Source organism: Eublepharis macularius, chromosome 13 (genome assembly GCF_028583425.1).
Source record: "Eublepharis macularius isolate TG4126 chromosome 13, MPM_Emac_v1.0, whole genome shotgun sequence".
NCBI lineage: Eukaryota > Metazoa > Chordata > Lepidosauria > Squamata > Eublepharidae > Eublepharis > Eublepharis macularius.
Window position 1 is genome coordinate 71,876,061 of NC_072802.1, and position 58,466 is coordinate 71,934,526.

Consider the following 58,466-nt stretch of genomic DNA (forward strand, 5'->3'; position numbering starts at 1 on the left):
GCTGCTTCCAAGGGCAAGGGAACTGCCCCTGTTGTGTGCGGAAGCAGTGAAAAAGGAAAACTCCTTGCTCAGCATTATTAGGAAAGGGATTGAGAATTAAACAGCAGCTCCTATAATGCCCTGGTATAGAGCTATAGTGTGCCTACATTTAGAATACTGTGTACTTTTCTGGTCACAATATCTCAAAAAGGGTATTGTAAACTGGAAATAATACAGAAGAGGGCAACCAAGATGATTAAGAGGTTGCAGTACCTTTCCTACGAGGAAAGGCTGTGGAGGCTTGAACTTTTCAGTCTAGAAAAATGACACTATAGGGGAGGCATGATAGAGATTTATAAAATTATGCATGGGATGGAGAAAGTAGGTAGAGGGAGCTTTTTCTCCCTGGCCCATAATACTAGAATTTGGGGGCACCTAGTGACGTTGAGAGGCAAGAGGCTCAGGACAGGCGAATGGAAATGCTTCTTTACTTAACAGCTAATCTATGGAATTCCCTACCAGTGGAGGTGATGGCCACAAATATACATAGCTTTAGAAGGGAGTCTTAAAAAGATGCACGGGGCAGAGGTCCATCAATAGTAGGCATGCTGAGTAAAGGGGATCTCTACATTTGGAGGCAGCCAACCTCCGAAGCCCCGTTTCAGCATCAGGGGAAGGCCTTAGCCCCTGTGCCCTGTCCATTGGCTCTCCAGGCAACTGGTTGGTCACTGAGCAGAATAGGAGACTAGACTAGTTAAATCATTCATCTGATCTAGCAGGACACTTCTGATGGCCTTCTGGGGTGGAGGTCTGCAGGATGGGGTGGGCTGCTCCACGGTGCCCCACCCACCAACCCCAATGGGTGCTCGAGGTAGCCCGATGAGGACGCTGATTCCCCGCAGAGGTTCAGCAACAGACCGGCATCCCTTCCTGGGCCTGCACTACTGCCAGCCAAGGTCCAGCAAAGCCTCTGCAGCAACGCCCCCAAAGGCTTGGCTTCCACCCGGCCAGGTCCGCAGAGGCACAGGCCCTGGAGGGGTGGCCGCACCTAGCTTGGGGCAAGAAAAGACTTTGACCAGGACCTGTCCTGAAGGGCTTTAAAGGACCGGTGCTGAATTTAAATTTTGGGACAGGATATAGCAGGGGGGTTGCAGTGTCTTCTTTGTTGGTGCCGTTACAGGCAGGTCACACACTAATTCCTTTATGGGAAGAGGTGATGTCTGGGGCCACGCATCAGCAGAAGCGGCAGCAGCCACCCCTCTAAGCCAAGGCCGGCTTTGCCCTTCTCGGGCTGCCCACCTTGCAGCAATGTTCTGCCCCCTCAGTTCTGTGGTGAGGAAAAGGAGCTCTCCTCATTGTTGGCAGCCAGCCGGAGCCTTGACTGAAAACTCAAGAGCGACAGCAAAGGAGCTCAAGGCTGGCATCTTAAAGCGTGGCCTTGCCTCCGGGTGCCAGACAAAGCAAGCACAGAAGACAAACACTCTGGCCACAAAACACGTGGTCTCTTGTCCCAGGTGGTGCCTAACAAAAGGGGAGGGACTCTGAACACATCTGGTTTCCCTGTTGTTACAAAACAGAGAAGGACTAGGCTTCTTGTAAAGAGAGGCCTTCTCCTCTCTGAAAAGCTATTTGCAAAGCCCATTACCTTTGGAGAGGTAGCAAGAACGTGGCACTGAATCCTAAGAACAATGGGCCGGGGATGGGCTGCGGAGGAGGAGGAGGGGGAGAAGCTCTGGGGTGCGACTCTAAGAGAAACAGCATGTCTCATTCCTTAAGCTCTGCTCAGAACAGGTGACCACATTTGATAAACATCCTCTGTGCACAGAAAGAGCCACGACCCACAGAGCTAAGGGACTTAGCAAGTTATTCTGAAATGATGTGTGGGGTTTAGCTCATCCTGTCCTCAAACAACCCACAGCCCCTCCTGTCTTTGGGCCTGTCTGAGGGTGCCTCCCCATCAGCCAACTATCAGCCAGCCAGCCACCGATCTCCAGTCTCCTCTTCCCAAGGTTGCCAGCTCCAAGTGGGGAAATTCAGAGAGATGTGGGGCTGGAACCTGGGAACTGTAGTTAGGGAAGACCGCTCAGCAGGGATATGATGCCCAAGAAACCACCCTCCAAAGCTGCTATTTTCTCAGGGCGGGGAGCTTATCTCTGTAGTCTGGTGCTCAACTGATCCAGAGGAGTTAGCCATGTTAGTCTGTAGTTGCAAAATAGTAAAGAGTCCAGTAGCACCTTAAAGACTAATCAACTTTATTGTAGCATAAGCTTTCGAGGACCACAGCTCTCTTCATCAGATGCATAACCAACTTTATTGTAGCATAAGCTTTCGGGAACCACAGCTCTCTACATCAGATGCATAACCAACTTTATTGTAGCATAAGCTTTCGAGAACCACAGCTCTCTTTGTCAGATGCATCTGATGAAGAGAGTTGTTGTTCTTGAAAGCTTATGCTACAATAAAGTTGGTTCATCTTAAAGGTGCTACTGGACTCTAAACCTGCAGGGGATTCAGCCAGCCAAGAAGAGCCCTGTGGGCCGCCGCTCTCCACACATCCCTTTCATTTCCTCACCTGTCACCTGGCAACCCTAATTCCAGGAGAATGCCAGGACCCACCTAGAGGTTGGAACCCCCATTTCTTCCCCTCCTCCGCACCCAGCCCCTCCAGTCCCGAAGCCCTGCGCCAGTCTCTCATTCCACCCTCCCAATTGAAATCCTGCCCTCAAAGTGTTGAGCTTGTTCCAGAACATTCTGTTTGCCCAGCAAACTGTGACTGGTGCCCCAGGAGAACTGAGGGGGAGTCCCTGTCACAGCATGCACTCCCAGGACCCCCATGCAAGGATTCCACGGCCCATGCACAAATTCACATGGCAGAGGTCCCGCACAGAAAGGAAGCAAAACACTGATGCAAAATGGCTCTCCGTCCGCCTCCTCTTTTGCTGCATTTCACAGACCCCTCCACAAGAAACCCCTTCTCCTCCCCCTCTGGTATCATCAGCCCGAGAAAAGCTTGAAGCACTGAGTGGAAAAGCTCTGAAATCCAGTATTTGGGGCCTCTCCGCTTTTGCCTTGTGGCCAAAGTATGCTGGCTATTTCCTCTTTTAATCCCAAGAGGGAAATAGATTTCAGCTCGGTTCACACACCCTCCCCAGAACGTGGCACTGAGACACGCCAGAGCAGATGACACACTGGAAGGGGGGGGTGAGACTCTCCCCCCCACAACCACCAGTTACTATTTAGGATCCTGGATGGGGCCCCAGAGCCGGACAGAAGATGGATTGGGGAGGGGTGGTGGTGGTGGGGCTGCACCGTGGCAAATCCAAGAGCGGCTGGGAAGAGCTGAGCTGCACAGGGCAATTTCAGACCTCCTGTGACAGCTGAGCTGCATTTTGAATGCAATCTCCTCCATTCTGAATTAAGGACCTGAAGTTAGTCCTCTTAAAAAATCCACCTGGAATGCTGGCATTCAGACCCCTGCTAAGCACTTCCCGGGCCTTACACAGTGAACATGAAGCGCTTCCAGACACTCAGGGAAGCATTTCAGAAGCAGAGCCTGCAGGTGCCATCGAGATGCACCAAAGGATGTGGGAAAGGCAAGTTTTTTGGTAAGCAATGTGGCCGAGTAACTCGGAGGCTTATTTTACTGCTGGTTGGAGCCGGGTGCCTCTCAGGTTCAGCCACCTGAGGAAGCACAAACTTTCTTTTACCCCCGTTGGATCCTAGCTCAGATGTCCAATAGATGAAAAGAGCAAGAGTCCAGTAGCACCTATAAGACTAACACTATTTGTGGTGGGGTATGAGCTTTCGTGAGCCACAGCTCACTTCTTCAGATACCCGACTGGTAGCTGAAGAAGTGAGCTGTGGCTCACAAAAGCTCCTATCCTACCACAAATGTTGTTAGTCTTATAGGTGCTACTGGACTCGTGCTGTTTTCTACTGCTACAGACCGACCAACGCAGCTACCCATCTTGATCTATCTCAATAGATGAAAGTCCTACGGAAAAAAACGTCCCCTTCCAATCTCAGACCAAATGCATTGGTTACATCTGGCACCAGAGGTCAGCACAGCTGGCAGTTGCTGGGCCTCGGTCCATTAGGGAGGCCACCAGCTTAGATTTTCAGGTCTCTTGGCCCTGGGTCCAACCTGATCAGAGGCATTGCACGCTCTGTCAAGCCCGACCTGATGCAACAAAGAGGGAGAGCTCGTGCCCCCTCCAATAGCACAAAGATCCCCGGGAGAGTTCCACACACACACCCCTTCCCACTCCCTTCCATCCCCAGGTAGCTCAAGGGACCGCCTAACCCCCTGCCCGAGGACGTCCAAAAAGCTGGGGCCAGCTCTGCCACTGGCAACCGACGGCCTCCAAGGCAGGTCCTTCCTCGACTGGCTTGTTCCCCTTCCGTCCTCTCCAGCCAGATTCCAGTCTGCCGTGTCTACCGACATGCTTTGAAGAAAAACTTTTTACGCAGCCATAACAAATGCCCAAACCACACGAATTGTGGATTGTGCTATCCAAACACTGCGTGGACTTCCTGGCTGCCTGAGATGCCATTGAGCTGAATTGCTAAAGCTTGCCAGGATGTAGAACTGCAGGGGGAAGGGGGGGGGCGGACGCTCACCACCACCCAGCCACAAACAGGCCGAGACAGGGACTAAGGGAGCCAACCCCAAGCAGAAGTTCAGTCAAGAGGTCTGCACGACTGTTCACTGAACTGATGGCACCGGGTTATTTTGTGATGTGGAGTGGACCATCAGACACAAAGAAACAGGGCTTTATTTAAGACAGGGTCTCCGCTCGTGGCCTTGAGGCTACGATGTAGCAATACACCATAGTGCCCCTGAGCATGTGCAGTGTTCCTTTCAGAGTCACTCCCAAGGAACCACAGCTAATTTTCTACGCATCTGGGCAAAAGACTTCTAGACAGAACTGAGGCCCAACATCTACCTTGGTAAAAATTATTCCTAGATCAGAGTAAGTCATGCCTGGAGAGGTGAGAAAATTTTCCAAATATGGACTCTAGGCTCCCCCCCCCCCTCTTTTAAAAAGAGACTTTACACTTAAGCTATTTTAGTATTTTTTTAAAATAGACAAATTCACGGTGGTTCAGTCTATCCACAGCTGTTAGCTAAAAATGGACCCACCATGTTTTGAGGAACTGTGCTCCAGAGAGCCGTATGTTGGGGACAGACAACAGGGGGCGTTACTCGCTTCACATTCTGCTCATGTGCTTCCCAGAATCGGGTCCCTGGAGGCGGCAGTGTGCTGTCCAATGGTCTTTGGGCTGACCCAGAAAGGCAGTTCCCAGTTTTCTTGAGAAGGCAGCTCTACCCCTCAGTCCTGGCATTAAGATCAATCAGTAGAACTTGCTAAGTATGTCACGTGAAGTCCTCCAAATCTGCAGAGAAACATTTGCAGTGGCTGCCCCTCAACTTCAGAATTCTCTTTGCTTCTGGAAGCAGAGCAACACATTCTTATTCACACCAGCTTTTTGTGGTCAGGGACAAGGTTTGGGAAGAATGACGCACCGGTACTGCCCACCTTGAGATGCAGTGGGGTATATCCAAGAATACATTCCTACATTTTTATGGATCATATTCTCATCCAGATACTGCTTCACATACCTAAATAGACCTAAATGTGTTCAGCACCTTCCAGACAAGAATGGATAGGTAAAGGTAACATCACGACATTTTCTTGGCAGACTTTTTGTTACAGGGTGGTTTGCCATTGTCTTCCCCAGTCCTCTACACTTTACTCCCAGGAAACTGGATACTCATTTTACTGACCTCAGAAGGATGGAAGGCTGAGTCAACCTTGAGCCGGCTACTGGAACCCGGCTTCTGCCAGGATCGAACTCAGGTCATGAGCAAAGCGTGGGCTGCAGTACTGCAGCTTACCACTCTGTGCCATAGGGCCAATGAGCTATTTTAGGTGAGCCAAAAAATGTGCACACAAGTAGGAGTTTTTTTCTTGAAAGATTAGACACAGAAAGATTGACAACAATACTGCTTCAAGGTGCACCTATCCCACACCATTTGCATAACCTACAAAGAGACAACTTTTTTAAAAAAATGACCCAGAACATACCGGCATAGGAAAAAAAATGTTTATTAAAAGCAGAAAGGTTAAAGGCATTGTGGAAGCGGGGTGGGGAGTTCCAGTCTGCAATTTCTTGCTCCTTGCCGATTTTAAAAAACGGACAGGCTTTCAGTGGATAAGGCTTGCAGGGCCCACGGTCTCATCGCTGCCTCTCTTCGTTCAGCTGCTGCAACTCAGGGCAAGGATCCCTCATCTCCCTCTGGTCAAAGATGGTATCATGAGCCCCGGGGACATTTTCCATGGACCCGTCCACGCCCATCTGCTCTGCCATTCACACACTGGCATTCCCTCTGAACAGTCCCGCGTGAGCGTCGTTGTAGAGGTGCCCCTGCTCTCGGAAGACAACTTTTATCACGTGGATGGAAAGGAGCCGTCATCCTTTCCAAGGCACATTCAGTGTCCCAACGACCATGCACTGACTGTCCGACCTGATGCCTGCGTGTTGGGCAGATGGGAGCTCCCGAGTCGGTTGCTGGAGGTGGAGCTGGAGGAAAAGCTGAAGACTGACGGGCAGGAAGGCCCCTCCTCAGTCGATAGGTAAAAGCCAAAGGTTGCTAGAATCGGCACCAGAGCTTTATCCTCTCTGCCAGTCCCAGGGGCTGATGTTGCAAGACCCCTCTGAGCAACTCCCCCACACACACACTGAGCTTCCAAGTAAGGCTGCAGAGCAAATGGGCTCTGGGAACAATTCAATCTGAAGGCTTCCAATGCTCGAGGCAGACTGAACCACGAAGATGCTGGCAGCTCATTCCAGCTGCAAGGCCCACTGAATGCCCTCCCACAACTTTGTCCCACGTAACTCCCATCTTGGGTCTGCTGCAGAAATCAGAGCCCGTCCAAAAGAACCTCTTCAGCCAAACACGTCTCAGTTTGAAAAGACAGGATTCGAATCTGTTTGTTCCGGCTGGCTAATGGTACAGAAAACGTTCTCTCCCCCCTGGTATCATCAGGTATTCCATGTAACCAAGTGATGCAGAACACTTGGAGTCATCAATATATCAACGGAACCTTTATGAAGACAGGAAAGAGACCGGAGGATTTTTTCCCACCCTCCTTTCCTTCTTCAAGGCTTGTCATAGGTAAGGTAATGCTACCTGGTCCAGCTGAAATGCTGGACTGTCCCCCTCATTTCCAATCAGCCTAGAGAAGGAATAACCCAGATTCCACCCACTCACCCCGGAAACATGAAGCCCACTCAGAACTCTCCATTCCTGTATCCCCTCACCCCCCCCCACCCCACGTAAAGAGTCGGAAAAGAATTATTCCTTCCCTGCCACAGAGTACAAAAAACCTACATCTTCCAGCTGACCCAGAAGAAATTAGGCTGTTTCCACATTGGGGCACAAAAATGCCCCCCACCACCACAGCAGTAGCAAGTGGGGTGGAAAGGAGAAGGAACGGCTTCCTCACACACACCTGTCCTCGCTGCAGGAGGCAGGTGAGTCAGCCCTCCCTGGGCACAATATCCTGGGGGCGGGGGGTTCCTGCTTCCCATATAGGGGGAAACACCCACGTGGATGCACGCCTGGTTATAGAGTGTCAGCCAGTCAGAAGAGAGACTCCAACCCCAAGAGCACCCAGATCGCCAGGAAACGGCCCTCGGTGCAGAAGGGCAACGGGATCCTTTGAGCAGGACATTTAACAAAGGGCAGAAATTCATACAGAAAGCGGCAGGGATGCTCTCTCAGCCCCACTATTACGGTTCATGAGGACGGAACTTGCAAGGGGACTCATCCAGAATTGGACCCAAGTCACAGATTACACCACATGGACTTGAAGGAGAGGTGCTCGGGCCCAGCCCCTCTCCTCTAGAGCACTAGAGCCAGTTCTGCAATTGGCCACTCCCCCCTCGGACAATACTTGGGATGCTGGATCTTTTTCAAGTCCATCCTGACCTACCAAATCATGGGTTGGATCTCTTGGATCCAATTCTGCTAACAGTGGCGCTTTCTCTGGTGCCAGGAGCGTTCTCCTGCTCTTGATCCAGAGAAAGGTACCACCATGAGCACAATGGGGTTGCAGGATCCAGCCCCATCTCAGGCCCTTGTGGTGAATGAGTGTAGCTATGCATTTCCAAAGTAACCAAGCGGTCCATTAAGGCAACAAACACAGCGCGCAACTTCTAACGAGATTCTTTGATAGTGGAAGGGAGCAAGTCGCCTCCTATAATGAAGGAAGGACTTTCCGTTGCCCACTTGGTAAAAAATAAGTCCATCACTGATCTAATATTATAAATTTCCAGCACTAACGGTAGATGGTAGTTTTTCAGTCTTTAGTCTCCTGAGCTGCTGTCATCATGAGTTGTTTGGTCAAAAGACTCTTGATTCTCACTTTCCAAGGTCTGTGAGATGGAATTATCTGTCCCGGCTGGCTCCTTGGGCTCCTCTGGAGAAGGTGGGGTGGCTTCCGCCACCTGTTGACCACCCACAGTGGGTGGTGGGTCTCCCCCGTTGACTTCAGCCTCTTCCGGGTTTTGTGTCGCTGGAGTCTCTAGAGGAAGGTCAGCCTCTTCTGGTGGACCATCCTGGACTCGGGTCGTTTGTTCCTCTTCTTTTCTGTCCACGTCTGCTGCCTGAGTTCCTTCTTCCCTTTCCTTGATGGGTTTCTCCTCCGTTTTGGCACTCTCTCCATTTGCCATGACAGCCTTCATCGGGGACTTGAGGTTTTGGGCTGCTGCTAAAATATCCGCTTGCAGTTGTTTGGTGGAGTCAACGGGCTCTTCTTGGCAGGAATCACCAGCCTTCTCAGGGACTTCACTGAAAGCTTTGGCACCGCCCGACTTGTCATTCTGGTCCACGTACTTCTTCTTGGGGAAAGAGGACGGGTAATAGGCGGAGGCCTTGTGCTTCTGCCGGACGATGACGGCTGCACACACAATGAACAGGAAGATGAAGACCAAGGAGCCCACCACGATGATCAGCAGCATGTACTCTCGGAAGAAGTCCACAATCCCGTCCAGTATGTTCAGGGTGGTGGACGTCTCGTTCACCGAGGTCATGAGGACCTCGTCCAAGGTGGGGTTCACACTCAAGGTCACGCTTGCAGGGGGTGGGATGGAGGAAGCCCCCTCTCCCTCTCCGCTCCCAGCACCGTCTTCCAGGGTGGCTGCTGGAAGGTGCCTCGATCGGGAGGAGCAGAGAGGGGCCATCAGCATAACGAGAAGGCAGATGCTCCTGGTGGCCACCATGATAGCTGTTGGCCTTGCACAGCTCTGCAAAGAAACAAAGAGATCAGCATTACTTTTCCTCCTGTCTGAGCACTTCTAATGACAAAAGTTAACCTTCCTTGGTCTGGAACGCTGTTCTCCACACCTGGGTGTGTGGGGCAGGGCCGGTGTCAGCACACCCTGAGGTGCGGCAGCTGCCGGGGCCCAGGGCTTCTGGTGGGGCCCACTCCACACACACACCCCGCCTCCTCCACACCCACACCTTTCTCCCACCTGCTCCAAAGTTCTGCACCACCCACACTTGCAGTTAAGTATGCTGTTCAGTGTGGCTGGGAAGTGCACGCAGTGTGTCACTGATCTGGATGAAGCAGAGATTCATGCCGGGACACAACATTTCAAAGCGATTCTGTTGTCTTTGCACTGAGATCCAGAGGAGTTAGCCGTGTTAGTCTGTAGTAGCTAAATAGTTAAAGAGTCCAGTAGCACCTTTAAGACTAACCAAATTTTTGGTAGCGTAAGCTTTCAAGAACCACAGCTCTCTTCGTCTGATAAAGAGAGTTGTGGTTCTCAAAAGCTGACGATGCATCTGATGAAGAGAGCGGTGGCTCTTGAAAGCTGATGATGCATCTGATGAAGAGAGCTGTGGCTCTCAAAAGGTTATGCTACCATAAAGTTGGTTAGTCTTAAAGGTGCTACTGAACTGTACTATTCTGCACTGAGAGTGATTCAGTAACCAGCCCTATACTTGGTGCAGAGGCCGACTAGAGCTCTCTGTCCCCTTGAAAGGAGGTATCCTGCTGCAAATGAGTGGGTTTAAGGAGCCTTTAATTATTCTCAATTAATTAGTAAGCCTTTCATCTTGGAGTTAAGTTTTCTAGAATAACTAGCGCTGAGTTTTAATAAACTGCTGAGCCCGGCACTGGGACCACGAACGCTTCTGTGCCAAAGTCAGGGCCTGACCAAACTCTGGGCTGACTCAGACCAAGAGAGAAATTCCTGAGTTTTGAGGTTTGCAATGGAAACTGTTACCCAGCCCAAAGGATGCAGGCTCCAGCGCACAGCACCACTGATCTGACGCAGAGAGTTTACTTTACCAACTGCTTAGATATGCCTGCAAGAGGCTAAAAGTGGCTGACAAGACGCAGCTCTGCTGTGGCAGTCCAATGACAGCCCTCCAGTTCTTAATTTGGAAAAAGCAAGAGGCTCTGGGACCAAAGGATTCCTGGGAGCCACACGTGTGGCCCTCAAAACCGAGCCTGCAATCCTCTGGGGTGAGGGCGAAAGTCACTCTGCACATGCTCAGGGGGTAAGGGGTTCCTCCCTTCTCTAAGAATATTCAGCCTTCCAGCAGCCCTGAAGAGCCTAGACGTTTCTTATCAATGGGCCACCTCTGAAATAAAGCTCTCTCTCTCCTTGGATGCACAATGTCTGGACCTCTTGCCAAGGTGTGAAACTTTCTGCACAACTCTTAACTCAAACTCGGGGGGGCAACTGGACCGTTTGGAATTCTCTGCAGCTGCAACAGCCACAAGTGCATGAAAAAAATTAAGAGCAGCCTTAACTGATCCAACCAAGAACCAATCCTGTTTCCAACAAGCTGCTAGCCAGATAGCCCCAGGAGATCCATAAAGCAGGCACAATTGGGGTAGCCCTCTGACCAGCACTACGGGTCTCTCCAGGGTCTCAGACAGAGACAGGCGTGATCCATTTAACTGGAGAGGCCAAGGACCGAAGGGGCAGGGGGTGGTCTGCATGCAAAAAGTTTGCCCTGGCCTTGAGCCACAGGCTGTTCACCAAGAATACTTGCCCAAATGACGGAGGGAAGATTCAAAGCAAGTCTCTTTCCTCTCTGGGCCGCTCTCACTCCTCCCAGCAACTAGCATTCAGAGGCGTATCAGTGCAGCTGAGAGGCTGAGCTACCAATCCAGATGTCCCCAGCTCAAGTCCTGCCTCTGCCAGGAATCCTCAACCTGACCCTAGGCAAGTTACTCTCTCGCAGCTTCCCACTGGCCTATTGTATCAGGTCTACCTTACAGGGTTGTGGCAAAGATTCTGATACAAGTGCTTTCAACATGTGAAAGAGCAATGCAGACACAACACATACTGCCTCTGAACATGGAGGATCCATTTAGATGTCAGAGGTTCAATTAAGCCAACCCTCAAGGACATAAAAAGGAAGCTGCACCATCTATGGGCATGTTTCCTTAATGGGAGATGCCGCGGATTTCACTGTGTGCTGCTGCAAAAAAAAAAAAAGAATCCCCAAACATTCCACTGATCACCTTCGTAGATATTCATTGTTAAAAGCATTTCCTCTTTTATGGACCTAGAGAAGCAGCCATGAAAGTCAGTTCCAGCAAAAATAAACAGGAGTCTATGGCACCATAAAGACGAACAGATTTTATGCTAGAATAAAAGTGATGTTAATCTTCAAAGTGCCACAAGACCTTCCCCCCCATTCGATTCTTTCCTTCGCCCTTGGGAATTCACTTCAGGCAACCCTTTGACGCGAGAGACGCCCCAATCCACATTCTGGCAGGCCCTGCCAGGCTCCCACCCAGGGAAACCTGGGGAGGTTTTTGGAGAGAGAGCACAGCCAGCCAAAAGTGCACCACCCTTCGAAAACTGGCCTCCTCCCTCCTGCCCCACTGATCTAATCAAGCTACAATGGATGTGGCAGGTTTGTGTAAGGCCTAAATGTTGTAAGGCCTCCTTTACAATTCCCATCTGACGAAGAGAGCTGTGATTCTCGAAAGCTTATGTTACAATAAAGTTGGTTAGTCTTAAAGGTGCTACTGGACTCTTTTTGATTTTACAATTCCCAGACACCCATTGAGAGAGCTCTGGAAAACCAGAAGGGAAAGAGAACCAGCCTCTAGCAATCTCTTCTACCCCACCCCACATTCATTCCCGATCTCACTCAAGACATTGAGGGCATTAAGAAGGTTTTTCTCCGCTCCTGGCTAATGGATCTCTTGAGGACGGCAACAGGTCCTCTGAGGTTGGCATCCATCCAGACTCCCACAAGCAGACCATGGAAGTCACAGCGCTTCCCTGTTGCAAGCTCCAGAACAATAAATGGTGGAGCCTCTATGTCCAGGGGCAGTCTATCAAGGCTCTTTGAAAGCCGTCCCTACCCTCGGAAGCCTGCCTGAGCCCCAGCCTTGCAAGATGCAGGGGTGGGACACACAGCTTTCCGGCCAGCCAGGCAGAGAGATGTTGAGGCGTTTTTGTGCTGGAATTGACAGTGTTCTGGCTTCCCTGTGCTATTCTGTGTGTGTGCCCACGGAGCCGTCTGCTGCTTGCGCCTCTTGGCCTGCCCGGCCCCTGGATCTGACCAGTAAGTTTGAAATACGTCCAACATCTCCCCCAACCCAGGAACTTCGTGCAAGCCAAATTCTTCAAACTCCCACATGCAAATACTCCCGCCCACCTCTTCCTCCTCCCTAGATGCAGAACATATTCCCTAAATCCACTCGTTTTAAAAGTCCTGTAATCCGAGAACTCCCCCCTCTCTCTTGGCCCAGGAACAAATCAACTGGCAATTAAATCAACAGCTCAGACCTTGGTCTGCTCGGGAATTCCTCCCCCCATAAAACCAGCGGCAGACGCAGGGCAGAGCAGAGATTTCACTCCAGTGTGGGGCTGACTTGCCTACGTTAGTTCGTGCTGTCTAAAACAAAGGCATGGTTTCTAAACAGGGGACTGAACAAAACCGGAGCTGCAACCAAAGTGGGGGGGTCCCCCTCCCGTTATTTACCCATTATGCACGCAGCTTCTTTTGAGAGTTTTCAAGGCAGCCGACAACAATTAAAGAGCCTTTTAAAAACCTGGAATTTCAATGCCCACCAGAGCAAAAGGAGGAACAAAGTTCACTGGGGCAGCCCCAGAAGTTTGAGCCCATCCTCAGAGCCCAGGTTCAGCCTTAAAACATATGAAGACATTAGCAGATCACTTTTAAGCATGTGCAGAGAGAGTGCTTTCTTTTACTCACCCTGAACTGGCTGTTAACTACCCTTGGCCCATCTGGTCTTTGTGGGAAGGGAAAGGGGTCTACAGCAAGTTCAAGGGCCTCAAGATGGAATGACATCAGTGGGGACAGCGGGGGGGGGGCACGGGCGGACTCCCCATCACGGGAGGCGAAGGTTCCCAGTTAAAGAGCCGAGCGCCTGGATGGGCCGGGTGCAGAGTTAAAAAGCTGGGAATTTGGACACACTCACTGGGTTGGATCCCGCAGGGGGTGATGCTTTTCCCTGGAATGGCAAGTCTTTCCAGGATGCAAGAGGCCTTTAGCGGAGGGGAAGGTTCTTTTCCCCAAAGGAGAGCCCCCCTGGTGCATTAATGGATTTGCAGGACCCAGCCCCACCCGTCTGTCCAAAACACTTTGGCTGCCCAAGAGGTCCCAAAAAGAAGCCCTCCCCATGTGTGCGTGTGTGCACATGTTTATGCACATGTGCACGCAGGCACACACAGATTTTTTCCATCATCACAAAGGCTGTGAAAATACTTGGGTTGCACACCCTTTCGTTGGTGCCAGGACTGCCTTGCTGCCCCATGTCGCTGCTTGGATTGCCCACGCAGTCAGGTTAGCCCTTCACCTTAGGGTTGCCAGCCTCCAGGTAGTGGCTAGAGGTCTCCCGGAATTACAGCTGGTCTCCAGGCCACAGAGATCAGTTCACCTGGAGAAAATGGCTACTTTTGGGGGTGGACTCTATGGAATTATGCCATGCCAAGGTCCTTTCCCTCCCCAAACCCCACCTTCTCCAGGTTTCACCCCCCAGATCTCCAGGAATTTCCCAACCTGGATCTGGCAACCCTACTTCACCTGCCGCACCACAGCCCTGGCCCGCAGTCCTGGACGGGGCAGGCAGAGGCCCGCCGGCCCTGGGCTCCCAGACCGAACAGGCCGGCGCCTCTGGGCCACTCGGCAGGGCGGGAGGAGGCAGCTGAGCCGACCTCGGGGCAGCCGCTGCCGGGGAGTCAAGCCCGGACCGAGGCGGGGGGGGGGGGCAGCGCAGCCATTCCCCCACCCCCACCCCGATTGCGCTGCTCTCCCGGGCAGGCCCCGGCGGCTGCGGGGGGCTTCGGGCGCCTCTTCTCTTCTGCAGAGGGGCCAGGCCGGGGGTCCCCAACACACCCCTCGGCCCCAGGCGCGGAGTTCGCCCTTTGCCCCCCGCTGCCAACCCCCAGCAAAGACGCGCGCCGGCCTGCAGGCACCCAGCAGCAGCCCGGACGAGGTTAGAGACCCGCCGAGCGCGGGCTGCGGCTCAGCCGCCCCGGGCCCTTCTTGCCCCGCGCCGCGGCTGCGCTCGGGGCACGTGGCGAGGCAGCAGCGCCTCTGAGCATGTGCCGAGCGCTCCGTCTCTTCCCAGACCGAGGAAGGGCGCCGGCGGGGATTGGGGGCGGGGGCGTCGCGGCCGGAGGGGCAGCCCAGGGGGGCCAGGGCCGGGTGGGCTGCGGGCCCGCGGGACTCACCGGGCGGGCGGGCGGGCTCCTGGCTGCGCCTGGCTGTCTGCGGCGGCTCTGCAGCGCTCTGGCCAGCCGGTTCGCATTAGCGCCGGTTTCAAGTGGGACGGGACGGGAGGAGAAGGAGGGGAGACCCCGCGCCTGCCTGCCTGCCCGCCTCCCCCCCCCTCGGGGGCCGGGCGGGGCGGGGCGGCGGCAAAGTTCGTGGCGCTCCCGCCCCTCCCGTGCGCGGCGCAGCCCCCGAGGCGGGGAGCGCGAGGGCCTCTGAGCGCGAGCAGAGCGCCTGCCCGGCCTGGGGAGAGGCTGGCGGGCGCCCCTCCTTCCCTCCGCGGACGGGAGCGCGCCCGGGGCCCCCAAGGAGGAGGCGCGCCCCCTTCGGCGCCTCTGCCCGTCCAGGGAAACCCGACACCCCCCGGGGAGAGGGGCGGCGGCGGCGGGCCAGGCCTCGGGGGCCGCGGCATCGCCTCTCCCTCCGAAGGGGCGGCTTTGCCGTCTGACGTGCGGGCAGGGGGGCGCAGGAGGGCCCGGCTGCCCCGCCACTCGGCCCGGGCGGGAGGCGGTGGGCTGGCACAGGCATGAAACGCGCAAATGTTTCCAGAGCATCTGCCCGGCATGCCGAAGGCCCCGATCCCAGCGCCTCCAGTGCGAGGGCGCACGGGGGGGGGGGGGAGGTGCATTGTAGCATAAGCTTTCGAGAACCACAGCTCTCTTTGTCAGATGCTTCGTTGGCTTTCGAGAACTACAGCTCTCTTCGTCAGATGCATCCTGGTTCTTGAAAACTTATGCTGCAATAAAGTTGGTTAGTCTTAAAGGTGCTACTGGACTCTTTATTAATACACACAGCTGCGCTTAAAAGATAAACCATTGACGACAAAATCTACTTATAAATCCCCTAAAAATTCACATGGTATCCCTTGCAGGTGAGAAGAGGAATGCGTCAAGGAGAAAGATTTATCAAGAGGCCAACAAAGAAGGTGCATGTGGCTCAACAGAAGCAGGTGAGACTAGCAAAGGTACTGTGCATCTGTCAGCGGTATCCGCTTCTTCAAGGTTGCATCGGACACTCTGGGGATGCGTCCTGGCATCAAAGGCAGAGTCTTGAGGTCTTATAACTGCTCTACCCAGGCTTTTCTGGGCGTAAACTTTGCTTTCAGCCTAACTACCTTACAGTGTTGTTGTGAAGATAAATGGAAAAGAAAATAATTGAAGCCTGTGGAGTAGAAGTGAAGTAGATAAATATCAACAAAAATGGAAAACAACCAAGTCTCAGCGCGCGCCCCCCCCCCCCCCCCGCCCTTGCCTAGAGTTAATTTCACAAATCAGCATTTGAGTAAAAGGGAAAAAAGAAAAGGGTTAACGTCTCGTTGCAGGGGGTGGTAGAGAGTGCCCTCAAGTCATAGCTGACTTATGGCAACCCTTGTTGGGGTTTTCATCGCAAGAGATTGACAGGGGTGGTTTGCCATTGCCTGCCTCTGCAGCCATCATCTTTGTTGGAGGTCTCCCATCCAATTACTAACCAAAGATGGCCCTGCTTAGCTTCTGAGATCTGACGAGACCAGGCTCACCTGGGCTATCCAGATCAGGGCTTTTGTTGCAGGGCCTGTTGTTTTTATAAACCCAACTTCTGGAGCAGGTAAAGAAAAGGCCCAAGGAGAGAAAGAAGGCTCAAGGCGCCAGCAGGATGGGGCCCAGAAACGGTTCCGAATTCTGTTTATGGGTGGGGCTTGGCTCTCTCCTGAAAGCACCTTGTCACACTTGCAGGCTGGCCAAGGAGGGAGGGGCGAGGGGGGGAACCTCAGATTCCGTCCTAATCAGCAACATTTCCTTAAAAAAGGAACGGCAACTCTGCCCAACTGTGATCAATGGAAAATGTAGTTCAGTGGTGAAGGAGGAGACGGAGCGCTTGCTACACAAGGCTTGTTCAGAAAGGCAGTTGAAAAGGAAACGCATCCCATCGTTCCATCTGTGCGTGGATTTTCAGAAGGCCTCCAAGCAGGAAACGGAGGCCCGGGACTCGTTGATCCTCAACAACTAGTGTTTAGTGGTACACTGCCTCCAACCATGCAGGTTCCATTCAAGGCTTCCATTGAGGCAATGGCTTCCAGGGTGTGGCCTTTTCTGCAGTGAAAGATAGCCCGTCAGTTGTGATTCCTGGAATAAAAAGGGGGTATTCTGAAAGCACAAGGGGTGCCCATTACTCTACCTCAGCTTTCCACCACCTGCTTGGCATACAAGTTGGGTTGGAAATGATCCAGGCTCCACCTCCCTGGCATGGAATTTTAGTGACATCCTTGCCTGCCAGCAGGGCTGCCTGGCCCCTCCATCCAACCCCTGCTTTGTAATTTAGTGCAGCTCCAGCGCAACTCTAACTTGCCATTTGACCAACTTTGTCCTGGCGCTGCTTGTAATTTGGGTTTTCCTAGCCAGAAGGTTTTGCTGGGTCAGCAGTTGAGCTCCAAGAGGAGAGGCAGCCAACTCCTTCCTCAGCACAAAGATTTATGGAGAGTGTCCTGGAGTGTGAAAGGGGGGGGCGCTTTGAGGTCCAGGAATGCCACTCCCTCCACAGCCCGGGCCATGTGTGTTCCGCACTGCTAAATGCATCAAAATGCTGCTCCCAGACCGTGCCCTGTCAAGGTCTGTGCTGCTAGCTGGGTACACGCTGCAGACGTCTGCGATTTCTCACTCCACATACTGCAGGCTGTGGCTGTGGTCTGGTTTCGCTTGGGGGAGGAGGGGGGGGGTCTATGTTGCACTGTGGAATGAACATGCACACACACACCGCCATTGCTGGAGATATTGTTCATCCTCATGCCCCGCTTCAAAATTCAGTCACCACTTTCAAAGAAACCTTTGGGACTACAGACCGTTTTTTTAAACAAAAGAGAAAGCTTCCCGGAAGCTGGATTCTGCAGCAGTGCCAAACAAAGCTTGAACTGTAAGGATACGTCGTGCAAGGCCAAAAGACGGAAAGGACGGGGAGTTTTTTTTAACAGGTGGCACCTCGGGTGCCAGGGACAGGCCAGTCCTTCCCATTACCAAGAAAAGCCTCCGTGAGCTGCTGCTTGCCAGGAGCAATCCAAGCTGATGTCCATTCTTGTCACCCCCACTGGTGTTGGCACACAAGAAGCGCATGAATGCATGAAGCTGCCTTACGCTGAACCAGAACGTCCGTCCATCAAGAGCAGCATTGTCTCCTCAGGCAGGCAGCAGCTCTCCGGGGCCTTGGACGGAGCGGACGGAGCGCTTTCACATCCCCTCTGAGCTGACCCTTTCAACTGGAGAGGCCGGGGATTGAACCTGGCACCTTCGGCATGCCAAGCAGATGCTCTGCCACACTGAGCCATTGGCCCTTCCAAGGTGCTCATCCAATTGCTTGGTCTTTTTACCCTCCCAGCCCTGCCATGTGTGGCGCTGGAGGGCAAGAGTGCCGGTTCACAGGCTGGTGGAGTGCTTTCAGGAGCAGAGGTCACGTCAGGGACCCCATTGGTGGGCCGCCCAGGGCTCTGTTCATTCGTTCAGTGTGACAATGCTGCAAAAGCTAAACTGGGGAAATGTGTCCCTTAGCACATGTCCCAGCCTAGCCAACAGCAGCAAAACGCACAGTGCAGACGGTGGAGGAAAGCACCGATTAGCCTTCCAGGTGCTCCTGACAGCCAGGAAAGCCGAAGTCTGGTTGGTTTAGTTTCTCAAGGCCCGGCAAAGGAATTGACCGCGGTACGGGCTGAAAGGCACATTCCTCGTTCAGAAGACAGCAGAAGGGGGCTGGCAACGTCATGCCTCAGATTGGCGCTCACAACCGGCTCTCCTTCCAAGCAGCTTGGGGGGGGGGTATGAGGGGTTATGCCACATTTTCCAACAGGTTCCTGCCGGACCCTAGGAGATTGCCTGGATGCCAAACTTTGAGGGGCACTAAAAAAGAGAGAGGGGCCTCCTCCACCGCCCTGAAGGGAAGCTTGGCATCAGCTGGCTTCTAGGATCTCCATATCGGGTCTTCCGTAGCTGCCATGCTGGAACATGGGGGGCTTTGGAAGAGCTTAAGCAGCTTTTATTTCACGTTCATTTTGAATGCCCAATCACTTTTCTCTTCGTTGAATGGGGCGGAGGGAACCAAAGTTATAGTTCACTTAGAGCTGGCGCTTCGGGCCAGCCCTGGCAAGGATTCGTAATGCAGGGTTGGTTCTTTTGCTCATGTGCCACAGGGGCTCACAGCCGTCAGCAAAGCAAGCCCCTGCGGCAACACCAGCCAGCAGCAGCGTGGAAGGACACCAAGTGCCTGTTGCTTGGGAGAGCAAAGGATCTCGGGTCGCCAAGTTCAACTGCCAGTCTCTGACCCAGCCCTTCTGCAGCTGGTCCCCCGCAGGTGTGCCACGCTCATGCCTTCCTCCCCCCTGGATTCTGTACCCAGATGCTGGGGCGAGCATCCATCAGACGCCTCAAGGCAAATAGATGCTGGCAATGAAAGGGAGGGAATGTTGGGTCTGCAGGTTAACCTTGAGTTGCCTTGACCTCGAGGAAAACATTCCAGGCACTTCTATCTGGAAATAGATGGCATTGGTCGCAAAAGCCACTGATAATTTAGCTCTACAGGCCAAAACAAGACAGGCTGCATTTGTCAGCCCCTTGCAACAGGGCCCAGACCGGGATGAAATGTGCCACACTGGCCTATGAATTTCATCGCATTAAGCTGCAGGGAGGCCCACCCCTCGCCAGGCCTGGGCCCAACAGCCCTGTAGTGCTGGCAACCTCACTTGCTCCGAGGCTACTCTAAGGTTCTAAAATAGTAAAGAGTCCAGTAGCACCTTTAAGGCTAACCAACTTTATGGCAGCATAAGCTTTCGAGAACCACAGCTCTCTGTGGTTCTCAAAAGCTGACAATGCATCTGACGAAGAGAGCTGTGGTTCTTGAAAGCTTATGCTGCCATAAAGTTGGTTAGACTTAAAGATGCTACTGGACTCTACTATTTTACAACTACAGACTAACATGGCTAACTCCTCTGGACCTAAGGTTCTAGTCTCTCCTGGATGACTTCCTTGCCCTGTGCTGATACAGCTACACCGGCTCCGCAATGGAAGCCTGTTGCTCCCTTAGGCCAAAAGCCTTTGCAGAGAGGAGGATGCCCCCCCCATGCTGGATAAGGAAAGCAGCGGCTGCAGATGGGACAGCGTTGTTTGGAAGACAGCTTCAATGTTGCTGTAAGGGTGGCGACTGGTGGGCCTACCAAAGGACAGCCAGCGTGATCCAAGATTGGAGCACCCTTCCTCCGAGGAGGTCCTGGGTAGTCTGAGGCTTTCCGTTGTTTTCCCCTAAAGACAAAGGCATCAACTTGGACTGTGTGGAGAGAAGGGTCTCTCCTCCCTCTCTCCTGATACTAGAACACATCCCAACAATTCTGCTTGGCTGGAGATTCAGAATTTTTTTCCCCCTCTCAACATAGAATTACCTCATTGAATTCCCTGCCCCAAAACAAGGTCCGCTAGTTCTGAGAGCTTTTAAAAAGAGGGAGAAATTCAGGGAGAAGCGATGCAGGAACAGCTACGAGCTGTGCCAGCTACAAATGGATCCTCCAGGATCAGAGGCAGTATTCCTCTGCCAGATGTTTCTGGCAAACATCTGGCCTTCATGCGCTGCTTGTGAGTGTCCTAGGAACATCTGTCTGGCTGCCGTTACTGGACCAGTTGGGCTGATGCACCAAACAAAGCTCCTGTTCTCAGTGGGGCAGGAAAAAACGTTTGTCCCCAGAGGTGCAAGCAAAGGGGTCCCATGCGGTTGCTTTATGGAATAGGGGAGTTGGGAACAATTTTTTCAAAAGACCAAGAATGGGACTCAGACCCATCTTCTCATTCTGATGGGTTTTCTCCTGGACTCTTTAGCCCTCCCAGGGGGCAGATCTAGGACCAGGAAGGGGCAAGGGGTGGTAGAGTGTTCACTCCGAAACCCCCCCGAGAGTGCACCACGAGTACACTCTCAGTTGGCACAGAGCTCTCCAGACTCTGCTTCTGCTCTCGGGCAGTGACCATTTTTGCTCTTCTTTTATTGCAGATGATGTCGCTTATTTGTTTCCTGTCCTCCCCACACCCCCATTCAAGGGAGCTCAAAGTAACTTACCAAAAAAATCCTCAGCGTCTACCAAACATGGACAGCACAAACAGATTAAAACCAGAGAGCACAGTCACTCCCCAACCCACAGCCCCCCTCCCAAGAAATCCCTCTTCCTTTCAGACACTCACAGACAGGAAAATAACATTAAAATGTCATTTCAATGGGAATGGTTTGGCCAAAGAAAAGAGAAGAATGGTGCAAAAATTAAGGACTCCTGGGTTTGTTTCTCAGAAGGGAAAAGCGATGTCCGGGGGGGGGGGGGGGCTTTAGTAAAGAGTCCAGTAGCACCTTTAAGACGAACCAACTGACGAAGAGAGCTGTGGTTCTCAAAAGCTGACGATGCATCTGACGAAGAGAGCTGTGGTTCTCGAAAGCTTATGCTACAATAAAGTTGGTTAGCGTTAAAGGTGCTACTGGACTCTTTACTATTTTGCAACTACAGACTAACACGGCTAGCTCTTGGATCAATGACGGGGGCCTTGGAACTGGCAAGCTTGTGAAAATGAGGCCTCGCTCCTCCTTGGCTTTGCCCCCTCCCACGAAGCAAAGCATTCTGGGCCATCCTTTCCCTTAACCAGGCCAGGCAGGCGGCAGGTGCCGTCCCCCACTGCTCCATAGCGGAGCTGGACCTTGCTGCCTACCCAGCCTTACCCACTACTGATGCTGACCACAGGTGCAAAGAAAGGGCTATCGCCAATGGTGGCGCCACAAGAAATGTTGCCACCCAGAAGTTTGCACAAATCTGGACCGGGACACGTGGCTGTGAGCGTAATTGGCAGCTCAAAGACTTGCGTGCGCTGCTGGGTGTCACATGACTAGCAACTTCCATGCGTGTTACAGGACGATTAGAGATCAGCACAGTGTGCGCAATACCTCTAGCATGCTTCAAGCAGGGTTTGTGCGTGGCCTCAGCTCGCCCACTGGCACTATCCATACAAGAGTGAAGGTTTTAAAAAGAATTTGCCCATGAAAGGAAGGAAGTGGTCCAGACTGAAGTATAATTTTTTTTTTTAATTCCAAGAAATAACTGCCTGGCGGGTGCTCGCATCTGTTTTATTAATGTGCAAATCTGAGGCAAACCCAGAGCTGGCTGGCTGGGGGGCTGCAAAGGAGCAAAGCAAAAGGGGAAAGAAGGCTGGGAGCCTTTTGATGCTTTTATCGAATGTGGCCACTTCTAGGGATGCTGAGAAGTTAGCATAGTAAGTGACACGGATTCTCACACATGCACAGGCTCACACGGGGTCATGGATAGTTGGCAGATAATTAAATTATGTTGGACAGGAGTTACATCTTCCAAAAGGAAGTGCAAAAATGCATGTGCACAAAATAACCTCAGTAGCATGGACTTAATACCAAATGCTAACACTTTTTACAAAACATCTATAATCACTCGCTGACTGGTTGGTTTGCTCACTATTTACTTATAGGATTGGCTATCAAGTGATACACAATGACAACAGGTCTGTGGGGAAGGGGGCTGTGAGAATGCGCATGCCTGTGTGAAACACTGCTGCTTGCCCTACATGTACTGTTCCGATACTGGTAAGCAGGCTTGAACAAATCAATGACCCCGTCACAATCGGCTCTCTGTTTGCAGCCGGTGAGCAGAACATGAGCTGGTCTGGCAGATGTTGAAGCATCCCTTGACATTTGCATCTGTGCACTTCCTTCCAGGGAGCCCTGAGTGGCGTTTGGGGAGCCGGGAGGAAAGCTGGGCTGAAACGGAAAGAGAGACACTGCCCCCCCATAGCCCCCCACCCACTGGGCCTCCTGGCTGTTTGAATCCCTGTCTCTTAAATAAAAATCCTTCTGCATATGACGTTTGCAGGAAAGGTGGTTATCTTAAAATTTGGAGAAACCTCAGACTGGTCCTCAGGGATGGAAATTACGTGTGAAATGTCCATCTACAGGTCACTTTCGAATGAATAATTGTTTACAATTCTAGAACGTGGATAATATTGATTGCAAAGTGGGAAAAAATACATGACAGTATTGCAAGAGAGATTTGCTTGACAGTATTGCAAGAGAGATTTGCAGAGGGTTGGACTAGATGGTCTGTATGGCCCCTTCCAACCCTATGATTCTATGAAAAGGGCTAAGAACACCCAGTGAGCTTCCGAGAGTGACTATGAGACCCAGGGCAATACATTGTACCCCACTAGCTCTTACAAAAGGCCACACATTTTCCCAAGAGCCCCCCTTCAAGGGTTGAGAACAGTGTTCTTGGGATGAATGCTCAGAGTCTCTGGCCCATGCTCCATGCATCCCAAGATCTGCAAAGATGAGAACTCGCCGAGCACACCTGAAGAGGAAAGGCGGCAGAGTCAAGAAAGATCCAAGCACCTCTTCATGCTATGCACAATTAACGAGTCCCCCAAAGAATCCAGAGGTGTGGGCGAGGCGACTGACTGGTGACCTGCAGCCAAGCTGTGGTTTTGCCCTGTACGCTGTGCGCACTTTGGCCCAGAAGGGAGGGGGCCCTCCTCTTGGCAGAGGACGGCAGGAAGAAGAGGCAAGGAGCCGTCGGCCTGAAGCCCCCCAGCGAGCCCCCTTGGGCTTCTCCCGCTCGCTCCCTTCTCATGCATGACGCGGGGGACAGGCCAAGAGCATTCATGCCGTGACGCTTCTGGACAGGACGTGTCTGATCTTGTACCAGGCATTCCCTGCAAACCACCTGGGCGTGGCAGAGTGTCCCTTACGTTTCTGAGGGGGAGAAACCAAAGAGTTAGAAAGAGAGAGAGAGAGACCAGGGATCCGTCTACCCTTTGCTGCCCTGGCACGATCCTTTGATGCAATGCACAGATTGCTGTTCTCAGGACTTCCTCTTCGTGACCCCTCATCTTCCTCTCTTTCTCACTCTTTTTCTTTCCTTTCCATCTTGCACCATCAAGGCAGGACCTCCCAACTTGCCATCTATTGGCCTCTAACAGCAGCAGCAGCAGCGTACATATTACGCCGATATCTGGTAGATACTTCGGTCTCTGGCGGAAACCTGTATCAGCTTAGCAAGGCCAAGCAATAACAACATGTGACCTCTGCTTATTGTTGTGTTTCGGGTAATTTGAATAATAATAATAATAAACTGCACTTATCTACCACTCTTCTAGACAGATTAGTGCCCCACTCAGAGTGGTGAACAAGGTCTGTGTTATTGGGATCTCTCTCACACAGAACCACAGAGTTGGAAGGGGCCATACAGACCATCTAGTCCAACCCCCTGCCCAATGCAGGATGAGCCTAAAGCACCCCTGACAAATATTCATCCAGCCTCTTCTTGAAAACTTCCAGGGAAGGGGAGCTCACCCCCTCCCTAGGCAGCTGAGTCCACTTTTGAACTGCTCTGACCGTGAAAAAGTTCTTCCTAATATCCAGCCGGTACCTTTGTGCATGTAATTTAAGCCCGTTGCTTCGAGTCCTATCTTCTGCTGCCAACTGGAACAGCGCCCTGCCCTCCTCCAAATGACAGCCTCTCAAATACTAAAAGAGAGCAATCATGTCCCCCCTCAACCTCCTCTTCTCCAAACTAAATATTCCCAAAGCCCTCAGCCTTTCCTCGTAGGGCTCAGTCTCCAGACCCCTGATCATCCTCATTGCTCTCCTTGATTTTGTCCACATATTTTTTGAAGTGAGGCCTCCAGAACTGCACACAATACTCCAGGTGCGGCCTGACCAAGGCAGTATAGAGAGGGGCTATGACCTCCTGCGATTTCAACGCTATGGCCCCTTTGATACAACCCAGGACTGAATTAGCCTTTTTTGCCACTGCATCACACTGACTGCTCATATTCAGTTTACAGTCCACTCTTACCCCAAGATCCCTTTCACATATACTACTGTCCAGAAGTGTATCCCCCATCCAGTATTTGTGCTTCCCATTTTTGTGGCCCAGATGTAATACTGTGCACTTGTCTTTGTTGAATTGCATCCTATTCACAGCTGCCCACTTCTCCAGAGTATTCAGGTCTTGTTGAATTTTAATTCTATCTTCTTGGGTGTTTGCTACTCCTCCCAATTTGGTATCATCAGCAAATTTAATGAGCAGCCCTTCCACTCCTTCATCCAGATCATTGATAAAACTGATCTTTTCTATCATGTGTGGAGTTCATGCAGTAAAGAACGGTTTTCTTTCCTAAAGCTTAACCCAAGCCCTGAGGGTTTGCTTCTCTCTCCCACGCACGCTCAACACAAGCTCCCACAGCCCACATTTCTCTGCCTACTGTGCACTTTGCTACCACAGAGGCGCTCCTCCGCTCCCTCTGCAGCCTTGGAGCTCTGGCATGGCATCAAAGTGCTATCAGGCCTTCACCAACGAGGGCAAGGAAATGAAGTTGATGTGAACAAGCTGTTGGGCCGGATGCTCTCCGGATGGCCCTTCGCAACAGTGGGAGAGCTTCTGGTGGGAGCAGGAAAGGGAGGAGCAGAGGGGGGGAGGCATACTTCGTTTGCAGGCCATCAGATGTCCAAGTAGGGTTGCCAGCCTCCAGGTGATGGCTGGAGATCTCCCGGAATTACAACTGATCTCCAGGGGGCAGAGATCATTTCCCCTGGAGAAAATGGCTGCTTTGGAGGGTGGACTCTGTGGCATTATACCATTCACAGGCCCCCTCCCCTCCCCAAACTCCAACCTCTCCAAGCACTCCCTGCCCCCCCCCCCAAAAAATCTCCAGGAATTTCCCTGCCTGGACCTGGCAACCCTATGTCCAAGGCACACTTTTTCAGAGTTAAAATTGAGATCAAAGCTCTCTCAACATACTTCAGACATGTTAAGGCCTGGAACCAGCACCCCCAACCTTTTGGAGCCTGCGGGTACCTTGGGAAGCCTGGCACAGCATGGTGGGCCACCAAATAGCTGCCACGGGAGGCTGAGCCCGCCGAGCAATGACTGCTGCAGCTCTCCTTCGGATCCTTGTGCAACACTTCCAAAAATCTGCACAGCTAATCACATTTCCAGTAGCCAATCAGAAGCCTAGCTGGGCAAAGGCACCCTCTGGCCCCACTTTCTAAAAACACTTGGTGGGCACTGTGGCACCCGTGGGCACCACATTGAGGACCTCTGGCCTAGAAGAACAAGAGAGAGACCCTTCCCTCCAGCCCTGCAGTTGAGCTCTAGGTAGGGTTGCCAGTCCCCCGCTGGGGGCAGGGGATGCCCCTCTCCCACCCCGCACCCCCAACGGGGGAACACGCCTCTCAGGGCATGTTCCCAGGCAGTGTGGCATGCTCCTGCGCACCTCAGTAGGCCCATTTTGGCTCAAAATGGGCCCAATTCAGCCTGAATCAGGCCATTGTGGAGCACAGGAGCACTCCAAGGCCCATTTTGCCTCCCCAGCAGTGCCCCCGCACTCCACAGCGGCCTGGTTTGGGCCCCTGGGCACTCCCAACGGCAGCACGTGGTCTGCATGATGACATCACTTCCCGGCAGTGACATCATTGCATGGGGCAGGAGTGTGCGCATGTGCAAGGGCCGCACCCAGGTAAGTGCCAGGCCTCCTACCTGGAGGGTGAGGGGACCTGGCGACCCTCTCTCTAGGCATGCATACCTTTGCAGAAGGGTCTAGAAGCCAAGTCCTACGAGGCAGGGCTTGAGAGAGCCTGTTTAGCCTGGAGAAGGGAAGACCAAGGCGGGGGGAGGGGCAGATGGCCCTCTGAGAGTACCCAAAGGGGGTTCTGGGCTGGGTAGGACTGTTACGAGCATTGGCTAAATATCAGGAGGAACTTCCTGAACGTTAAGAGCTGTTTGCTATTGAAGCAGACGGCCTCTGGACGGCCTGCCTGCCCCTCTCCCTCTCAGGAGGCTTCTCACCTGAGTCTAGATGGCCACCTGTGGTGGGGTATGTCTGCTGCAATAAACAGCAGGTTGGACTAGAACTCCAAGAGCCCTTTGCAAAATAGTAAAGAGTCCAGTAGCACCTTGAAGACTAACTAACTTTATTGCAGCATAAGCTTTCGAGAGCCACAGCTCTCTTCATCAGATTCATGGAAAGTATGAAGGAACTGGCCAGAGATATGTAGGTGGTGAGAGGGGGGGGGAGAGAGCAGGGAGTGAAAGCCATGTAAATGTAAATCAGTTGTAAAAGTATTGAAAGAGGCAGAGTGCGCAATCCAGGCTCTTCACTACCTCCCTCCCCTTACCACCCATATATCTCTGGCCAGTATCTTCACACCCTCCATGCAGCTGACAAAGAGAGCTGTGGTTCTCGAAAGCTGACAATGCATCTGACGAAGAGAGCCGTGGTTCTTGTAAGCTTATGCTACAATAAAGTTGGTTAGTCTTAAAGGTGCTACTGAACTCTTTACTATTTTGCAACTGCAGACTAACTTAGCTAATTCCTCTGATCGAAGATTCCTTTGAGCTCAGACACCCTATGAGCCTCTCCCTGCTCTAAACACGTCTCCCAACTGGAAGGAGGCAAGCACAGAGAAGAGAGGCAACAGGCAGCCTCCTCCAAAGGGAGGACAGGAAACCCCACTGAGTCTCTGCATCAGGAGTGGTTGAGCAACCCAGTCACCAGGAGGTGGTGGGATGAGTCACGGCAGAGGCTGTATGGTCAGAGGCCACACCCAAGCAGCTGGAGCTCTGGTAGAGCAAGAAACAGAAGGCCCCCAGCACAGCCACAGGTGAACATAACTGCTGCTCTCTTGACCTTGCCTTGGCTGAAAGGTCTTCAGTTGAAGGGCGAGGCTGGCACGGGGGCTAGTGGGTGGGGCGAGGGAAAGCACCAAAAACGTGTGTTTGTGCCAAAGAACTCCATTGATCATCTAACTGATTGGGCACACCCACTTTGCAACGCAACCTGGGCTTATGCTACAATAAAGTTGGTTAGTCTTAAAGGTGCTACTGGACTCTTTACTATTTTGCAACTGCAGACTAACTCAGCTAACTCCTCTGATCGAAGATTCCTTTGAGCTCAGACACCCTCTGAGCCTCTCCCTGCTCTAAACACGTCTCCCAGCCGGAAGGAGGCAAGCACAGAGAGGAGAGGCAACATTGGCAAATGGCAACCCAATCTAATGTTGCCTGGACTTTCCTGACTTTGCTTGAATGACAAAGAATCTTCCTTTCGTGTAAATTCTCCAAACAATCAAGGGCAGCGGGGGGGCATTGTTTGTTGCCCCCATTTGGAAATAATACATTTTATGTACAGAATCTGGGCCTTGCTCCTACTTCTTCTGGCCTAGGGTTGCCAGTCTCCAGGCAGGGCCTGGAGATCTCCTGGAATTACAACTGATCTCCAGATGACAGAGATTAGTTCCCTGGAGAAAATGGCTGCCTTGGAGAGTGAACTCTGTGGCATTATACCCTACTGATGTCCCTTCCCTAGGCTCCACCCCCAAATCTCCAGGAATTCCCTAACCCAGAGCTGGCAACCCTGCACCCAAGCAGTGACTCATCAGTCAGGGACACAGCAGGCAGCCTCCTTTCTGGATGGGTGGGTCTGTATGTATACTGCTACTTTCAAATTAGTTTTCCACAACACAGCAACCCTTCTCTCGTGGCACACAGGGAATTAACCAAAGGGCACCCTCACAGTCAGGGAATGAAGCAAGCAGAGCCTTCCCAGAGAGCAAGCCCTGTGACCCAAAGGGCATCACCGGCAGAGTCTGGCTTTGGAATATCAAACGAAGATGGACAAGACCCCGGCAGGCTTGCATCCTGTCCCACCCTTGTGCAAAAAGCAGACCCAGAAGCCCTTACAGCACAGACACAAGCAGAGCAAGCCGGCAGCCTCTTGTGCTGGAGTTCCATCATGCATTCCACATGCAGAAAATCGAGCTTTCCATTTACCATCGATATGCCAATGGCCATATTGTGTTCCTTGAGAAAAGCCAGCCATCAGAAAGAGCCAAAAGAGGTTAGAGAAGGACTGTATGCAACAAGAGTTAAAATTCTGGCCTAGGAAATCTGAATTCTTTGTCAGGCACGGATGAATTTGGCAAACTGAGCTGGCCTGAAGTGTTTATTTTACATCATTTTTCTGCAGTTTTGCATACTGTATGCTAGTTTTCCTGGTGAGGAGTCCTGCCTCTTCGGATCTCTGGGAAGCATCTGGAAACCATATTCATACTCCAGAGACTGCACAAGAAATTGTCCACACCTTTTCAAGCATATCTTTCCAGCCACCAGGGCTAGAAACTTGCTTTTCTTTACAAACAACAAAAGGCTCAGTTTTAAGAAGCCAACCCAGGACCGGGTTTGGTGGTCCCACAACTGCATCCCTGTAAGGGGAACCATAGGGAACTCAGAAAGCCTCAAAAAAGAATGCACAATTTATTGATTTAGATGGTAGTTGGTCGGCACAGAAGAACTATTATTTTTAAAGGGCAAGTGCATACAGCTGTACACTAAGGGGGAAAAAACCAAAGTTTGGAAGCTTTGCTTTGTAAGCAGGGTGTTTCCTCCCACTGCACACCCACACACACCCCCCACCCCGTTCATGCAGAGGACCAGAAAACCCCAAGGTATGCATGAAGCTACTGCCTGCTCTCTCCTTCATGGCTATCTTTGGAAAGGGGGGGGGGGGTTCAGGAGCCGCCTCCCATTGGAGAGAAATTATAGTATCTGCTCTTTTGACAGAGTCTAAAAGGAGAAGAGTCCCGACTCAGCCCAGGGCCTCCAAAACAGCCTCTGATGTGTTGGTGGCGGAGGCTTTAATTATGGCATCTCAGGGCCGAAAAAGCCATCCCTGCCGGAGGGTGTATTCCTGTCCCCAGAACAGCCATCGCCAGCCGGGCTTGTCATTACAGAGCCACAAAACTTTCATGCGGACAGAAAAGATAAAGGGGGGGGATGAGCTTCATGTGATGGAGGGAGAAGTATTTTAAAGGGGGGGGAATGAAAAAAAAATCCAAATGTTTCTTGAAGGGATGTGTCTGCAAAAATGAAAGGAACGTTTAAGTAACTGGATTTGAGACAGACTCAACCCTACTCGCTCCTGACCGGGAAGGGAGTTGCTGTCTAAGCATGAAAACGGACCCAGGAAATCTCCAGTTCAAATCTCATCTCCTCCTCAAGCTGGCCTACCATACAGGGTTATGGTACTGGGGGTTGGATCCTGCAGATCGGGTTCACTAGCCTGCACTTTCCTGAACTGGAGAGAGTGCCACCTTTAACAGAGCATCACCTAACATTACCTAACTGTGTATGTGCATGTGTGTGAGAGAGAGAAAGAGAAAACACACTTTGAACATGTAAAGTGCTGTGGAGGTGCCAGTTCTCCGGAGAGGACGGCGGTGCCCCAGGAGCTGCTGCCTCTCTCCTCTGCAGCACTGCCCAAAGGAGGGTCTCGTTCCCGCCTTGTTTGGGAACCAGAACGGTCCAGCTTCTCTTCCTCCTCCATCCCAGGAGTATCCAGGAGACTTACCCATTTTATCCCCACAAGCACTCTGTGCGGCAGGTGAAACCTGAGAGCGGACGTCTTGTGTGGGGCCCCCCAGCCCTCTTCAGGGGTCAGAACGGGGTGTCCAGCAGCAGACGCAGATTCTGCAGGCTGAAGGATGCTGAGCGTCAAGCTGTCTTCAGAAACAGGCAAAGGTGCTCCTAACTGAATAAATAGAAAAGCAACACAACGTCAAACCTACCACTAACAAACGACGATAAAAAGTTAAAACTGAAAGTGAATATTGTAAACTTATATTCAAAGTTTTTGTATATAGTTAACATTGCATTGCAATGCCTGTTTCAAAAATGTGTTTTGTTTTCGCTTTATGTATTATAATTATACTCACTTTAAAAAAAATAGCATTGGGGAAAAAAAGAAACAGGCAAAGGGAGCCGGCAGCCTGAAGATTCAGATCCGTGTCCGAGGCCCTGCAGTGTGGACCCCCATGAAGGAGAGGGACCTTTCTGTGGTGGCCCCAAAACTCTGAAACTCCCCCCCTCCCCTGAAATTCCCTAGCACCAGGCAGTGGAAAGTCAGCAGGCCTGGTGCTAGGGAATTTCGGGAATTTCAGATTTGTTTTTGCTAATGCTTCTGGCAAGGCCTTTACTTTTGACCTCTTTTATTTATTCTTGGCTTTCCTGATAGGGTTGCCACCTCCACGTTGGGAAATTCCTGGAGATCTGGGGGGTGAAACCTGGAGAAAGTGGGGTTTGGGGAGGGAAGAGACTTTGGCATGACACAATTCTATAGAGTCCACCTCTCAAAGTAGCCATTTTCTCTGTGGCCTGGAGACCAGTTGTAATTCTGGGAGATCTCCAGCCACTACCTGGAGGCTGGCAACCCTACCAATCTCATTGCTGCCTTTCTGGGCCAGTTCTAGGTTTTGAGGGGCCCCAGGCAAAGTCTCCAGGGTCCCCCTGGCCCTCTTCTACCCCCCACCAGGCCCCCAACACAGGCCTTCCAACCCACCTACCTCCATCCTGCCTGTCCTTCCCTGGCCCACTTGTGAGTTCTCCCATTGTCTGAGATCGCCACGGCTTGCAGCCCTTTGCCCGGAGATTCGCTATAGGGGAGTTTCACACGTGCATATTAGAACCCAGGCTTCACTGGTCTGAGGCTCTCAACTCATTGCTAAGCAGAATGGCATGAAGGTGTGGAATGAATTAACCCATTCAGGGGGCTCTCAGATTGGAACCCGGTCTTGCCTTCCCAAAGCCCAACTTTCCAGCCATCTACCTCTAGAAAGCTCTAGGTGAAGCAATGAGGCGGCCCTCAGAGCATGTACAAAATGCTCTTGTAAATTACTCACAACACCTTTGCCACATCTTTGGGAGGCCAAGCCAGCTACTGCTTGGCAGGATTCAGCCCCTGCTCCTGTCCAGATCGGAATTCAGCACCACTCCAAATATCCTCCAGAAACTGATGGAAGTCAATGCAAGAAAAGACTACTAAGATTATTATTTATTTAGTATTTTATTACACTTCTAGACCGCCCTCCCCGTCAGACAGGCTCAGGGCGGTGTAAGAAGATGCATTCAGCTTTGCAGGATGTGGCCCTGCAAACACTACACCCCACCCACATGTGGCAGCCAGGCCTCTGGCTTTGAAGTTTCAATCCCAACTTTCTAATTATGTGCCCATTAAGCAACGTTACCACACAGGCACCCCACCCCCAGGGAGGCCAAACCGCTGCAGCCAACATCTGGCTCGCCTCTCCTCGGCGTTTTCATCTGCAAAAAAGACAAGATCCTTCCCCGGAAGGCAATAGTAGTCGCTGTGACCTGGAGCTGCAGCCAACGCCTCCATTGCCTTTGGCTGCATACGCTTTGCAGATGCCGATTTATTTCGCTGCTAAACATTTACATCCTCTGAGAGCTTTATTAACCTCAGACGGAAAATATTCAAAACACAGGAAGAATGCAAAGGCCACAGCCAGAGCAGGGCTGTTTGTTCCTTGGGAAAGACTTGCTCAGAGGCTCCTGTCACCAAGAAATGCCTCCCCCCTCTCCCCCAGGCCCCCTCCCCAGGGCAGCCTGCTCTCCGTCTCCTCCCCCGAAATGCGGCAGGATATTTCAAGATTTGGCAGGGCAGGTCCCAAGCTATGCTCCTGGGTGGCATGGCAGCTTCTGGATTTTCAACGGTCCAGAGGGTGGGCATTTGTAGATGAGTGCTACAGCCAGACGTTGAATTCCTCTCCTCTTCCCCACTCCCCCACGACAAAAGGAGGGCAGGGATGATGGGAGGGCTAAAACCTGGCACGGGGTAGTATTGTGTGTCTTGCCAGCTAAACAGAATGAGACTGCTTTGGCGGGCAAGGCAACATTCGTATGCAGAAAGTCACCGGTTCAGTCCTCGAGCCTCCAATTCACACCTTCCAGTCTATGCAGGCCACGTCTGGGTTCCTCAGTTGGCCTTTCAGCCAGATATGAGATGTGGATCCCCCTCAACTGCCAAGCGCAAGGGGCTCTGTTCCAGTCAGGAACGACCACAACAGGCGGAGGGAGCCTTCCGCCTTCCCTCCTGCACCATTTGCCTTACCTGAAATGGCCAGGGGGGGGGGGTGCTCGTACGCATGAGTTTCCCCAGTGGGGAAAAGAGCACCTCCCAGGACTGTTTCAGGCCCATAAAATGGCACGGTGGGGGAGGCTGATGCCTCACATGCCCCAGTGCCAACTCAAAATGGGTACCAGACCTGCACGAAAGGAAGGGAACATACAACTCTTGTCTGACTCAAGTGTAAGGTCCGTAAGAGAGGCATACAAAGATGGGGACCTTGGGCTTTGATTCACTGCTCTGTACTTTACTGGTAAATATCGTGTTTTAAAAGGAACCCATGTGCCTATCTGAAGCAAAAGATTCAAAACAGCGTCCCTAACATACCAGCATGGAATTTTGCCCTCTGAACATTTGGGGGGAGGGGGAATAGTATTTGAATCACTTTTCTGTTGTTACTTATCTCTGCCTCTTTTATGCACCTTATATGTGAAAGTAGCGATAACTGACTGTTATTTTCTATTGTACATATTTTTTGAATGTATTATTTTCAATCGGGGGCTTGAGATGGTTTATTGCACATTTTTTCTACGTATGTTTTACATCTTTCTGTTCTTTTAATTTGTTGGTTTGTTTGTAGGATTTCCTCCCTCTTTTTTTCTTTTTAGTTTCTGTCATAAACACTGAACTCTTTTTCTGCAGCCAATGTTTCCCCCAAGACAGAGAGAACGGGATTCCCAAACCTGTTCTGTTGCTTTTTTGGAAAGTTAGCTCTGGACCATCAAATGGAGGCTTAATTTGGGCTCCTTGTAAAACTAAGAACATCTGGTTTGAATTGTAACACTGGGATAAGTCAACAGCCCCCAACACTGTAATGAGATCCAACACTCCCAAACGAAGGCCAGTTTTGCACACAGGATATGCAACAGCTGATCTCTCTTCGATAAGAGATTCCGCATTCAGACACTGGTGACGTAACACACAAATATCAAGAAACAGGGCCCAATCTTTTTGAAGAGACTAAGTTTGCATCTTCTGAGCTGCAGGAACCCACAGAAATTCCTGCTTGCTAGAACACTTGGTTTCAGAACTTGTTTAAAAATACTTTCCAATGGAGCTGGATCTATTGAGATTCCCCTCTGGAAGAAAAGCTGGGTAAGAAATGCTTTAAATAAATAACACCCCCATCATCCCAACTCCAAGTTCATCTGAGGAACGTTTCCCCTCCTGCTGGGAACAGGAAAGAGCCACAAAAGTTGCAGCTCCAAGACCAAAGGTCAATGGGGAGGGTATTTCCTCACCTCCCAACTGCATGTTACAAAAGCAGGTTTGGAGATGGGAGATCTGCAGCCCTTTCCCAGGGCTATCCCCTGGCAAACAGCAACAACAGCGCAGCGCTGGGATCCAGAGGCCTGGAAGAGTCCCCCAGACTGAACATGCCCTAGGTCTCCCACTGTGCAGGACGCTTGGAAGATCAGAAGAGCACCGGGGAGATTCAACGCAACGCTCGTCCTTCTGCTACGCCCAGCAGAGGTGTCTGTCTCCACACTCCTCTGCGTCATCACAGAGATCTCGGAGGGCATGAGAAGAGGGCAGAGCACGGGAAGTGCCAGGGGGTGCGCGCATAAGTTTGTGCTCAGCCTTTTTCTTGCTTGGCGGGGGCGCTGCAGAGAGTGCTGCTGAGACTTTTGCTCAAGCTCTACACCCCCCACAGATATCCTGGGTCCAACTCCCTCTCTAACTTGCTTTGCTTCCGATTCAAGACCGAAGCAACCCAAGGTCCGAAGCCATGTGCAGAGTTGCTCGCTTAGGAGCGAAGGCAAAAGGGTTTTGTGTGTGTGTTTAAATGTAGCAACAGTTAGTGTGTGTCATCTCCCCTCCCAGCCGCCGCATCCTGCAGGTCTCTTGCCTGTCACTGGCTTCAGATAAGACCCGCTCACGCCTGCCCGGAAGAGCGACGTTTTCTGGTATCATTTCCTGGCCATGAAGCCATCTGCGATTATGTAACAGACAAGAAACAACACTCTGCAGTTCCTCAGAAGCACTGTGCTCTCGTCTAAAATGGCCAACACGTTTGAATCTCTCCACTTGTTCTTCCTGATGTGCTTTGTTGGCACAACCGGGAGTGGTAATGCTGGAAAGTAGAAGGGGTGGGGAGTCGAAGACTGGATCTGGGGAAGCTGCAACCTTTCAGGGGAGAAAGAGCCCATATGCCCACATAGCGACCCTTCCCTTGTAGGGGAATCCCGCTCCCCTGCTTTTGGGAGCCCTTCATGCCCTATACCAATCCCCGCCCGCACCTCAATCCTATTTGTATGTGCAACACCAACACAACTCACACTAATGGAAGGGGCAAAAGAGGGCTACCCTTGAAAATCCCAGAAGCAAGGAGCCGAGGCCAGTCGTGAGCAGGCAGAGGCCTGCAGCCACCTCCACAGGTAGGCCAGCCAGAGGCCACTCACCTGCTGATGCAGGTGAAACAAACCCTCAGAGGAGAGAGCCAGGGCACAGCAGGTGGAGAGGAGAAGCGCTCCTCTGGAGCTTTCAAAAACAAACAAGCAATGACAGCCACAAACTGGCAAGCAGCAGGACAGGGCCAGAGGGGAATGAGGCAGCCGCTGCCTGTTAGCAAAAAGAAACCACACCGACACACAAGAAGTACGGCAATCAAACATGCACACACAAAGAGCCAGTTTTGTCTAGTGGTTAAGAGCAGTGAGACTCTAATCTGGAGAGCCGGGTTTGATTCCCCACTCCTCCGCTTGAAGCCAGCTGGGGGACCTTGGGTCAAGTCACAGCTCTCTCAGAGCTCTCTCAGCCCCACCCACCTCACAGGGTGATTGTTATTGTGGGGATAATAATAACACACATTGTCAACTGCTCTGAGCGGGCGTTACGTTGTCCTGAATGATGTTGTTGTGTTATGTGGAATCTCCAGTGATTTTTTGCACAACAGAGAGTTGTTTATCTGCCACAATTGGGCACAAGAATATTAGAAGAACCCTGCTGGGTCAGGCCCACCTAGTCCAGCAGTTTCCCAGAGTGCACTGACAGCAAAGGGCAGACCCAGTTTGGCCCATTTTCTACACCGTGCTAGGAGGAGATTCCTGCCTGTAATGCAGACTAAACATGAGAGGCAAAAAACGCAGAATCTGAGATTTGGGGGATCCGCGAAAGGAAGCTCAAAGGTTGCTCTGCAGTTCCGTAGATTTGAAAAACTATTTGCCGCTGTACGGCTGTGGTCCCTTTTACAACCGTTCCCCAGCAGGACTTAAAATGTGCTGGCTTGTGAGAGCCCTCTTGTGGCCATAAACAGCATGACAATTTATAGAAGAGCAAAGGTCTAATTTTTAAATAATGTCCTTGAATCACAAGATCCAGAGGAGTTAGCCGTGTTAGTCTGTAGTAGCAAAATCAAAAAGAGTCCAGTAGCACCTTTAAGACTAACCAATTTTATTGTAGCATAAGCTTTCGAGAATCAAGTTCTCTTCATCAGATGCCTGATCAAAACTGGGCAGATACAGAAGAGGAGGGGGAAAGAGAGGGAAGGAAGGGGGCATAAATCACAAGAAGGCAGAATGCAATTAGCATAGAGGCAATCAAAACATTCCTTTGCTTGGAAATGTAAACATCTCCTTTTGGTGTGCAGTCAGTTTGTAGCAGTGAAGGTATCCAATTCCTATGTAGTATAAGCCTTCGGTAACCACAGCTCTTCCTGCCAGTTGCATCTGACAAAGAGAACTGTGGTCCCCGAAAGCTCACACCAGGCGTCACTGGGCTCCCCCAGATCACGCCTCTGTAAAGAGAATCTGTTACCTGTGGTAATGTGATAACCATTCATAGTCTCTATTCAGTCCCCGCTTGACAGAGTCAAATTTGCATATGAATTCCAATTCAGCAGCCTCCCGTTGGATTTTGTTTTTGAAAGGTTTCTGTTGAACCACAGCGACCTTTAAGTCTTTGGTGGAATGTCCTGGTAGATTGAAATGTTCTCCCACTGGTTTTTGGACGTTTCCATTTCTAATGTCAGATTTGTGTCCATTTATTCTTTTGCGTAGAGGTTGGCTGGTTTGTCCAATGTACAGAGCAGAGGGACATTGTTGGCACATGAGGGCATATATCAGATTGGAGGATGAGCAGCTGTAAGAGCCAGAGACAGTGTAGTTGATGCCATTGGGTCCTGTAATTGTATTCCCCGGGTAGATATAGGGGCAGAGCTGGCATCTGGGTCTGTTGCAGGGCCTGGTACCTGTGCTGGTGACTCTGCTGGCCGATTCATGATTGTAAGTGAGAAGTCGTTTAAGATTGGGACTACAGTACCCACCAAATGTTGTCACCTATAGCTCCCAGCTCAAACCCATCCAACGTATCATCAGTGAGCTACAACCCATCCTGGAAAATGATACCTCTCTCTCAGAAGCCCTGGGTGGAAGACCTTTCCTTGCCTACAGACAGCCCCCCAATCTTAAACGACTTCTCACTCACAACCATGAATCGGCCAGCAGAGTCACCAGCACAGGTACCAGGCCCTGCAACAGACCCAGATGCCAGCTCTGCCCCTATATCTACCCGGGGAATACAATTACAGGACCCAATGGCATCAACTACACTGTCTCTGGCTCTTACAGCTGCTCATCCTCCAATCTGATATATGCCCTCATGTGCCAACAATGTCCCTCTGCTCTGTACATTGGACAAACCAGCCAACCTCTACGCAAAAGAATAAATGGACACAAATCTGACATTAGAAATGGAAACGTCCAAAAACCAGTGGGAGAACATTTCAATCTACCAGGACATTCCACCAAAGACTTAAAGGTCGCTGTGGTTCAACAGAAACCTTTCAAAAACAAAATCCAACGGGAGGCTGCTGAATTGGAATTCATATGCAAATTTGACTCTGTCAAGCAGGGACTGAATAGAGACTATGAATGGTTATCACATTACCACAGGTAACAGATTCTCTTTACAGAGGCATGATCTGTGGGAGCCCAGTGACGCCTGGTGTGAGCTTTCGGGGACCACAGTTCTCTTTGTCAGATGCAACTGGCAGGGAGAGCTGTGGTTACCGAAGGCTTATACTACATAGGAATTGGATACCTTCACTGCTACAAACTGACTGCACACCAAAAGGAGATGTTTACATTTCCAAGCAAAGGAATGTTTTGATTGCCTCTATGCTAATTGCATTCTGCCTTCTTGTGATTTATGCCCCCTTCCTTCCCTCTCTTTCCCCCTCCTCTTCTGTATCTGCCCAGTTTTGATCAGGCATCTGACGAAGAGAACTTGATTCTCGAAAGCTTATGCTATAATAAAATTGGTTAGTCTTAAAGGTGCTACTGGACTCTTTTTGATTTTGAATCACAAGGTTATTATACAAGGTTGTTGTTTAACGGTTTGTGTGTGTGTGTGTGTGTTGGAGAACATTAGGATGACTGATTCTGGGGTGGTGGGGGGCTTGTTTGCTACTAGGGCTGCATTTTTTGCTTTCTCACCAGTTGCAAGAAAAAGACCAAGCTTTAGTCCTCGCGTAATTGTGAAAAAAAGACATCTTTTGAGCCAAGCTGGAAGCCATGGGACCTTCCTGTCCTCACACTTACTCTGGCTTCTGATCTCTCCCAGGCCCTACTGAAATACCAGAAGGCAACCGTAATCCAAATGGAGATACCTCCCCCAAGCGCCACCCCAAAGAGCTGAAGGACAGGACTGGTTCTCTTCAAGAGCTTTCCTGTGTCTTTGCTCTTTCTACCAGTTGCTGGTACATGTCAAGATGCTCCTTCAAGATCCTGATTCATTCCAAAAGCAGGGCAGAGTGAAGAATCCCAAGCCCCTTGGCACAGGTGGGAGCTACTGCTTGGTACACACAGCTGGGCTGTATTTGGTGAAGCCTGTTCTGAGGAAGTGGAGACCCTGGAAAGGGGGGGGGCACTGGGCGTGGTGCAGTGGCAGAGCCTTTGCTCAACTACAAGTTTTGGATAGAGCCTTGTGTTTGTGAAGAAACAACTTCCCTTCTAGCTTTTCATCAGATACAGAGCCAAATGACTCATATCGGCTGAGCCTCAACTGACGACACAAATGGAAAAGCAGAACGAAGCCTCCACGAAAGCTGACTCACACCTGGTCCATACAGATGGGTTTTAGTAAAGATCACCACTTCTGAGCAGCCACAAAGGTTGTGTGACCTCAGGAAATGTTTGCAAGGGCGTAATGCCCTCTCACACTCTCTCACACACACCTTAGCGGGGATATCTAAGGAGGGAAAGAAAGGGGTCTTCAATTCATGCCAGCAACGAGACAGGGACCATTCTGGCCCGAGCCACATGACAAACTGTTTGGGACAGAACTGTCAGGACGCTCTGCTCACCCCAGCCTGCAAAGGTGTGAGCGCTAGGGATCAGGCATCCTTTCTAGGGCTTAGCCACGGTTGGTAGCAACACAGGCCCCGCTGCAAATGGGGGCTCCTTGCTTGGGGCGACAAACTACCTTGAAGCTGCCCTGCAGACAGAACCCAGGCCCACAGACAAAACTGAAGTCTTCCCCCAGCAGCTGGTATTCCATGGTACACTGTCTCTGAATGTGGAGGCTCCATTTAGCCATCACAGCTAAGAGCCATTGATGAGTTCATCTTCCATAAATGACAAGCTCTAAAGCCATACAAGGAGGAACACGTACAAGGGGCAGCAATACAAAAGAGGAGAACGGACCAAAGGAAACAGACAAAGACAAGAAAAGAAGACTATGGTCAGAATGGAGAGAAAAAAGGGAGACATGAAATCAGAAAGGAAGACAACGGGAAGGAAAGAAGAAGAAGGTATTTGGGCTTCATCTTCCCCCACCCCAGCTTCTGCTCCTGGTTTAAGACAAGGCACTTTCATTTCTGCAGCCAGATCCCCCTGCACTGGGAGCGCCTTCATTGCTCAGGGCATGGTTCCTGTTCCAATCCTGGCAGAGAGAACAGAAAGTCAAAACTGTAGATGTGGGCAGGCTCAGCGCTCCTCATTCCAAGGGCTTGGCCAGTCACCTGGGGCTGAGGGAACAGCGCTTCCAAGGACACAAAATCTGCTCTGCTGGACCAGAGCAAACATCTGTCTAGTCCCGTATCCTGCCTCCGAGAGCAGGCAGCAAGTGTCTACCAGAAAGCCGGGGGTGGGGGGCACCAGGCAACAGCCCGCCTCATTGGCAACCCATCCTGCCTCTGAACATAACTTCTATTTAGCCTTCCTGTCCAGTACCCTTATAATGCCACCTACGGGCCCAGGCACACATTTTGTGGAAGATCAATGATTGCATCGCTCAGAATTGTAACTGTAAAAAGAAGCCCCATTTAGCGTAGCTTTTCTCCTACCATGCATCAGCAGCAAGAAGCTTTAGGGGAGCTGCGATTTGCTATTTTCTGATCGTGAACCTCACATGGATTTCAGAAACATGAAGAAAACATCAAATTAAAAATGCCCAGAGGGGAACCCCAGAAGAGCATAAAGGATGCCAGGAGGCCCAAATGATATCTTAGGAAGTAATGTACAGCCATTTTCATAGTTCACTACATACATTTCAAATATCAATGACTTTCGGGGCCCCTTCCCCAATTGCTCTAAGTTCAAAAAGCACACACACCCTCCACTCACATACACATTAAAAGATACATCCAGCTAGTTCCAACAGTCCAAAATGCAGCTGGCTTTTTTTTTTTTTTGGTGAAAGTGTCTTGCCCTCCTATGGTGTAACGACAGGCTTGGAACGCTCTGCCAAACAGGCCAGTCTTTGGACAAGTTTCAGGACGAGCAGGAAAAATACTGTCACTGGAAAAGATTCAGAAGCCAGCACTGAAAGAGTGCGGCTTCGGGGGATCCTAACTAGCAAAACGAGAATAAATTACGTGGACAGAAAGTGTGCAAATATACAATCTTTAGAAAGGGAGCAAATCGTTGATCGCATCATGGCTTCCTGTAATGAACAGACTCGGAAGTTTCCTTCCACAGCCCTGGATTTAATACTTGTGTGACCCAGAGGTGCTTTGAGCCGGAAAGCCCAGCTCAGATTGAGGATGGTTCTGCAAAGAGAAAACTGGAGTGGGCCGGGGACCTGTGAGGTGGGTTCATGTTAGGGCAGGAAACTGTTTAGAGTCAAGTTGTCCACGTCAGTCTCCGACCCGTCCTCGGCCAGCATCTTCACCCTTTTTGCACGGGGCAGCCGTCCTCTCGAGGCCTCCGCCTCTTCGGCAGCCAGCAGGGACGAGATGCACACCATCTCCGTTTGGTTGCGCCGGCTGAGCTTGTAGGCCCGTTTCTGGCGCCAGAGCAGGGTAGCAAGAACAAACGTCGTAATGATGAAGATGCCGGCCACGAGGGCCAGGAGAGAAATGGCCAATAAACACTGCCATAACCACTTGTCAGAGCCTCTGGGGGGTGCTTTGGGGGGAGGCCTCAACTGGCCAGTGGGGGTTGGTCTGGGGTTGGTGAGGGGCGGTGAGAGAGAAGACGTGGCGTTTCCTGTTTTCCCGCCAGCCTTCGTGTCAAGGCCCAGGGGCGCTACAGAAATAGCCGAAGTGGCCGCCAAAGTCTGAGAGGGCGCTGTGGAGGTGGGCTGGGCTGCATCTGTGGTGTTAGAAAGATGGCTGCTCTCTTCGGCATTTGTAGTGTCAGTGAAGTCCTCAACAAGGCTGGGAGAGGTCAGTCGGCCATGACGTGGTGCTGTGTCCGCCACCGTGCTGAAGTGGGTAACTGTGGCTTCCGTGGAACTGTCATCGAGGGGGCTGCTTGTTGCTGGGGCCTCAGTGGAAGAACCATTTCTAGCCAGCCCTGGCTGAGAGGTTTCCTCGGTCTCCATCAGGCGAGCTGCGAGTCCTGTGACAGGCTCCGTGGTTTCATCTTCCACTAACAGGCTAGTCGTTGTCTCCACAGCAGTCCTGTTAGGGTACCTTTCGAGAACCAGATATGCCCTTTTCCTACGGGGGAACAGTGGGGTGTTGTGGCTTGCCTCTCCCACCGTCTTCCACTCCCACTGCCCTGTGGCAACAAGCAGAGAATCTGCACGAAGGTTGTGTGCCTCCATATTGTCTCCTGCCGCGCCATGTTGTAAAAGGAGTTTTAGGCCAGGGAAACTGAAACCACTGGCCACCAGGAGACTGGAAAGAACCACCATGAGGGAATAGTTGACAGATGCCATTAGACCTGAAGCGGGTGGGGGAGAGAACCAAAAGATATACTAGATTAACGTTTGTTCTCGCACCAGGGTCCCTCCCTCTCCTCACCCCAAAATGGCCACCTCAGAAGAGCTTTTTGCTCAGAGCACAGCCAGTTCTTCAGCCAGGCCACTGAGAAAATTGCTTGGCGTGGCTCAATGAGGAAGTGACGGGCATGTCTCCTGGGCCTGTGCTTAGGTTTGCCTGCTCAGGACTGGAGAATTTCTGAGAATTGCAATAGAGCCTAGCAGGGCCTTTTTTCTGGGAAAAGAGGTGGTGGAACTCAGTGGGTTGCCCTCGGAGAAAATGGTCACATGGCTGGTGGCCCCGCCCCCTGATCTCCAGACAGAGGGGAGTTTAGAGTGCCCTTGCTCGGTGGTGCAGAGGGCAATCTCAACTCCCCTCCGTCTGGAGATCAGGGGGCGGGGCCACCAGCCATGTGACGATTTTCAAGAGGGGCCGGAACTCCGTCCCCCGCGTTCCAGCTGAAAAAAAGCCCTGGAGCCTAGAGAGGGAGCCCGACAGCAGTGTAATGCTAGAGACTTCACCCTCCAAAGGAGCCACTTTCTCCAGGGGAACCGAGCTCTGTAATTTCGAGGTCAGTTGCAGTTCTGGGAGATCTCCCACCCGCACGGCTGTGAACCAAGACTCAGTACATGGCTGAAGTCTTGGCTTAGACATGATGGCCTGTGCTGGAACTGCACAAAGCAACGAGTGCTTTCAACCAGCCGCGTGGCAGAGGCTCTGCACTTTGTCCTCTGGCCTGAGAGAAGGTGGGTGGGTTTCAGCCCCCTCGCCCATGACGACTGTCCTGCATTTTAGGCACCAGGTAAAAGTACTTGTTTTCCTGGGTCTTTGGCAGCATCTTCCAGGCCCTCTGGCTTCCCTCAACCCCAATGATTTTCATCGCTGCTGCCATTTGGTTTTTATTGGCATTTCAATATCAAGCATGGCGGTTTTGATTACAGTTGTCTATTTAATGGATTAGTTGTATTTTTAAAATTGTCTTCCTGATCATTTGCCTCTCACAAACTAACATTTCTTTGCCCCTTCTCGTGCAATCATGCTGCGTGGGTGGGTGGGGAACCACAACGAAGAAAACAGGATCCCATGTTCCTCTTTAAGTGGGGCTGGAAGCCAGACAGGGATGCTTTTCATGGGGTCTAGTGACACATCGAACCCAAGGCATTGAGACAGTTATTTCCTCAAAGCCCTGCTCTCTGAGCCATCTTCCCAAATTTAAAGTCTATATGGGGATGGTGGTACTCAATGATAAATAAAATGTACTCTGCACATGCTCAGACGTTTCTTTCCTCAATCACCATTTTCCTGCATCTCAGAATATGTTTCATTTTGGTGTGCCCAAAGAATTTTTTTCTTTTATTTCTACCAGAGCCAAATTTTAGGTATCTTTGTGCCTCACACTTCGATGGCAGTTGTCATACAAGTTGAGAAGCCACTCAACCGAATTCACACCAACCCTTTGCAACGTGATTTAAAGTTACCTTCCAGGGTGGCAACAGCTGTATTGGTCTGTCGCAGCGAATGCAGCAAAATGCCCCCGTGAAACAAAAGCTCATAGCCACAGGCTCATGCACCAGGCAGCCTTTAACACGCCACAAGGCTTGCGCGTTTCACCTGCACAGATTTGCAAAGCTGAAGTGCAAGATGATGCATACCTCCAGCAAGCAACAAGCATACCGGCTAACAGGGCGACCCATTTCCTGTGTAGATAGAGGCTCACACTATGATAGACAATCTACAAAATGGGCGGTGGGGTGAACATTCACAGGATGGGCAGGGTGCAGGCCAGAGATGCTAATCTTGCCCACAACAGAGAAGCCAGCCCACAGGCAGGCCAGCTTAAGGGGTAGCAGAGGAGAAGCTGCAGGCTTTGCTAGGGACCCAGAGACCCTTGGGCTGCCAGAGGGGGCAGAGCTGCTGGAACAAGCTCTTCCATTCCCATTTCTTTTTTCAGGGCTGGTTCAAGGTATTCTATTGCCCCCCCCCAGCAAGATACTCTCCCCCTCTTATGCCACTGCCAGCCAGGCCCTAGCCAAGCCCGTTGGACCCATCTGCTAGCAAGGTGAGCCCAGGACAGGGTGTCTGTCCCAACCATGTTGCTGATGGCCAACACCAATCCAAGCCCTGGCAGGTCTTCTTGGTGCCCACCTTGCTGTGCTGTTGGTTGAACGGCTTGGCTGAAGAACTAGGCCTGCTTTTGTAGAAAGATTGGGCCAGTTAGTTACTCTACCCCTTGAAAACTTGAGAACGGCTCTCTTTTAAAATCTTGAGTTGTATAGCAGAGGGCATCTCGGTTTTTTCAGCTTCCCATTCTTAAGCAGCAGCTCACTGGAGCAAAACAAATTAAGGAGATGGCAGGGCTCCAAAGGGGCCTGGAATTCAAGATTGGTTCACCCAGCGTGCTGCTTCCAACAGTGGCTAGTTAGATTCCTCTGAAAAGCAAGCCATGAATGTGAGAGCTGACACTGCCTGTGCCTGTCGCTTACAGGCACAGGCAGTCGCTTTTTTTCTGGGAAAAGAGGTGGTGGAACTCAGGACCCCACAATGACGTCACTTTGGGTCAGCTGGAACAAGGGGGGAGTTTTTTAAAGTGTAAATCACCCTTGGTGAAAATGGTCACATGGCCAGTGGCCCCGCCCCCTGATCTCCAGGCAGAGGGGAGTTTAGAACACCCTCTGCGCTGCAGCACGAAGGGCAATCTAAGCTCCCCTCTGTCTGGAGATCAGGGGGCGGGGCCACGGCCATGTGACCATTTTCAAGAGGTGCTGGTACTCCATTCCACCACGTTCCAGCTGAAAAAAAGCCCTGCTTACAGGTAAACTGTCTTTTTACATGGAGGATCCCTTCTCCAGTTATGCGGCCATTAGGCCTTTATGGTGCTAATACCCCATCTTCCACCAGGAATATATCTAATGCATTCAAGAACGGAGGAACAGTGTTACTAGACCAAACCAAGCAACCCAGCTCTGCCCAAGTGACAACTACTAGATGCCTCTGGATGCTCACAAGCAGGCATGGAAGCACAGCCCCCGCCCCTGGCACTCAGAAATGAACCTTGAGACCGCTTTCCCCGCCTCCACTCCACATTGAACCTCAAGTGCCATAAACATCTGCCTGACAGGCAGAAATTCAGCAGGGCTTCCCCATCCCTGTATCTCCCTACCAAGGCAGGCTGCCTCTGTTGAATTTCCACCTTTCAAGCAGCGTGCAGGATCCTGCCTCAAAGAGTCTCTGCTGGCATTAGAGCGCTAACAAGAACACGTTTCGATTGGGTTGCATTTGGGGGCAAAAGCACCCGCTTGCTCTTGCAGGTGCCTCAAAACAGATTTGATTTTTGCTCAGATGAGGATTTTTACCAGCGCTGCTTTTTGGAACCCACTTTGAAGCCTATCTGGACTGGCACAGAGACTCTCCCCAACCACCAGCGACATACTGAAGTTGCTGAAGACGCCAACATGGGCATTGATGTTTGTCGCTGAGAGAGGTTTGCAGCTCTCACACAGGCTGCGAGAGGCGTTGCTGGCTTCACAAATACCACTTGGACAACAGTTGCCAACCCTGGCACAAAGACGGAGCGCACACACACACTCCCCACCCCTTGCCCAACCACATCTTAGGCGTTTGCCTTACCTGCTACAGGACAAGACAGGAAATCTACAGCAGGGCAGCATAAGACACAAAGGCCAAGTCAGAAGAGAAGTTGTGGTTTTGGAGAACACATATGATGCAGTTTCCTCTTGCGGGGAGGGGGGAAAGAGAAAAATTGTGTATAAATGCAAAAAGGAGTGGCTACGCTGTTACGATTGCACCGCTGGAGTCCTGCACAACACTCCGCCCCGATACTGTAAGGGCTGAACATGTTGCCACTTCCACAGAAGGAAAGATGGGCCGTCAGAACTCGCTTATCTTCATTTTCCTGTATTTAAAAACTTTTTATAGGCAGCTTCTGACTCGAGGATTAATTTGTCTATATCTTTCTAGTCTGCTCAAGGTATATTTTATGCTGCTGTTATGCCCTGGCCTGCTTCTTTTTAGGGCTAAAGTTTTAATGGTTTCATTTTTATTAGTTGGAAGCCTTCTTAAGCAGGTCTCTGGAGAAGCGGCATATAAATTCACTTAAACGTATAAAACTTCAGAATACTGTAACTTGTTCTCCGAAATCTTATCTTATGCTTACATAGGGCTGTAAATGAAATACACAGGCAAAATGCATTTCCTCAGTCATGGGTAACTGGTAAAATTATATTGCTTCCTAAAGCAAGGAAAGATGATTCCAAATTCTTACTGTAGAATAAATTTTTTTAATTGTGATTATAAAATGTTGGCCACTTGGCAGCGAGATTGAAGTTAATTTTTTTGAGGTATCTACCTAAAGAGCAAGCCAGGTTTATTCCAGGACATTTGTTGACATCCAATATAAGGAAGGTTATTAATGTCATTGAATATGTAAAAAAGAAAGAGCAAAATTAGTCTTTTTTATTTTTAGATGCAAAAAAGGATTTTGATATAGAAGCAGATTTGTGTTGCCATATCCGGAAGCATTTTGGTTTGGGGGTTGTTTTATTAACGGGGCAGAATTAACATATTCCAAAGCAATAATGAAATTATGTATAAATGGTTCCTTGCTTGGTACAGAGTTTGGAATATCAAGCATGTAAGGTACCTCTGCTTGAGGCAACAAAACACCTTGAACTGCAATGCAACAGAAAAACAAACATCTAGAAGTTCCAGAGCAAGACTAGTTCAGCCGGCAGCCACCTTTGCTTTCTTCATACACCTCCGTTGAGCCTTGCTGCTCCCGACTGCTTTCAACTACTGGCTACTCCTGTATGCAGCCAGTGCCCCGCCAACAGACGCTGCTCCAAAAGTATACCCCCCACCCCACCACCCCACCCACACCACTTACACACAAAGGGTGGGCTGGAAACAGAGAAAGTAGCTCTCCCCATCCAAATTCATTGAGGGAGCAGCATTTTATCAATGAACATCAAACAGCATGTTGGCCAAGATCTCAGTGCCGAGGTAGAGTTGCTATAGAGACCCCTCCACTGTCCCATACTACCTTCTGGTACCTGAGGCCCAATAGCTGCCGAGAGTTGCCACCCTGTTTCCTTCCTGGCCACTGTGAGGAAGTTGCTTCACTCACAGCAGGGCAAGAACACAACCTTCCCCAAACTCTGGGAACTGTCAAAGTCCAGTGTAGCTCCCTGTTGTAAATGGCTCCACCTAAGTAACCTCCTCCTCACCCAATACAGGTAAACAAGTTCCCAAGAGCCAGAACCAAGACTTGAGCATTCTCGGCGTGTTCTGCTCTGCTCAGCAACATCCCGTTGTCAGGGATTATTGGGAAAGAGAGAGTAAAGAGCCCAGTAGCACCTTTAGGACTAACCAACTTTATTGTAGCATAAGCTTTCGAGAGGCATAGCTCTCTTCGTCAGATGCATCGGTCAGAGCTGTGGCTCTCGAAAGCTTATGCTACAATAAAGTTGGTTAGTCTTAAAGGTGCTACTGGACTCTACTATCTTGCTACTACAGACTAACTCCTCTGGATCTATGACTTTGGAAAAGAGAGGCTGACATGTCTACCAATAGGCTCCTCCCTCAAGGTGAAGCAGTTGTGTGTACACAAATCTATCCTTCTGGCTGCATGTAAGCAGCTGCATGAACCAGAAACCATGGGCCATGCATGGGTCTGACGATGCACCTGACAAAGAGAGCTGTGGTTCTTGAAAGCTGATGCTACAATAAAGTTGGTTAGTCTTAAAGGTGCTACTGGACTCTTCGCTATTCTGAACATGAAGGTTCCCTTTAGTCAGCATGGCTGGTAGCTCCCTGCATATTACAAAGGAAAACTAGCAACACCAGACAAGTGGTTTTTCAAAGACTCATGTCTACCACTACTGATCTTTCTGAGGAAATCCTGGTGCCCACAATTAAGTTGACACCCAACAGTGCCCAGCCTTTTCCAGAACAAGATTCCTCCTTCAAGCTAGTAACTGGTCAAAATGCTATGCACAGAAAGGCCAATTAGGGATCACACTGTGAAGCGAAGAACAGAAGAGCAGCAGTCCGGCAGGCGGGCGTACCTGTCAGCACAGATCTGCCGAGCCACTTTTCCTCCTTACTGCTTCTCTCCTACATCTCACTACCCTGGAGAAGTGAAAGGAAGTCAGGGCAGAATCTGAAAGCAGAAGGCTGTCAGGTCCAGTGTATATCTAAACTGTACTGACTCCATTTTCTAATGCTTCTAGTGTTTGAGTGTTTTCTTCCCAGGTGCACCAGTTCCCAGGCAGCGTTCCCACCGGAGGAGACTGTTTTGTCTAACACCGTTCCACCAAGCATTGGCCTTGGAGGAGAGCAGCTTCCCAAGACTGAGAGATGTTGTTTTGAGAACTGTGGGGGGAGGCTGATCCAGATGGGATTTGTTACTTTGTTTCCTATGCTTGCTCTTCATTGGTAACAATGATCATGTACCATCCTGAGTCTCCTATTCAGGACAGTGGACTATAATGGACCTTTTCTGCAATAAAGCTTCCTTTGCCAGACACTGGACTTATTCTTGCTTCTAAAGGGAACCTTGCAGAGAGTGCCTTATCTAGCCACAGTCTGACATTTTGTTACCAATCATGTCTAAGTCGGGCCCAGCGGAATCCAAAGCTGTCCCGGACAGGGATCCTTTGTTTGATCCGTATGCGTCTCCCGACAACCAACCTGTGCAAGCCCAAGACTCCCAGGAGCTGGGAGCAGCCGGGAACGGAACCGGAGCCTCCACTTCCACCCCGCCTCTCATCGATCTCGGTACCCGGAACGAGACCGAGGCCGACCTCGGGGCAAGGCCAAAAGCGACCGCTCTCCCTTTGATTTCGCTACCCACCCCGTCGGAGTGGGGAGCCAGACCCCGAGAGACCAGAGAGCGTCGGGCAGGTGGACTCCATCCGCGAGTTTCGATGGAAGGGCGCATCCTAGGAACCGTCCCGGAGCTAGACAGCAGCCAACCATGGCGATATTGGAACAGGACGTCCGAGGAGACGGAGGGGGACACGTCTCGCCGCGGCGCCCTGAGTTGGGATTACTCCGAACTTGTTCCGTGGAAAGAGCCTACGGAAGTCCCTGAACAAAGTTGGGAGCAGTTACAAGGTCGCACCTATGCGATAGATACCAGCATCTCGGCCGTAACGGGTATGGCCAAGGGGATTCTAGCCGCGAGATCGAGAATAGTCCAAGGGGATCCTCCTCCTTGGGGCCCCTTGTCCCCGGTGAGTGCAACGAAGGAAGCTTCCGTAAGCGAGCAACCGGGGGCAACTCGAATGCAACAGTTAGAAGCTAAACTGTTGGATATGGAAGAAAGTTTGGCTCATGCCATTCATTTAATTTCGTCAATGGGAGCAGGAGAAAGACTGTCCCCTGAAGAGATGGCGATACAGATAGCAACCCTTCAAAGTGTCATCTCCTATCCGATGGAGGATGTCCAGCAGCGGCCGTTACCCACCGGCGAAGGGGACACCTATCCTGACGAATCGGGGGAGCAACCCAAGGGACTTTCCGCACAACAGGAGATTCCACCAAGGAAGGATGACCCGGTTGAGCCACCCGGAGGGACCCCCACTGAACCTCCTAACCAGGGAGGGGATGCGCCACCAGACGAGAATCCCGTTGAGAGGCCGACGCAAGAGGGAGAAAAGCCAAGTGATACACCGGTGAGACCCCCCCCTACTCCTCCTGTAACGGTCCAGCTGGGCCAAGCGGGAGCGCAAGCGGCTCCATCAGAGGAGGGAGCCCCTCGTCAACCAAGAGATACTGTCCCCGTCGGGCAACTTACGGGGAACGGGTCAACCGCGCCAAGAGGGCAGCCGCTGCTTCCCAGATTAACAACACCCGGAGGGGCAAGCCCGCGCGGCCTTCTACCCGCTCAACCCTCGCCGCTGCGGACCCTCTCACCTCGACCGCAGCTCATACCGTTGCAGCAGCCCCAGGACCAGCCCGTTTTACCACCCCCGATCCAACCGGGACGGCCTGCACCACTACGACACCTTCAACCCCCTCCTCAGCGGACGATTTCCACTCTACCACACCAACCTCCTCCACCTCGACAGCTACCACCAACGCCTCCCGTGTTACCAGCCAGACCGAGACTGCCGCCTCCCGCTCACCTGCCCCTGCAACCTCCGGCCCAACCGAGACCAACCCCGACACCGCAACCACGACAACCCGCACAGCCAGCTCAACTCCAGCCGGCACCGCTTGTTCAACCGCCACCAGTACAGCCGGCACCGTTGCCCCGACCGAGACTCCAGTTACCTCCTCCTGTGCCTCAGGAGCGACTAAGACTGCCAATGGACTTTTACCCAGCGCCCGCTCCAAGACAGGAACTCCCGATGGGTTGGGTGAAGCTAGAAGCCACCTTCGATGGGGATCCATCCAAATTGGGATTTTTCTTAGTCCAAGTGGTACAGTTTTTCAACCGTTGGGGACACCTCTTCGGCAGTGAGGCCAGTCAAATCGAACATCTTGGATCTCGTTTGCAGGGCAAAGCAGCAGACTGGTATGTAGGACTATACAATGTCGGGGCCCCAGAACTCGATACTCTCCAGGGGTTGGTGGATGCTATCCGAGCGCAATATGAAGACCCCTTAGAAGAAACTAGGGCCCGAACAGAATTGCAAGCCATCAAACAAGGTGGCATGTCAGCAAGAGACTATGTCACAAAATTCCGGCAATTAGCAGCCAAGTGCCCTAGGCGTGAGGAGTCCACCAAGATTATTCTGTTCAAACAAGGCCTTAACCCGAGACTTTTGGACAGAGCCCTCATGCAAGACAATCCCCCCACGCTGTTAGGGTGGATCCAACTTGTTTGCGAAGTAGAGAATCGCATTTTGGAAGTCCGTTTGGTTGAACAACAACAACAAACGGGACAAAGAAGACCATTAACCTTACAGAGGGGAGCACGGGGAGCTAGCTACGCCACCCGTGGAGCGAGAGATGCTAGATGGCAACAAGGGCTGTGTCTGCAATGCGGACAGGCTGGTCACTTTGCAGCACAATGCCCTTACCGGCCTGTGCAAAGACCTCCGCTCCAATTACGGCGTCCATCCCTTGCTCCGTTTCCTACGCTCCAACGCCCGACTCCAGCACCACGGGCGAATAGAGGCCGCGGCGCTTCCCAAAGGCCAGCCTCAGAGAGAGGGTTGGAAGCGGAAGAAGTTATGGAATACGATCCCGCTTCCCCAATCGCAGAAGCCAACCCAGAAAGTCCCCAGTCGGGAAACGAAATGGATCTGTCGTAAAAGGACCCAAACGACAGATCCACCCTAAGCCCGTCCCTACACGGAACCGGCCGCCTGGGTCCATCTTATTCATGCCAGTGACTTTAATCAACCCAGAGAGGAAGATGCACATTCGGGTGCAAGCTCTTATTGACTCGGGCTGTTCAAGAGACATCATTGCCCCTGCTCTAGTCAATGGACTAGTTCTGCCAACTCGGGATCTACAAAATCCAGTAATTTTTGAGCAAATGGATGGTACCAACATGAATCCTGTAACAACTGAAACCATCCCAGTAATCACAGGCATGGGACAACATTGGGAGAAGAGGTCCTTTGTCATCAGCTCTACTGCCAAGTATCCGTTAATTCTAGGCAGTAAATGGCTATGTGATCACAATCCCTACATAGACTGGGCACAAGGATGTATTACCTTCAGTCACACCAACTGTAAAAATCACCGTTGGAATCAAAACTGGGGCGAAGATCCAACTCATAAAGAAATGGCCCTTCTCACCCAAGACGAGGTCAACCAAATACCCGAACCATACTGGCCTTTCCTGAATGCATTCTCTGAAGAGGAAGCAGATACTCTACCCCCGCACCGACGAACAGACTGTGCGGTGGAAATTTTACCCGGAGCCTCACTGCCCAAAGGACGACTCTATCCCATGAGTCTCCATGAACGCGAAGAGCTCCGGAAATTCATTGACACCAACCTCCAACGAGGGTTCATCCGCCCAGCCGCTAGCCCCCACGCCGCTCCAGTCCTCTTCGTGAAAAAGAAGGATGGGGGACTTCGACTGTGCACAGATTTCCGAGGCTTGAATGCAGTGTCCACCAACAACGCCTATCCTATACCGCTCATCCGAGACCTTCTCAACGTCGTGGCCCAAGGTAAGATCTTTACGAAATTAGATCTAAAAGATGCTTACTTCCACGTTCGTATCAAGGCAGGGGATGAGTGGAAAACCGCTTTCAATACGCCCCTCGGACAATATGAATACTTAGTTATGCCTTTTGGTTTGACGGGAGCCCCGTCCGTATTCATGTCCATGATAAACGAAGTTCTACACGAATTTCTGTACAAAGGGGTGGTGGTGTACCTTGATGATGTATTAATTTACTCGGACACCGAGGAAGAACATATTCAAACGGTACGAAAAGTCTTAGCCACCCTAATGAAGAATAAGCTACCTATCAAACTGTCCAAATGTGAATTCCATAAAACCGAACTCACTTACCTCGGGTATTGTATCTCCCAAGAAGGTCTGAAAATGGATCCAGCCAAAATACAGGCGATCCAGGACTGGCAGACACCCACCACCCGTAAAGAACTACAATCCTTCCTGGGTTTTGCCAACTTCTATAGAGACTTCATAGCAAATTTCGCCCAAATCACGCTCCCTTTAACAGACTTACTGAAAACCAAAGATAAAGGGGACCAAGCTAAAAAACCCTCTGCCAAACTACAATGGACCCCCGATTGCCAAACGGCCTTCGATTGTCTAAAAAAGCAATTTGTAACAGAACCCATCCTCTCCCACCCCAACGAGCAATCCCCTTTCATAGTACAGGTCGACGCCAGCGATACGGCGATAGGGGGGGTTTTACTGCAGAAGGGGGAGGATGGTAGGCTGCGGCCTTGTGCATTCTTGTCTAGAAAATTTTCGGAGGCGGAACGGAATTGGAATGTGTGGGAGAAGGAGGCCTTTGCAGTAAAAGCGGCCCTTACTAACTGGAGGCATTGGTTGGAGGGGGCGCGATACCCTTTCGAGGTCTGGACGGATCATAAAAATCTGGAGGCCCTCCGAAGCCCACGCAGACTGAATGCCAAGCAATTGCGATGGGCGGAATTCTTTTCCAAATTCAACTTCACTCTTAATTATCTCCCGGGCAAAACTAACTTTTTGGCAGACGCCCTATCACGCATGCCCCAACATAAGAGCAAACGGGAGGAGACTGTCGACACTGTCTTCTCGCCTACGCAACTTGGGGGCGTGGTGACTACTCGCAGCCGTGCCAAGCAGCCCCTCCCGGCCAACCAAGAGTGGAAATCGAAACTTAAAACTGAAGTGGAGAAGGAGGGGGATAGGGCTCCGCGAAGCAAACTGACCCAATCCCCACAAGGGGATTGGTTAGCCGGGAGCAAGTTTTATGTCCCAGACAGCCTCAGACTGGAAATTTTACGGCGCTGTCATGATGCTCCCACTGCCGGACACTATGGGTATCTGAAAACTTTGCACCTAATCCAAAGACAATTCTGGTGGCCGGGCATGCGCAAAGACATTTCCCAATACGTTAGTTCCTGTCCTGTTTGCCTCAGCGCCAAAACCAGGAAAGGGAAGCCTCCGGGTCTCCTGCAACCATTGGAAACGCCAAACAGACCCTGGGAAGTAATATCCATGGACTTTATCACTGATCTACCTATCTCAAAAGGACATAATTGTATTTTAGTTGTGGTAGATCTGTTCTCCAAACAAGCGCATTTTATCCCCTGTACTACTATACCCTCCGCTCGAAAACTAGCAGATTTGTTTCTAAAACACATCGTAAAATTACATTCTTTTCCGTCCAAGGTGATTTCGGATCGCGGCGGACAGTTCGTTGCCAACTTCTGGCGGGAGCTTTTGAAAATGTTGAATATTGAACAAGGCATCAGTTCAAGCCACCACCCACAAACCGACGGGCAATCCGAAAAAACAAACCAAATATTAGAACAGTTTCTTCGTTGCTACATCAATTTTCAACAAGATAATTGGGTGGACCTTCTCCCTTTGGCTGAGTTCTCATATAACAACAGTGTACACGCTTCGACGGGGGAGGCCCCCTTCAAAATTGTCTACGGAACTCACTTCAATCCCTTCCCGTTGGATGCACCCCCTCTCCATTCCTCTAAATTGCCAGATGTATCTTCGTGGTGGGGGGAGGCGGCGCAGCAATGGACTCTTATTAAGAAACACCTTGAAAAAGCCAAACTGGATTACAAAAAATACGCAGACCGCCATCGTGTGGCCGAATGGGAATTACAACCCGGAGATCATGTGTATATTTCCACAAAAAATCTAAAACTCGCTCAGACAAGCCGCAAACTCGCTCTGAAATTCCTGGGACCTTTTCCTGTGCGCAAGATAATAAATAAAGTAACTGTTGCTGTAACTTTGCCCAAGAACCTGCGCCATGTGCATGATACGTTCCATGTCAGTCTTCTAAAGAAAGCTCCCATCGACAACAAATGGCACGTCAAGGCTCCACCCATTCCAACTTTGATTGACGACCAAATCCACTATGAGGTACAACAAATCTTGGACTCTAAACTCAAACGAAATCAGCTTTTTTACCTCATTAGGTGGAAGGACTTTGATTCTGGTTACGATGAATGGGTGAACTCTGCACATGTTCATGCCCCTAGATTAACCAAAGCTTTTCATACTCGCTACCCATATAAGCCAGGGGGGGATCTGTTTTAAGGGGGGCAGAATGTCAGGTCCAGTGTATATCTAAACTGTACTGACTCCATTTTCTAATGCTTCTAGTGTTTGAGTGTTTTCTTCCCAGGTGCACCAGTTCCCAGGCAGCGTTCCCACCGGAGGAGACTGTTTTGTCTAACACCGTTCCACCAAGCATTGGCCTTGGAGGAGAGCAGCTTCCCAAGACTGAGAGATGTTGTTTTGAGAACTGTGGGGGGAGGCTGATCCAGATGGGATTTGTTACTTTGTTTCCTATGCTTGCTCTTCATTGGTAACAATGATCATGTACCATCCTGAGTCTCCTATTCAGGACAGTGGACTATAATGGACCTTTTCTGCAATAAAGCTTCCTTTGCCAGACACTGGACTTATTCTTGCTTCTAAAGGGAACCTTGCAGAGAGTGCCTTATCTAGCCACAGTCTGACAAAGGCAGCTTTAGAAGACTGTCCAGTTCTGCCACAGCAGTTTTGGTAGGGAAAGTCAGAGAATATTTCATCCAGATTAGTTCCCCTTCTAAGGTTAACACAAAGGATGCATTTGGATAGGACTTTGATTAATTACACGTGAATGCACACATTTAGAAGGAAGAGCTTTGCCTTAAATGGCCTTTGAGAGAGTTTGGCATCCAGAGAAAGATCAGAACAGTGTATGTCTCACCACCTATTTTCACAAACAAGAGCAAGCTGACACTGGTGGGAAAGGAAGCGTCAGCACAGGCCGTTGTGAAATATATTGCTGCAACACTTCAATCCTTGGAAGATGAGAGGAAATAAGTAGCATCCAGGGGAAATATTTGTTCCCTTTGTCACCATGGCTAGTAGCTGACAGACCTATTCCTCCATGGATCTGTCCAATCCCTTTTTAAAGCATACGGCTATCACTACGTTCTCTGGCAGTGAAAATACTTAACTTGGGTTAAATGGTCTTCGGAAGGCCTTGGCCAAAAAAGGTAAATTAGAAACTGGGGTTTTTTTTCAAAAACTGCCTGTTCACAGCCTCTTTTAGAGCTTTTGGGAAGGCTCTCTCTGCGAAAGAATTTATAATCCTCCACAACGGGACACATAATGACTCCTTATCAAGAAAGGCGCAGACTCAAGCTGCAGGGAATGCCCTTTACCTTTCCAAGATTCTGGCAGCATCATCTAGAGACCAAGTTGAAACGATCCAGACAACCGGAACCAAAATGGCCTACATCGGCCACGTGATGTTCATTTATTTATTCAGACCTCTGTAGGCTATTAAGGACTCCCGTTACAGCCTAGACATGGCTGCCACTGAGCCCTGCATTTCTTCCATCTTGTGTAAGGTCCAGCAAGTAAAACAGATGATGTGTGTTGCGCTACCCACTTTTCCACCCTTTATCAGTCCACTGCCTGATGCTTGTGGCAGGGAAACGGGTAAAACATTTAAAGAGATGCTGGAAGGGAGAGAAACAGTGAGGTCACAGGGCTGCTGACTTTGGAAGCAGCCAGACATGCTCTGGGAGGGAGTTCTTGTTTCTGCCTCCTTTACAGAGGACACACCTGTGCTTATCCACCGCTCCCATCCATTTCAATGTGACTTGTGCAGGAGAACTTCCCAGAAGATCGTGCCCAGAGAAAAATAAAGACAACCACAGAAAGCAATGGATGTAATCAATGATTTTTTTTAATCTTTGAAACGGGAAGCAAGTATCTGGACTGAACACTATGGCCGCTCTATAAGAGGGCATCTCTCAAACACCTTTGCTGGACCTCGTGGGGGGATGTCACAGCTAGCAAAAAGCTGCAGGCACTGACTCCGCTTGAGCCTGGTTAGCCACCACCAGTTCTTTTAAATAAAATGCACACTATAAACTAAACCTCCAAGGAGGTCTTTCCCAACCCCTCCTCTCCTTAAAGAATATCACTAATGAAAGCCAGTACTACTGGGAGCTAGAGAAGAAGGGCACCGGGGAATTACTGAACCAGACATTTGGCGAAAAAATCCACCCGTCCCCTGATTAAAAATTCCAAAGGTCCCCAGAACATAACACTGAAGCAACATGTATAGATTGACAAGGTAACTTGGGGAGGGAGTTCCTCTCTTATTTCCCGCCCCCCCCTTTCAAAATTCCACACGTCACTTGCCACTTCGTAAACCCAAATACCAAACCTCAAGGCCACCCCAAGAATGCCTTGGCTACAGACCCACCACAGCTTCCCCTCCCTTCCGCTCCTCTTTTCAAAATGCACCAGTCGGTATCGAGCATAACTCTCCTGGAGTATTCCCAGTCCCGAGTTACGGAAGCGACTGTTTTCTGAATCTTCACCGCACCGCTCTCACACGGGCACGCACAATGTCGCTCCAGCACATCCCCAGCAACGATTCTGTTCTCTGTCCCTGTGGAACAACTTCCCATACACAAATATAATGCTTTGGAGCCTAAAAATTCCATTCTGTTAACGGTGCTTTGACCCCAGTTCAAGAAGGCTTCGAGCCTCTTATGACACAGGAAGGCTCCTTGCATTGGTGGGGGGGGGGGCTTGGTTAGTGAAATGGATCTGCAGGATCCAACCCAGTGTCCTCCCAGAGCATTTATTGTTAAAATTTTGAACATGCAATATATTTTTTAAAAACTGACAATTTTAGAAATACTAACGAAGCTACTGGAGAAAAAGCTCACAGCACATTTTTACCCCAGGTGATGAAATGAGGGCTCACTATATCCAAATGCAGTTTTTGTTCCCAAGGGGTGTGAGTTTGTGTTTGTATTTCTGCATTTAAAAAAGAGAAACACACTGTACACGATAACCTCTGATAACAAAGAACTTCAAGGTGACCAGTGAGCCCCCCCCGTTCTGGCCCAGCCGCAGGCATCTTCCAGCTTCCTGGAAACTCGATACACCCAACAGTTTCAAGGCACCAGGGGAGGGGAAAAGAGAGACTGCTGTTGTCTCTGCAGTTGGACTGGCAAACTAGAGGCAGCACAAGCGGCGAGAACTGCCGTGGAGCTTCTTTCTGAATCCCCCCCTCCTCACGTGACGCTACCTGCAGGAAGCCACGTGGATGCAGCCTGACAAAGTCCCGCAAGATCAAAAAAAAGTCTTGGCAGGAACATCCAGCATCTCCTCTGGTGTTTGAACACGCCTTTCTAGCGCGAAGTGACCTCTGGTTCTCCAGACATTACAGAAGAACGCAGCAGAACAGAAGAACTCCCTTTGGGATGTGAAGGGACTGCCCTCTGCTGCAGCGCAGGCACCCACAAGCTGTCTGCATTCCCTGCGGATGAGCACCAAGGCGCCAGGGTGTGGCTCTTTTCAGCCATGTGCTGCTACTAGGAACATTCTTTGAGTGGAAGGTCACCATCAGCTCTCACAAACCTGAAGGCAGATGCCACTCGGGGGGGGGGGGGGGACAAAAGACAGCTGTGTGTGCTTGCTGGGAACCAAACTTTGCAGCAGGCAGAGTACAAAAGACTGTGACAGGCTACCAGTCAGGGCCAGGTGCTGGAGGTATTGAACGGGATACCCCGGCAGCCGTGGGCAAGTGCCTCCTGTGGGGGACCCGGCAGCAAGCCAAGAGCACCGTGCATCTGGTCTCTGCTGGGCTGCAGGGCCACCTACTCAGAGTTGGAGAGTGATGCCAAAACTAGCAAGTCAGCAAAGAACAGGTGACCCAAGGGACCAGTAGCCTCCCGCCCAACACTGTCAAGCTCAGAGGCTGGTTCTCTGCCCAAGTACCCATCGGACTCCGGACTACCAGCCCTGACAGTCCAAGGCATCAGCCATGAGCAGACGGCTGTCCCCTCTGCCGCTGCATGGACAGTCAAACTGCTATTTCTCAAGGAACACAAGAATTTTATTTTTAAATAGAAAATCTCACTAATT

The 58,466-nt window shown here is 51.0% G+C and overlaps 2 protein-coding genes across 2 annotated transcripts; both read right to left on the minus strand.

Annotated features, from left to right (window-relative positions):
• Positions 1 to 6,123: 6,123 nt before the first annotated feature.
• Positions 6,124 to 14,795, minus strand: TMEM119 (transmembrane protein 119). Its single transcript, XM_054995711.1, has 2 exons — positions 14,722 to 14,795; positions 6,124 to 9,291 (listed from the first exon to the last, which is right to left on the minus strand). The coding sequence occupies exon 2, from the start codon at positions 9,265 to 9,267 to the stop codon at positions 8,353 to 8,355; it is 915 nt and encodes a 304-aa protein (XP_054851686.1). The 5' UTR covers positions 9,268 to 9,291; positions 14,722 to 14,795; the 3' UTR covers positions 6,124 to 8,352.
• A 25,665-nt stretch (positions 14,796 to 40,460) lies between these two features.
• Positions 40,461 to 48,347, minus strand: SELPLG (selectin P ligand; the record flags this gene model as incomplete). The annotated part of the gene is made up of 3 exons (XM_054995885.1): positions 40,461 to 41,852; positions 45,518 to 45,576; positions 48,295 to 48,347. Coding segments are annotated over 3 exons (1,182 nt in total), but the record flags the coding sequence as incomplete, so codon positions are not given.
• Positions 48,348 to 58,466: the final 10,119 nt, after the last annotated feature.

Bases quoted from the DNA above. Each gene is read 5' to 3' on its own strand.
- TMEM119 (XM_054995711.1), bottom strand. From the start codon at position 9,267: ATGGTGGCCACCAGGAGCATCTGCCTTCTCGTTATGCTGATGGCCCCT.